This window comes from Enhydra lutris, unplaced genomic scaffold (assembly GCF_002288905.1).
Source record: "Enhydra lutris kenyoni isolate GAN:26980312 unplaced genomic scaffold, ASM228890v2 scaffoldscaffold64, whole genome shotgun sequence".
Taxonomy (NCBI): domain Eukaryota; kingdom Metazoa; phylum Chordata; class Mammalia; order Carnivora; family Mustelidae; genus Enhydra; species Enhydra lutris.
Genome location: NW_019154148.1, coordinates 8,843,949 through 8,903,991, shown reverse-complemented (window position 1 = coordinate 8,903,991; position 60,043 = coordinate 8,843,949). Strand labels below are relative to the sequence as shown.

Here is a 60,043-nt window from a genome sequence, read left to right as displayed (position 1 = left end):
GGCTTAGCTCCCTGAGCCTGTAGGCAGGGCTCCAGGACCCAGAGATGATGAGATCTGTGAAAGGCCTCTGCAAACTGTCAAGTGCCCACGCATGCAATTCTGAACCCCCGAATGGCAGGTCGTCTTCCGACGACTTTGGGTTGTAGAACTCATGTCCCAGAGCAGTGGTGGCAGCTATGTGGCTGTGGTGTGTCTGGAGGCCACAGCCAGGCCTCTGCGTGGACAGATGACTTGGAACCCATCATCCCTGCCTTGTGTTAAACTCAAACATGCCCTCCATGCTTCCATCTGTTATTACTGACAAGTGGCTGGAAAGAGAGAGGAGACCATGTGCATTGCCCTTCAGTGGAAGTGGCTGGTTCCCCTCCCCTGCCCCCAGTAGCAGACAGGTGCAGCCCAGCAAGTGGCCTCCTCCTGAGGGGGTGGGAGTCGCACAGTGACCCCCGCCCCCACCCACCCGAGACACCACACTTCACACCCACCCTCAGTTTGCTCTCTCCTTTCTTTTTAGGGGGAAAAAAAAGTCAGAAATGCAGAAAGGGGTAAAGCAGAAATTAAAACTGCTCACTGACCTGTTAGATGATTAAGAGGATCCCTGTCATCCTGAGACATACTAGGGCATTTTCTCTGGGCGCGTGGAGGTATCGTTTCCTTTTGCGAAGATCTGTTCATGCTATGCAAATCCCGAGTTATAACTGGCTTTTCTCCCTGCATAGCTGGCAGACGTTCTACTTAGAATCTCTTGCCTTCCTCTGACAGCCAGTAGTATTCCCTTGAAGAGTGACCAGTGCCCTGTTTCTAGGTGCTCCTGATGTGTAGACTGGCCCCTGATTGGGTCCTGAGTAATTGCTGGGTCTAAGGTCAAAAGCGTTGATCCAGGCTGGCTTCTGCCTTCATGCCATCCACCAGCTGCTCTTGGGAAGGCCCTCAAAGCCTTGGGCATCTCCCATGGGGTCACACATCCCAGGATGTCCTTCCCATGGCTGCTTCTTCCTGTCACTGAGTTGGGCCAGATGTCACCTCCACACATCAGCCTGGGAGCAGGGCTCATTAGACCCATTTTACAGACAAGAATGTGAGAGGGAAATTTACCTCCTTGGGGTGTCCCAGTCAACAAGGACTAAGTTAACATCCACCCTCTGGTCCCATTGCCAATTCAGCATAGTCCCTGTCTGCTGCTGATGGCATAGTCCTCCCGTCAAGAGTCTGGGGCATTACAGTTCTTTGTATTGCATGTGCAGAAACTCAACTCAATCAGATTTAAGCTGAAAGGGAGAACATGTTTGTGTCTGTAAATCAAAAGCCCAGGGATGGACTTCAGGCATGGCTAGATCCAGGACACGATCTCGGTCTCTCTGCCTCTCGGCTCTGCTCTCTCCATGTGGGTTCTTTTTACAATGAGGCTGTAGCAGCTTGATACGTAGTTCCTAAGCTTTCCTTGACCTGAGGAGAAAGACACGTTTTAATAGTAAATGTCAATAAATGTTCCAAGAACCGAGTCTGGGTAACGTGTCTACCACGAATCTGCTTCAAAGGCAAGAGGGTTGAGATGCATTGAGTGGCCGGGCCTGGATCCCTTGCCCTTCTCAAACTGTTGTAGGCCAAGGCATTCCTGCCCTGGATGGCTGGCTACCAGGGCCATATGCCCTTCTACCCCAGGCAAGAAAGGGAGGACAAAATGAGTTTTGTTGACAGAAGGAGGGACAGATGCTGGGCAGGAAGAAGCTGCAGAGGCCAGTGACCCTGGGCAGCTGCTGCGGGCCCACCTTGGCGTGAAGCCCTGGTCTCCCTGTGGCACACCAGCGCCAACCACACACTGGACTCGCTCAGTCCCCCTGCTGCAGCTTGGGTACAATGGAGCCCATTAACGGCTTACTCCTTGGGGAAGTTGCTAGGTGAGCAGAGCCTGAGCCCACAGTGAATTCAGCTTAAGTAATAAGGGATTCAGGCAGACCAGCCCCCCGTGCAGGGTGGGAGGCAGGCCCCAAGAGGGAAGGGGCTGGGGCTGCTGAGCCAAGGATCTGATATACAGCAGACCCAAAGACATCCTTTCCCCTGGGTGGATGTTTCCAAAGTAGCCCCAGTCGCTCTGTGTCCCTAAGGCCATCCTCCCCATCCCTGCCTTTCACCCGGCCCCTCCTTCTCACTGCAAGAGTCTCCCCACCCCTCACCCTGGTCCCCCACATGCTGGCAAAGTTGCCATCCCCGGAAGCTCCTCTTGTTTGCAGCCCCCTCCTGGAGGAAGCCAGGTGGACTGAGGTGCGCTGGGAAGAGATGCAGGCAGGACCGGCTTCTGCCCAACCCCGAGAGCGCCCATTCCCAGAGCTGTCACGTTTTTGCAGCACCTGGGTGGCTGAAACTTTTCTGAAGACAAATGTGAGCCCCAGAGAGCCAGGACCCCCTGTTCCCTGAGCGGCAGGCCCCGTCCACACCAGTAGCCATTCTTCCCTGGTGCAGGACACCTGTTCTGGCCTGCAGCCTGGGCTGAGCCGTGAGGATGGGGCTGACGGCCGCCCAAGCTGAGTCTTTGCAAGAGGGAAGCAGGCACTCAGCATGGCTGGGTCATCTGGTGCCCTCCCCACCCTCCATCTGCAGGAGCACACAGAGAGGGGGGAGGGCTGGGGCGGGGGAAGGGGGATGTTTACGGCCTTGGCCTCGCGTGCCGTGTGCTGCCTGAGGGAAGCTTGGGCTTCCTGCCGGGCTGAGGCGTGTGGAGGAACCAGCTTGGTTTGCCTAAGAGACCCCAGGGTAGGAGGGCCTGAAATCTACCCCACCCGCCAGCCACCAGCCCTGTGTCCTCGGGGAGCCAGCCGAGCTCTCTCTTGGGGGCGTAACTGAGAATTAAACACAGCCATGTGTTCACTCACTGCTCAGTCATTGCTACATGTGGATGTGTTTACTTTAACGCATTTTAAAAAGCATATGGCCAGCACATGAGACCCATGAGGTCATAGATATTGTTGGTAAGGACGATGCTAATCTTAAAACGGGAATTGATAGGAGGGACGTGGTTCGCTGAAGAGCTGCCCTGGGAGCAGGGGACCTGGCAATATCCCGAAAGGGACCCTGGAGTGCCTCGTTCGACAGACACTGACATGAAGGGTTTCCTTTCTCAAAGGCCCCAAGCCTGAGGCTGGGCTCTTTGCAGGGACCCAGGTGGCGGCGCTGGACAGGAGCATCACCCACCTGTACCTGGCATACTGGTGTCCCCAGTCCCGGGAAGGCTGTTCCTCCTGGGGAGTGTCCTCGCTCCTCCAGCACCCCTCGGGGGTTCCACATGCTGACTGGGGTGGCTCGGCCCAGCGTGGAGGATCCGGGGTGAGCTGGGCTCCCTCATCAGCAGGGGCGAGGCACCACGGTTCTCACCTAGGAAATGGGACATGGGAGCAGCAACGTGCCGGTGGGCAAGGATGGAGTGAGCCCATCCAGGGGACAGCCAAGCCCGGGGCCACACGAGGTGAGGCTCACGACTACCCCCTGCCCCCCATGACTGCTCCTGCTGGAAGGTCGGCTGAATCTGGGGGAGGGAGAACCGGCCATCCCGCGTGGGCCGAGGCATCACTGTGAGTCGCGTGTTCATGTGTTAAGCATGTGTGGACTGGGAGTCTTGCTGGGACAGAGTGGCCGGTTCACCCCTGTCCCCTCCCCTTTCCACCCACTAGAGGCAGCAGACTGGTGAGCACATGATCAGGAAGCTCTGCGGGGGCTGCAGGGGTGCGGGTGGTAGAGCAGGTCTATGGGTCCTCACATCACAGACTTCTCTGCATGAATGTCCCTGCCGGCCTGAGCATGGGAGGTAAGCGGAGTGACCAGGAGCTGGGGCATCTGGGAGCCCCCCCCCCCCACCGCTGGAGGCGGAGAGCAGGGGCGAATGTCTAGTGCCACACAGTGCCACAGCTGGCTGGTGCTAAGCCAGCTTAGCACCAAGCCTCCGAGGAGGGGTTCCGGTGGCCACATGGCCTTCTAGGCAGGACTCGGGTCCTAGCACCGTGGCCTCCTTGCCCATCTTTCAGGATGGTGGCTGCAGAGACTCTGTTCTGCCTGGGTCCCTGGCGTTGACCCTGCGCATGGGGGAAAGGCTCCAGGGTCTGTGGTCCGAGTTTCCTGCCATCCAGCCGGGACCGCTCCCTACACCAGCTGCCTGGGGTCTGCCTATGCGGAGACCTTCCCAAGTGAGAACCGGTCCCTGCTTTGGGTGGTTCTGGACCCATGTGCAGGAGAATCGTAAAAGCCTAGTGATCAGTTTGAGCCCCTGGAAGCGTTGGGGGCCGTTCTGTGTCCCCCTCACTTTCCAGTTAGCTGGGTGACCCTAGCACAGGTCAGGTCCTCTCTCCGAGCCTTGGTTTCCCCTTCTGTGAAATGCAGATAAGGACAAAACTGCTCTTCGGCCAAGCCTTGAGGGAAGCCCATTCACAATGGTGCATCTGTGCGCACACGACCGGGGTGTGGACCAGGGAATGACAGCCGCAGTGTCCCAGAGGCTGCAGCCCAGGATGGGGACTGAACCCACAGTCGTGATGGGAGCTGCCAGGCTTGGGGGGGTGCAGTTCAGACACACACATGCACACATCTTCCCAGCTTTTCTGACAACAGCCTTTTCTCTGTCTGCTGGATGTTTCTGAGAGGAGCCAGAGAGAAACAGTATGTTTCTTTGTTTTATTCTAACACTGATGACTTCATCTTCCCTTGTTCTTCCCAGAAAAGACGATGACGAATTTGTTAAAGTTCAGCTGTGAGAGCCCCCTCTTAGAGCAAGAATGAGAAGTATTTAAAAGCAGCTTCTTGCTTCTTGGAGTTATTTTCAGACAAGTGGCCCCACTCAGGCTCACGGTGGCTATCCAGCTCCTGCCATCCATGGGGAGGAAAGTGGGGAGCACCTGTCCTGGTCCCCGAGCTCCCCGGCCCTCTGGGACCACCCCCTGCTCCTTGTCTGGGCCCCACACCTGTGTCCCAGTCACCGGGCACTGGGAACAAAAAGCTGGGCAGTTTTCAACTTGTTTCCCCAGATTTCCAGATTCAGGGCAGAAATGAAATGGTTTGCAGACCCTTCTAGCCAGAAGGAAATGAATGGATCCAGGGAATGATATCTGGGCATCCTTCCCTCAGTGCTGACTACTGACACCCCTGCACCTCTGGGTTCCCCTTCCTTAGCCACCCTGTGGTCAACGGTCTTTGACCAGGACAGCCCCAGGTGCGGCCAGGCTCTGAGAGAGGACAGAAAAACACACAAGTGGCGGCCAAGGGCAAGAAAGCCTGGGGGTGGGGGGAGGGATCAGGCTGGGGTGACCTCCCAGCCGTCTGGGTATGATGGGGACCTTGTGTCCCCTGTGATGGAGAAGGTGGCTCCCAGTCCTCCTTGGCCTACCCTCAGGGCAGCAGGGCAGGGAAGGGTGTGGTGGGCAGGACGCACTGGCACAACACTGACCCTGCTCCTCACCTACCAGGGGATATGATGAACCCACTTTACAGATGTGGAAACTGAGGCTCAGCCAGTGAGGCTCCACCCACCCTCAGCCACAGAGCCAGTCTCTGCCTCCCCAGACCGTTCTTTGAAACAACTTCCAGAAGCCACGGGAAGAAAACAAAGCGTTTATTTTTGCCCAAACTGTTCCCCCTCCCTGAATCGCCTGAGAGGTGTTTGTCTGGAGGTGTAGGTGACTCACACAGGCGCTCAGAGATGGAACCGGCTATTTTTGCCTCAGACTCTGGCAGGCCGTGGGCAGTGTCCCCATGGGGTGCACGGGTGGCCCAGGCTGACCCACTGCGGGAGGGAGACGGGGTGGCAGAGTTAGCATGCCCTGGCTCGTAAGCAAGCCCCCCGCCCCCCTACCCGGGTCCTGAAAACAAGCCTCCAGGCCCAAAAGGCAGGCTCTAAGTTCGCTGGGGGTGCTTGTTGCCTGCTGAGTCCCCTGCCCTCCCGGGGGTGATGCTGGCTTCAGGCCGTCATCCAGGTCGCCATCCTCATTGCCCCATTCTGCTGCGTCTGAGCATGAGCCCCTTTCCCCACCCACTGCAGGCTGCGTGCCCCAGGATGACTCCCACGCTCTTCCCGATGTGCCTGAGCCTGGCCTTTGTGGGTACAGCTGCGGAACCCGCAAGTCCCAGGCTCTCGTAATCCAGCGGCCACAGAACCGGAGATGAGAAGGGGTCTTCTGCCCTGGGCTCCCCGGGCTGCTCCCTCCCTGAAGAGGTTAAGGGAGTGGGCCTGCCAAGAATGGAGGGGTCATGGCCAGGGTCTCAGCAGAGCAGTGTCCCCACATCCTGGAACCAGGGCCATGGCCTTCTAACCCAAGCTGTCCCCCACGTTCTGGGACTCCAGGGCCTCAATTTGGAGAGGCTCCGTGGTGCTTTCAAGAGCCCCTTCCCTCCAGAGCCCCAAAGGGGGTGGGGAGTCATCCTGACTCTACCGACAGGAGGGAGACAAGCATATTGAGGCTGGACCGGGGGACAGATGCTACAGCTGCCAGCACGTTGGAGACTCGCCCGTGAGGACAGGGGGAACAGGAGAGGACTGTGACCTGGTGAGCTGGTGCCACACAGAGAGGGGCTCCAAGTCAGAGGCAGGCGGCCTGCAGGCCAGGGCAGAGCAGGGCAGGGCAGGCAGGGCCGGGGGCCCAGCACAGGATGGGGAGGAGGGAGAGCACCAAAGGAGGCCTGAGACCATAGGTGCCGTCCGAAGTTTTGGCAGGAGAGGAGACTATGAATAGCTTACCCTGGGTGCTCATAGGAGGCTGGTGAGCCCCTGCCAGGGCAGGGGTCCTGCAAGGAGGAGGCCGGCAGGGCTGGACCAGTGGCCTAGCAGGGTCTTGGACACGCTGCCAGAGTCTCAGCCAGGAACAGTTAGCGCTTTCATCCCTGGTCCTCCCTTCACGCATCTCAGCGGCCAGTGTGTTCCTCCCACAGTCTGATGATAGTCATTCTCCGTGGTAAATAAGACACTTGTTCCCCTTCACAAAGCAGGCCACGTTTCTTCCTGGCAGCTGCCGCCTGGCTGGCCAGGCCACCGAGCAGCCTGGTCACCACGGTCAGCCTCGGCCGGTGACCATACACAGCTGAGCACTTTCTCCACCTTCCTGCATGGGCTGCTGTACCCCTTCAGCTCCCAGGGACTGCCAGTCACCTAGCCAGCCAGCCAGCCTTGATCGACTGAGCCCTGCTCCAGACGCTGGGGGCTCAGCAGTGAGCAGGACTGACAAAGCTGTGCCCCAGAGCAGCTCCTGGCCCTGTGGGGAGGACAGCAGGTAAACAAGCAGCTAAAAGACCCAGGATAATGTCGCTACCGGGATAAATGGCGCAGGGCAGGAAATGAGGCCCCAGGGTGCAGGGAACACAGACTGTGCGAGACAGGAGTGCAGGGAGAATTACAGACAAGGTCACAGGGGTGGTCTTGGAGCCCAGTCTGTAGGACTTCATGGACCACGAAGTGGGCTTTAGGGAAAGGCCCAGACCTGTCACGGCACCAAGTTCCAGCACCGTGCTGGGCACATTCACTCACAGGCTCTCTGGAGCTGACATGGGCTTGTTAGCCCCCTTGTGCATGGGGGGGAACTGAGGCTCGGGGAGGCGCCTGCACACTTCCTTGCTGCTCACATCCACTGGCCACGGCTCCTCCTCTCCCAGCAGACCAGCCCTCAGACATGTCCCCTTCCAGGACCCCCATGGCTCAGAGGACCCTTTCTGCACCCTCCCAGTGCATTGGCCCCAGCCCCCATCTGCTGCCGCTCTGAAGGTCCCTCCCAGGAGGGGACCCTGCAGCTGGACCTCGAAGGGGGACAGGAGAAGGGTGTCCTGAAACAGGGGAGACAGTGAACAGCCTGACTTCGAGGCAGCAGTGTCGATAGCATGTCTGGGGCACGGCAAGCAAGCAGATGGGTCTGGCGTCATCTTGCTAATTTTGTGTGTGTGTGTGAAATCAACTCATTTATTTATTTTAAATCAACTCATTTATTAAAATATTTTTTAAATCAACTCATTTATTAAAATGAATATATTTGGGGATATAATTTTATGCTCTTACCTAAATCACCAGCATCACTTCCCAAAAATAGAAAGTGACTGTAAAAATTCATGTAACAGGGGCGCCTGGGTGGCTTAGTCGTTAAGCATCTGCCTTCGGCTCAGGTCATGACCCTGGAGTCCTGGGATCAAGTCCCGCCATCAGGCTCCCTGCTTGGCAGGGACCCTCCTTCTCCTTCTCCCTCTGCCCCTCCCCATCCCATGGGCTTGTGCACGTGCTCTTTCTCTCTCTCAAATAAATACAATCTCTTAAAAAGACTTTTTAAAAAATTCATGTAACAAAACAAGTATTAATTTTTAAAAAGAATAAAAGTACAGAATAGAATATAAGCCCCAGTGTTCCAGTTCTAGGTCAGTTCCACTCTACCTCTCCCACTGAGCACAGCTTAAAATCTGACTGAAAGCACAGAGCAGCTCTCTGGGGACTTAGGAAGCTAAGTCATTGCAGGCAGCCTGGGGAAGAGAAGCAGAATTTGAGGCACCACCAAATTGATAGTGGGTTTACCATTTTCCCTCTGCGGGAGATCCCCCTGCCAGAAACCACAGAGGGACCTTTGCACCCCGAGAGAGAGCTGCAGGGCAGAACCTCTGCTTCTGGTTCAAAGAGCAGGAAAGGGGTCTCTTATGACTCAGACAGAATCTGGAAATATGCATTTTTAGAATATGCATTTTCTTCCGTTTTTTCAGACTCCAGCCCAGACAGCCCAGGGAGCCTTGACTGGGCCCTACAAGAGCCTCCCCCCTAAATGAGGGAGAACTTCCTCTCCCAGCAGAGGAGCTGTTGTCCCCCAGGAGGCACAAGGAACCTGCTGCTTTTCTCCCTTCTCTCTCTCTCTCTCTCTGTCCTTCTGCGCCTGGATGCAGGCATAGTATTGGCGTGTGCACAGCAGAATAGAGTGAATTAAGCCCCAGCTTTCTGGCTGTCTGACCCAAAAGAGGAGCCCCAGGAAACTGAAAAATACCACAGAGATACGGTATTATTGGGGGGGGGGTGCTCAGGAAAGCAAGGGCCTGATGTTGTTTATGACCTCAATTCATAGAAGGCGGGGTGCCTGGGTGGCTCAGTCGTTAAGCATCTGCCTTCAGCTCAGGTCCTAATCCCAGAGTCCTGGGATCGGGGAGCCTGCTTCCCCCTCTCTCTGCCTGCCTCTCTGCCTACTTGTGATCTCTGTCTGTCAAATAAATAAGTAAAATCTTTAAAAAAAAATCATAGAAGGCAAGCATGTATACAAGAATACATAATACATATTTAATCAAGAATATGTAATTATATAATTACTGTATTTTATATAACATATAAAATTTTTAATCAAAGCATACAAACAGCAGCAGAAGAATCTCCAAACACTTAGACATTAGACAGCACGTGTCTAAATAAATACTCCACAGAGGAAAGAGGAAGTCTCAGGGCGAATTTGAAAACATTTTGAACAGAATGATAATGAAAACATTACATGTGAATGTGAGAATTTGTGGCATGAGCCTAAAACAGTCCTTAGAAGAAACCGATAGCATCCAATTCTTGTATTAGGAAGGGAGAAAGGTCTTAAATAAATAATTACAGATTTCGCCTTAAGAAGCTAGGGAAAAAAAGAGCAAAGTCGACCCAAAGCAGGTGGAAGGAAGGAAGTAATAAAGATAAATGTCAAAATCAATGGCATTAAAAACACATCAGGGTCATGGGTTGGAAAACTATCAACTCTCCCCAAATTCATCTACACGTTTACTGCAGTTCCGGTCAAAGTCCCAGCAGGGGTTTTTGGTAGATAGAGACAAGGTCATTCTGAAGCGTATACCGAAAGGCAGAGGACTCAGAATACCTTAAAACACCAACATGGGAATAGCAATAAACGTAAATCAGCTTGTGACCATCCATGCCTGTAACAGGGGCACCACTGATCAAATGTCACTTCTGAGAGGCCGTCTGGCTCTGGTGCTCAGGGTGGCACAGAGGGGATCCTAGTCAGGACAAGGGTTCCATCATCTGGCTCTGGGGTCCTTCGGGGCTGGTGGCCAGTGTTTGGGCATGGAACACAAATATCTCCTCGCTGGGCCTCCGTTTCTCCACTTCCTGGCCCAACCCAATCCTCACCCGGCACTTGGAAAGACTCGGGGGTGGGCCCAGCCTCTGAGTGGGGCCTCCAGGTGGCTACAGCAAACACACTGTCAAGATGTTCAGAAAGGGGGGAGAGGCGAGAGCGGGAGGCCAGGCTGCGGTAGGCTTTGGACAGTCCCTGTGCCCCTGTGCAGACCAGAGCCAGACAGCCCCCCTGTGGGGTCTTCCCACCTCAGTCCTGCAAGGCCCAGAGAGAGAAAGCGAGATGTCCAGGGTCACACAGCAGTGACAGGCACTCACGGTCATGCACGCATTTGCCCACTGGGATGTGTTTCAGATGTGTTTTGGGGGGCCCACCAAGCACAGTCCAGATGGATATGATCTCGTGGGGAGACAGAAGGATGAAGGAAGCTAACAGATTTGAGAACCTCAGGAGGGGCAATGATGTGAGAAGACCTCCCTGCTGATATGATACGGAGGGGCAGCCAAAGGACAGTCTGCATGACGTGAGCTGAACGGGTCACTTCCCAGCCAGGTGGGCACCCACAGTGTAATTCTGGGCTCACGTCGTCCACCTAGAGACAGGGTCAGACCCCATGGGTTAGGGGCTCCCTCCATCCCTCAGGGCTTTCCCCAACCCCCACCACCCCGGTGGCTAGTCACAAGTCTGGCTCGTCTCCCGTGCTTCTGGTAGACTGACTGTACATCACAGGTTCCCCTGACACCCTACTCGGGTTCAATTAATTTGATAGAGTGGCTCCCGGGACTCAGAAAAACATTTATTTATATTTGCCCCTTTATTATAAGAGTATGGGAAGGATGCCAATGAGCAGCCAGATGGAAGGTTACACGGGACAAGGTCTGGGGAAAGTCAGGCAGCTTCCTTGCTCTGTCCAAGTACCTGACTCTCCCAGCCTCTGCATGTTCACCAGTCTGGAGGCTCTCGGAACCCTGTCCTTCTGGACTTTTGGGGGGGCGGGGGGGCTTCATTATGTAGGGATGATTCTTTAAATCATTGGCCACTGGCAGTTGGTTCAACCTCCAGACCCTCTCCCCTCCCCCAGAGAACAGCCGGCGGGACTGAAAGTTCCAACCCTCCAATCACATGGTTGTCCATCCCCACCCCAGGTGAACACAGCCCTCCTACCTCCTTCCACAGGTTTCAAAAGTCGTCTCGTTAACATAAACCAGGTGTGGTTGAAAGGGGTTTCTTATCACTATCTCAACACCTGTATCCCAACCCCTCATCCCATTCAGATGGTTTTAGGAACACTGTGCCAGGAACAGGGACGAATATATTGCTTATTAGAAATGATCCTATCATGGAGGGTCCTCTCCGTGAGATGTGTCCCAGTAAGCTCCAAATGATGGGGAGTCAGCCAGGTGAAGTGAGGGGAGGGAGGTCCTGGCAGGTTGTGTTCTGAGCTGAGCCAAATGGAGGAGGCTGGAGGGGAGGCTGGAGGAATCTTGCCCTCCCGCTGCTCTTTGGAATCCTGGCAATTCCCCCACGCTCTGGGGAGCTTAGACCTGGGTCTGTACGGACATCTGCCCTCCTGGGCTGCCTCCAAGGCACTGAAGTGTGGGAAGCTAGGATCAGACACTTGGTGTCAGAAGCCTCTCAGATGCCTGTGGCTCCATGAGGGCCATGCAGGTGAAGCACTGTTCAGCGCCCCCCCCGCCCACCCCCCCGGGTTCGCTGTACCCCTCCCTCCAGCCCCTCCCTCTCCCCCAACTGCAGCCCCTCCCTCTCCCTCAAGCCTGGGAGAGTCCCCTTTCTCTGCCTCTCTGCTCTCTTCTGCCACTTCCTTCCAGGGGTTCAGTTCACCGGGTAGGGGTGGGGGGGTGGAGGGTGAGGGGGTGGGGGTGGGGCGAGGGGGGGTGCAGACTGGGAAGGGGACCCTGTGGGGAAACCGGTTACTCTCTTAAGTGATGCCCCTCCTCCTTTCAGTATCCTCGACTTTCCAGGGGAGGGGGTCGAACTGGCAGGTCCTTAAGCTGTGGGTGGATTATTGCTGCCCTTTCTGAAAAAGATATTCCACCTTTGTGCTCCTAGCTAGAGGTTAAGTTTCTATTTGTCGGCTTTAAAGTTGTTTTCAAAAGCTTTCCTAGCGCTGTGTCATGGGTGACAGGCATCTTGTATATGGCTTATCTGCAGTAGGGAGGCAGGCTGAGCTGGATGATGGGGGAGATGCTGGAACTGTATTAGGATGGGAATCAGCAGGAGGGTCTTTCCCTGGAGGTTCTGCTCCAGGGAGCCAGGTGAAGGGACCCCGGGGGTGGCCAGTATGTGTCACCCACACACAGGACATCCTTCCCAGCATGGAGCCCACCCCTTGCACAGCCCGGAGAAAGAGGTCTCAGTCCACAGAACAACGTGCCCAGGTGTGTGGGAAGCAGGTGGTTGTCCAGCCACATGGAAGGACGTGGTGCCCTGACTGGACCCCGGAGCCCTCACTGACCGCCCCCTTCTGTTCCTCGGGCTCAGGCAGCGCCAAACATCTTCTTGCAGGCAGGACCTGAGAGGGGTGCTGAACGGAGCCACCTGCAGCTGGGGGAAACCTATAGGAGACACCTTCGAGTTAGCAAAGAGTCCGCTGGTATGTCCCTGCCACCTTCCATGGGGTGAAGGAGACCACAGGTGGGCAGTCGTGAGCCATGCAGGCAGGAGTGTCATTATAGTGATTTCTTTGGGCATCAAGATACTTTCTTCTTCTGGTGACACAGGCCCAGGACAAACTGACAAAAAAAAAAAAAAAAAGAGAAAGAAAGAAAAAAGGAGAGGGGGTGGAATTTACTGTTTCACATACAAAAAAGCCTACCTGTGGGGCCAACTTTGGGCTCAGCTGGATCTCAAACATTGTGCTCAAATCTTTTCCTCCTGCCCCCTCTCTCAGGCCTGCTTACCTTGCTGGGGCAGGAAGGAGTCTTCCCAGCAGCTCAGACTTTCATCTGTTCAATCTCCTTTCCTGATGGGAAGAAACACTGAGACCTCCATTAAAATACAGTAATAGGACCCTTGCCAAATGCACACACACAGACAGAGAGAATAGGGTTAGCAGCAACAGCAAGAAACTGTAGGAAGCTGGACAGCAGGTTGGATGAGTAAGCAGTGATAGAGCAGCCTGAGAAGTCGGATTAAGTAAGGGGTTGGGGCTATAGCTCCTCTTCCCAGCCTCAAGATCAGAGTTCCTCCCCCAGGCAGCCCACCTGGATTTCCCCCACCATGGGAGTGACCAAGAGTGAGGGACCCTATGGGTTACTTCACAAGCCTTACCCTCTCCCTCAGAGTGTCCAACCCACTTCTTAGTCTCTATCTGACAGCCAAGGATTCCCAGACACCTGAGGAAGCCTTCCAACATGGCGTGTGTTGATCAAGACAGATGAGGGGAGAAAGGCAAATTGGGGCAAACCAGGGCAGTGCAGGAGAGAAGAAAATTTCTAATAAAACTAGGCTACTGATTATCCTCAGAGAGGTGAGAGAAGATTTTACATCTATGAGAAAAGAACAGAACTTCATACATTTAAAAAAGAAACCTTCAAAGGAAAAAATACCTCCTAGAAATTAAAAACATAGCAACTGAAATAACCAGTAGAAGGTTTGGAATACAATACTGAAAAACTGAGAGTGTAGAGGGAATTTTTTTTAATGGGAAACAGGAGAGAAAGGGTAAAAAATTGGAGGACAAGTCCAGGAGGTCCAACATGAGTACTAAGAGCCCCAAAAAAAGAAAAGAGAGGAAGTCTTCAGTGAAATCACTTAATTAAATATCCCAGCATTGAAGGGCATGAGTTTCCCACAGAAGATGATGCAAAGTGCTCCACACAAGGGATGGAAATGACCCATAGCAAGGTGCATCGTTGTGAACGTTCAGGACACTTAGGACTGGGGTGAGCAACCATCTTGGTTTGCTTGGGGCTGAGAGGTTTCTTAGGATATGAATTTTCAGTGCTGCAACGAGGATGGTCCTGGGAAATCCAGAATGGCTGGTCACTCTATGAGGATCCAAAAACAAAAACCAAAAACAAATACAAAACCCTACAAAGCTCACAGAGAAGCCAAAAGATAATGCCTTCAAAAATCTGGAGAAAAGTGATTTCTTAAATCTTTTTTTTTTTTCTATAGATTTTATTTATTTATTTGACAGAGAGAAATCACAAGCAGGCAGAGAGGCAGGCAGAGAGAGAGGAGGAAGCAGGCTCCCTGCTGAGCAGAAAGCCCGATGCGGGGCTCGAACCCAGGACCTGGGATCATGACCTGAGCCGAAGGCAGCGGCCCAACCCACTGAGCCACCCAGGCGCCCCGAAAAGTGATTTCTTTCTTTTTTTTTTTTTTTTTTAAAGATTTTTTTATTTATTCATTTGACAGATAGAGATCACAAGTAGGTAGAGAGACAGGCAGAGAGAGAGGAGGAAGCAGGCTCCCCGCTGAGCAGAGAGCCCGATGCGGGGCTCGATCCCAGGACCCTGGGATCATGACCTGAGCTGAAAGCAGAGGCTTTAACCCACTGAGCCACCCAGGTGCCCCAAAAGTGATTTCTAATTTAGAATCTATACCCTGCTAAGCTTTCAATCATATCAGCAAGTGTGACAGTAAAGTGAGATCACATCCAACATGTAAGGTCTCAAAAATATTTTCCTAAGCATCTCTTCTCAAGAAGCTATTGGAGAACCTGCTCCATCAAAGTGAAATGAGGAGACAAGGTACGGAAAGAAGCAGACCCAACACGGGAAATGAGGAGGGAATCCCTTGGAGGATGAGGGAGCGCTCCCAGGATGGCACCTCTTCAACAGATGTGGAGAGAGCTGAGCCATCCCACAGCGGTGTGACCCCAGAGACAGCCGGGCATCACGAAGACCCCCCACTTCCATCGGGCCATCTTCTTAAACCAAGGACAGAATGCCCAGGACGGCTTGGCCCAGATTCTCATGAGGACTTGGTTGGTCTTGACCACATGTTCCTGAGGGTCTCTCCCCTGATGCTCTGCTGAGCGCATGCGTGTCCCTCACAGAAGTTCTCAGCTTTTCCCTGAGAGTGAGAGGCAGCCCCTTCCCTCTGGCCGTACTTCTGCCACATGTCCAGTGCCCGGTCCACACCTCAGTCTTGCTAAGTGCCCCAGCGTGAAGAGCCCCGTGTTGCCCAGGCCTCACTCATGACCTTGCTTGCAACTTCCCCAAAGGGTCCTTGTCACCTCCCAGGGAAGGGGAAGTCAGACCACGACCTGACCCGGAGACGACTTCTTACCTCCTCCTGGAACCTCCGTCCAGTGTGTCTGCCCTCTGTTTTTCAAGACTAGGTGGTGTATTATCTGGGATAGATACACAGGTGGAACTATAATGAAAAGCAAGGAGATAATTAGCACAAAAGGATGGTCACCACCTAGAGCTGAGGGTTGAGAAGTCAGCTTGATTTGGGAAAGTGTATAAGGTACTGAGAGTGCTTTTAGGGTACTGATAATACTTTTTATGTTAGCCTGGGTATCAGTTCACAGATGTTCATTTAGTTATAATAATAAAAAGTTATTATTATTTAAATTGCAGATGTGTTTATAGACTCTTTTGTGTTTAATTCTTCTAAAAGTGTAGAGAGGAAAAAGTATCAAGGGAACGTTTCTCTGGGGTGATCTCCCAACAAGGTTCGGGATTTACTCTGATTGGATAACCTGGGTCCCTGGTCAGGGGCAGGAGGATGGGGTGCTGCACTGTCACTGGCCAGGACCCAGTTAGCCCCCACCCCCACTCTAATCAGGGTTCCAGCCAGTGGGGAGAAGGGGTTCCAGGAAGTCAGGAAGTATGATGGTTGGGAGCCTAAAACAAAACCCCTTCCCTGTGGTTCAGGTGAGCAACTGGGTGATATATTTTGATTCCTTGAAAAGACTGGCATCCATCAGCCCAATGCCTCTCCTTAGAGAAGCATGTCCTCAGGGAATAATTAAGGGTGGAGACCAAGAGTGAGGGACCATAGGGTTATGGAGCAGAAGGGAGCCCGATATTTTCCTCTTTGAAAAGCTCTATTTTCAGTTACCGGGCTGGGGTTGGCCTTGGTGCCATCAACCTGCACTTGGCAGACTGGCTGTGAGCTGGGCCCTGAGCTCTCAGAAACTGGAGCTTCCTGAGATCTAAAAGAAGCAGGCTCTGTCAGCAAGAGCTGAGGGCCTTATGGCGCATAAAAATAACTCAGGCCAGCCAGTCCTTTCCTCTCTCTGTCAGGCCAAGTCTGTCAGGTGGCCTCCTAAAGGAAAGGCCGGGTGTATTCCCAGCCCAGGCAAGCAGAACCCCTGGGCTCAGGCCTGGAGGAGGCCCAAGTGCCTTGGGAGCATCTTTTCAGACACTAGGGAACAGAGAGGAGCCCTTCACAGGACCTGAATTGGAATGAGAGGAGTGTTTCAGCCCCAGGCTTTGTCAAGGAGGGAGAAGTGGAGGACCACAGCATTTTGGGGCCCTGGACAAGGTACTGTCACTGCTCAGAGCAGCAGGACAAAAGTTGGCATGATCTAGGGCCCTACCCAGGGTGGCCTGGGAGAGTTGAGAAGACCTTGCCTATAGGCTAAGGTCTCCTTTTCAGCTGAGTCCATTAGGGGCTGCTCAGCGGGCTCCCTGCCTCCTGAAAGCCAGGCCATGTCGGGGTTCCTGGTATTCAGGTAGCCCTCCCCAAGCCCCTGGTTCCTGAGCCCAGGTCCCTGGCTGGATCTTCAGACCACATCTATCTCCCACTCAGCCTTTGCCAGTTTCCCCTCCCAGGGCCAGGGCCAGGGCCAAGTCCAGGGCCAGGAGCTGGGCCTGGTGTCAGGAGCCCAAGGATCTGGGGTACTAATCACCAGCTGTGAACTTGCACACATCACTTTATCTTTTAGGGTGCAGGCTTTCTCATTTGTGGAGTGGGCAATCATTCCCATATGGTTGTGTTAAGGATTCAGTGACATGTGAGTGCTTTATGTGAGACACATAAAGCAAGACACATGTTTGCTCTTGAGCTGAAACCTCAGGGGCATGGAAACTGCCTGGGTCAGGTGGCACAGGCATTTCATCCAAGACCTTTCCCTGAGTTCAGCTCCCACCACCCCCCAAGGGTATAGGAACTGTCCCTGTTCCTGCAGAAGCAGTCTCAAGCAAAGATGCCTATTTGTCTCTTTTAATGATGCCCCGATGTGGCTGACACTCCCGCCCCCTACCTGGGGAGTAAGTCTGGTACAGACCCTGTAAGGAAACCTATAATTCAGCCTTCTTCTCAGAGCTTCTGCAGGCTCTGCACAGATAAAAGCAAAACTGGACAAGGCTGAAACATGGGCTCTGAGGAGAACCAGCAGGACTGGAGTAGGCACTCATTCTCATAACGGGGAAAGGAAAAGACCTGGGGTTTTCAGGACACACACACACAGACCTAGGAGCTGTGTGACTCCAACTCCTCCCAAAACACTGCAGTGGGACTAGAAACATCACCCTAGAACGGCTCTCGGCTCAACCCCCACAGCACACCTGGCCCTGATAGAAAGATGAAACAATGTAAGATGCTTATTCTCACCAGCATTATACTCTTTGTTTGTCCTGGAAAGTTCTGTCCAATGCATTATGACAAGAAAAGTGTGTGAGGTTTAACCACCAGAAAGGAAGAGATTAAATCACTATTAATTGTAGACTAAATTGTCTTCTGGAAAAACAAGACTGTCAGAACTAATGAGATCTAAAAATCCAATAGCAGTGTCCAGTTAAATATACAATGGGAATAGGAGGGTATCAGCAAAGACAATGAAGCAGGAAGCACCAAGACTCCATCACCAGCTAGGCGGCTGAACTGGCAGAGTCCACCTGATGTAACTATGTTAGAACTCTGAGCCTATTCAAAGACTTTCAGCTTCAAAGGAAGGCTTGGAAAGTTTCAGTTCATTTTAGTCAGTTTAAGCTCTTAACACAGTAGCAGCTACCCGTCTTCCAACCCAAGCCTCTAGGCAGCAGCCATGCATGTGTTCCTGGAGTAGCTTACCCACAGCTGTGGGAGCCATGGTGGGCAATAAGCACCTCGTCCTACAAATACTGGGGAATGTGTGTTCTTATTGCTTGTTGCTGTTTCTGGTCACAGAGGTGCAGATAGAGAGGCAGGCCACCATTGTTGCAATCTATACTGGCTGAAGAGGATTCTGGGGGATTTAAAAAGTCAGAGCCTATTACTACTCCCCCCCACACACCCCTTCATTCTTCCCTTTTTCCTCTTTTGGGGGCAAGACATTTAAGGATTAGGATATTCAAAAGCAACCACGTATACAAAGGAAGTTAGAAAGTTACTACACATGCCCAGAGAAAGGTATAGGCTCAGAGAAGACTCAAAGGACCTCAGTCTGATCCTGGCATAGAAGCACCCTACAACAATTGGAAAGAAAGAAAGAAAGAAAGACAGACAGACAGAAAGAAAGAAAGACCTGCAGAAATCTGATTTCTAGAGTTACCACATTATAAGATTCAAACATTCCATTTTCCACAAAAGCAACAACAGATCACAAGACCTGCAAAGAAAGAGAAAGGAAAGGACTGTAAAGGGGGTGGGGAAAATTAATCAGAGAAGCCATCCCTAAGAAAGAGGAGATGATGAACTGATTAGGCAAAGACTTTAAGACAACTGTCTCATTCAGAGAGCTAAAGTTAAAGATGGATAGTCAAGAAAACTAAGTATGAGCAAAATAGAAATATCAATAAAGAGATTAAAAAAACATTTAAAAAGAACCCAAAAGAAATTTTTAGAGCAGAAAAATACAATACCTGAAATGAGAAATTCACTAGAAGTTTCCAAAAGCCGATTTGAGCAGACAGAAAAATCAGTGAACTTGAAGATAAGTCAATTGAAATGATTGATTCTGAGGGACGGGGGAAAATTATTGAAAAAAAAATTAGCAGAACGTAAGGGATGTGTGGGACACCATTAAGCAGACCAACATACATGTTGTGAGAGTCCCAGAAAGAGAACAGAGAGAAGGGGCAGAGAGGTTTTTGAAGAAATAATAGTTGAAAACTTCTCAAAGTTGCTAAAAGACATGAATATAAACATACAAAAAGGTCAACAAACTGCAAGTAGGATAAACTCAAAGAAACCCACACTGAAACATATTACAATCAAACTGTTGAAAGACAGAAACTTGAAAGCAGCAAGAGAAAAGTGACTTGTCACATGTAAGGAATCCTCAATAATATTATCAGCAGATTTCTTATCAGAAACCTTGAGGCCAGAAGGCAATGGGTTAATATAATCAAAAGTGTCAAAAGTAAAAAATTGTCAACCAAGAACCCTATATGCAGCAAAACTGTACGTCAAGAATGAGGGAGAAATTAAGACATTCTCAAATAACATCATCCTTGGTGATGAAAGACTGAAGGCTTTTCCACTAAGCTCGGGAACAACACAAGGATGTCCACTTTTGCTACTGCTATGCAACAAAGTACAAGAAGTTCTAGCACAAGAATAAATAAATAAAGCCACTCAAATCATAAAGGTGGGAGTAAAATTAGTTCTTTGCACATGATATGATCTTACATGTAGAAAACCCTAAATGCAAACACTGTCTCACACACACACGCACATACACACACATCCCTATTGAACTAATTAACATTTATTCAGCAAAATAGCAGGATACAGAATCAACACCGTAAAAAACAGTTGTGTTTCTGCACACTAACAATGAACAATCAAAAAAGGAAATTAAGAAAGCAATTCCCCTTACAAAAGAATCACAAAGAATAGACTTAGGAGCTTGTAGTTAGGAATCAACTCAGCCCAGGAAATGAAAGACTTACACGGTGAAAAGTATAAAACATTGAAATGAGAGCAATGAGAAATGAGGAAAGACGCAAATAAATGTAAAGACACCCTGTATTCATGGGTTGGAAGGCTTGATATTGTTAAGATGTCAATATTATCCAAAGCAATCTACAAATTTCATGCAATCTCTACCAAAATTCCGATGGTATTTTTGCAGAAATAGAAGCATCCATCCTGAAATTCATACGGCATTTCAAAAGGACTCTGAACAGCCACAGCAATCTTGGAAAAGAACAAAGTTGGAGGGACTGCACTTCCTGGTTTTCGACAGAGCTACGGTAATCAAAACAGTGTGGTCCTGGCATAAAGACAGGGATATGGGCCAATGGAATGGAATAGAGAGCCCAGAAACAAATCCCTGTTATTGAGTCAAATGATTTTTCAACAAGAGTGCCAAGACCATTCAGTGGAAAAAGGACGATCTTTTTAACAAATGGTGCTGGGAAAACTGGAGATCCACAGGTAAGATAGTGAAGTTGGACCCTTACCTAACACCGCATAGACAAAAATTCAACCGAAACAGATTAAAGACCTAAAAGTAAGGCCACACACTATAAAATTTCTGGAGGACAACAAAGCTTCGTGATCTCAGTCAGTTCAACAGTGAACCAAGGGTTTGCATAGACAGTTCTCTGAAGGTTATATGTACAAGTGGCCAAAGAGCACGAGAAGATGCCCACCAACCCCAGTCACGAGCAAAATACAAAATCAGAATCGAGGTTCACAATGAGATGTCCCCTCATACCCTGATGGATGGCTGCTATCAAAAATACAAAAAAAAAAAACGAAAACAAAAAAACAAAACGGCGTTGGCATGGGTGTAGAGCAATTGGAACCCTTTTCCATTGCCAGTAGGAGTGAGAAGTAGTGAGAGCGCAGCTAGTGTGGACAAGGGTATGACAAAGGCTGAAACTACTCAAATTCCCACTGGCAGATGAAGGGATAGAGAAAACATGGGGGTATGTGAGTTTGTCCATATATATATGTACATGTATATGTATATATGGGCTATATGACGCAGTCTTTTTAAAAAAAAAAAAAAGGGAAGGACATTCTGACCCACGCTACAGCATGTGTGAACCTTGAGGATATGATGTGAAGTGAAATAAGCCAGTCACAAAAGGACAAACACCCTTTGGTTCTGCTCATACAGGTGCCTAGAACAGTCACATTCCTAGAGACAGGAAGTGGAACGGGCTTGCCAGGGTGAGGGGAGGGGAGGACGAGGCGTGATTGCTGAATGGATGTGGGGTTTGAGTTGGAGAAGATGAAAAGTTTCTGGAGATGGGGAGTGGTGACATTTGCACAACCATGGGAGCGTGCTTGGTGCCACTGAAAGTATACCCTTGAAATGGTTACAATGGTAAATTTCACATTAAGCATCATTTCCCAGAATTTTTAAAAAGGAGGTAATGGGGGAGGGGTGATGGGATGAGAATGTATAAATGTGTAAAATTCTGCTACCTGCTCAGGCGAGGGCGGAAGGCTCCGACCGGGCGTTGTGGGCTTATGTTAGCCTGCAAGGCTAAATTGGCACCCAGTGATAGCTGCTCTCGGGAGCTCCCACCCCGGGGCTGGAAGTTCACAGTAGAGGGCTGTCCAGGCCACAGCCAGCTTGCAAACCAGGGTAAATCGAGGGACCCCAGGGGACAAGTCTTTTTGGCCCGGAGCGCCATTAGCAGTGGGAATGATGATGTGTGTCATGGTTCCAGACCCTGCTGGTAGTATAGGCCCTTGGGGAGAGCTCAGTGGTCTTGGTGGCCCCTTCTTCTCCATGGCAGGCACTGTGCTGGGTGCTTTGTGCACTTCATCTCGGGGCTCCTCTCCAGAAACAGAAGAGGAGGGGTTCTTCTTCCCATTCTCAGCACGTGAAGGCACTTGAAAAGCCCAGGAGACTCTTCACACAACAAAGGGTCATCCTCTGACTCTCTCCCTTCGGCCAGGCCTGGTCCAGCGCCCAGCTGGGCATGGATGCCCGGGAGCCCATCTCCTCTCCAGCACCCAGGACATGCTTTGCTGACCAGCCAGGTGCTTTTCTTCATTGGTTCTATATGGCTTTCTGTTCTTTGCAGGTTTTTAGAATGCCAACCAGCACTACTGGGGACTATGACAGCAGCGCGGGGGTTGGAGATTGGCCACCTGGGAGCTAGAGATGTTGTTTCTAAATATGCTCTTGTCCCATGCTGTGGCCCCCATGGTGGCTTTTTTTCTTTTTACTAAGTTAAATTGCCATCTTTAAAATCAGGGGGGTGCCTGGGTGGCTCAGTAGGTTAAGCCTCTGCCTTCGGCTCAGGTCCTGGTCTCAGGGTCCTGGGATCAAGCACCGCATCGGGCTTTCTGCTCAGCAGGGAGCCTGCTTCCCCCTCTCTCTCTGCCTGCCTCTCTGCCTACTTGTGATCTCTTTCTCTGTCTCAAATAAATAAATAAATAAAATATTAAAATAAATAAATAAAATCAGGGTCCTTGGGGCACCTGGGTGGCTCAGTCTGTTGAACATCTGACTCTTGATTTCGGCTCAGGTCACGATCTCAGGGTTGTGAGACTGAGCCCCACATCAGGGTCCTGCGTGTGGAGCCTGCTTGAGATTCTCTCTCTCCCTTTCCCTCTGCTCCCCGCTCTAAGAAAAAGAAAATAATAAATAAATAAAATCAGGATACCAAGCATACAAGTCAGGAATCCTGGCATTCCTTAAATGTGGAAGGTCTGAGCATGTGGTCAGCACCCCCAGGAGTCCAGTGGAGCTATGCTGTTTTGTGGCCACAGCTCTGGCCTCTCTCTGACGGACCTCATCCTGGGGGAACCACAGGGCCCTTGCCAGCCTCTTGCCAGGTGGTTTTGTGTTGTCCAGTAAAGAGGAAAGTTAGATATTTGGGGTACACACCTCTCTGTCAAACGTTGGGGAATGAGAGAAAGGTTATCCTCTAGGTCTGTACCTTCCCTGTAATTCCACCTGGTCCGACACTTGTCCCTGCAGACATTTCCCCTTGTGTCCCATACAGGAGTTAGACTTAGGCCACATAGTCCCAAGAAGTTGTCCAGTACTAGACTCCGACAGCAGGTGGACTCTGGGTCTGACAGCACGAATCCCCAGAAGGAAGGGTGCCCACCTGCAGGGTGGCACCCCCACGGGGTGGGGGTGGCGCATGCCTCCAATGCAGATGCGATGCAGACTGGCCCCCTCGTTACTGCTAACTGTGGCGGGAGCCCCAGGACCTCCAGATGCTGGGCCTGGAGACCCAAACGCAAGGAGACTGACTGGTGCGCCTCAGGGGTGGAGGGTGGTCAGCGGGAGCAGGGGATGTGAGCAGGGAAACTGAGGCAGAAACTTATGCCTGGGGTGAGGGGCAGCTGTGACTCAGAAGCCAAGCCCTCCCAGGCCTGCCTCTTCAGGCCACGCCCCCTTCAGCTGCGTATTTCAGGGTGGCAGTGTCTGATTGGACCGGCCTGGCCTCGTGCCCACCCCTTGGCCAGGTGTGGGCGGAGCCTTCCTGACCTCTCAGCACCGTGGTTAGTATTCATCGGAAGGCGTGGTTATTGGGGGAACACCTGCAAAGCTTGGTGTTCTGGCTGCGAGGAAAGGAAATGGATGCCAGGAGGCAGACCCAACAGATGGAGGCACCAGGGGGAGGGACTTGGGTCCGGAGCCAGGATCTGAGCTAGGAAGGAGAGTCGGCACCCGGGGATGGTGTCCACGGGCCAAACACAATGTGTGGGAGGGCTGGCTTGTCCCAGGAGGGGCCGAGTTGACCCCCATCGCCAGCCAGCACATGCTTCTCTCCTCAGGCCCTGGGCACCGCTGGTCACACTTCCGGAGTCTGCCCATGTGCCCTGGAGTCTGTGCTCTGGGGATTCCAACATTAGGGCCCAGCTGGGCTGGTAGACAGGAACGGGGCCTGTCCTCAAACACAAACGGGGCCTGTCCTCAGACACACCTCTCCTCAAGACCCAGCTCGGCCAGGTACTCAGCGCGCGAGCTGGGCACCTGCCTTTCTCTGTGAGCCTTCCTCTACCTCATCTGAAGGATGGGAGGGCTATGGGCTGAGATGAGGGGTGAGCGTGCGGGGCCAGGCCCCCAGGGCTTTTCCCACGGGAAGGCCTGCCCCTTGGCCCCATCGCCCTACAGCGGTGTCATCTTGGGCTCCTCTGTTGTCACCTGCCCCGCTGAGTCACTTGAACACCCGCACCTTGACCGAGCACCCACTCTGTATGTTCCAGGCGGGGGCCGGACCCTGGGGTGCAGCAGTGAGTGAGCCGGGCTTAGGGACCCCAGCGAGGGAGAGAGCTTCGGAGTGCCGCGGATGTTCTGGGATCGCGCCTGAGCCCTCCAACTTGGACCAGGCCCACCCTTGAACTAATCGTCTATGTGGCCACGAGCTGGGACAGTCTGTGAATTGTCTAAGCCATGCCCAAAACAATTTTCCCTGGGGGTAGGAGCGGAAAGAGTCAGTCCCTAAGTGGCTTGGACCAAGAGTGGAGGAGGGTTGGTTGCTGAAAGATGCCCTGCTGGGGGTAGGAATCCCCCAGCCCCCACCCCCCAGAAGTGATTGGTCACTGGGCTTCGATGGGCACCAAAGCTCCTGGAGGAGGCAGAACCCACCCAGCCAGGAGCCCAGAGGACCAGCGGGGCCCCAGTCCGGGTGTGCCTAACTACTCCTTTTACTGCAGACAGGCATGCCCCGGACCCTGAGCGCCTCCGACATGGTCACCCCTGGCAGCCTTGGCCCACCCCCCACCGAGCTCACAGATGGCGAGCAGACCGGCCAGCCCCTCCTGGATGGGGCTCCCTCGTCAGCCTCCCTAGACACCCTGATCCAGCACCTGGTGCCCACGACCGACTACTACCCCGAGGTGGGTTACCCATCCAGCAGGGAGGAGGGCCATCAGAGCGGGCTCCCTTCTACCACGCATGGGGGAGACACTAGGGCTGGGGCTGGTCTTGGACCAGAGGACACAGCCCTGCCATGCCCTTGTGAGCACATGTTGCCTTTCTCTGTGTCCCTTTCAGAAAGCCTACATCTTCACCTTCCTTCTAAGCTCCCGCCTCTTCATCGAGCCCCGGGAGCTCCTGGCCCGGGTCTGCCACCTGTGTATTGAGCAGCAGCAGCTGGACCAGCCAGTGCTGGACAAGGTGAGGGGCAGGACAGGGGCCCTCTTGTGTACAGACACTCCCCTGACGCGTCCTTATGCATCTACCTCTTGGAGTGGCGGTAATGGTCCCCATTCTCCTGGGCAGGAGCCCGCAGGGGTTTCTGACTTGTCTGGGGCTCAGAGCTAGAAGGGACGGAGTTGGAACCTCTAACCAGGTGCCGTTTCCACTGCCCTGTGGGAGCCCCTGAGCTCAAGGCACCCGGGACCCCAGAGCCGCATCAGTAGGACCCTTGCCATCTGGGATGGCCCTGCGCCATCTGCTCTCAGCAAACTCCATTCCACCATCCCTTCCTCTGTGAGGTGCGCTGATAGCCTAGCCTTCCTCTGTCCCGGCAAGATCCCACAGGCTGTGACTCTTTACAGGTATGTCCATCAGGCCCCATTGTTACAGAAATAGAAGCCCAACTACAACTGGCCTAAGACAAAGGGACTTTCCTTGGCTCACAGAACTGCAAAGTCACCAAGTACCACTGGCTCCGGAGGCTCAAACGAACCCCAAGGAAATAGGGTCTTTCTCCCTCCGGCCCTCTGCTCCGTTTTCCTCGAGGCCAGCCTCACCCTCACTTCGGCAGGTTCTCCCTAACCGGTGACAGGTGGCCTCTGCCACTCCAGGCTCACCATCTACTCTTCCCAATTCCAGTGGAAACAGCAAGCCATGTTCTAAATAGGTCCCAAGGAAAGTCCCGAGCTCAGAGGTTTAGTTTGGGCAACATGCCCATCCGTGAGCCAGTCACTGTGCAAGATGGGGGGTGTACCATGTACTTATTGGCCAGCACTGATCTGGACCCCTGCCAGGGGGGCTGAGTCGCAGTAAGCTGACCCCTGAACCCCAAGGGCTGGGAATGAGGGGGACAGAAACCCCCAAAGCAAACTGAGATGTTATCACCACAGAGAGGGAGACGGGATGCCCAGCAGGCAAAAACAACAGAGGGTCCTGCCCCAAATGTGCGTCCGTTCCCCTTTGTTCCCCTGTGGTCAAGCCCCCATCCCTGGGTGGCCTCCCTTTGACCTGACACAGAGAAGGCACCAGGCATACCACCTTTGGCCACCAGGGGCGCTGCCGGGATAGCCCGACCCCAGCGGGGCGTGTGCAGTGCGTGGCTGACGCAGGGGCTGATGGGGCGGCGCCTCTAGGCACCCTTCACCGGGTGTGGACGCGCCGCGGCTTCCCTTGCAGGCCCGGGTCCGGAAGTTCGGCCCCAAACTGCTCCAGCTGTTGGCCGAATGGACGGAGACGTTCCCGCGGGACTTCCAGGAGGAGTCGACCATCGGGCACCTGAAGGACGTGATGGGCCGCATTGCCCCCTGTGACGAGGTAGGCAAGCCTAGTGCAAGGGGTGCGCCCTGTCTGCGCCCCTGCGCCCGGGACCGGAGCCTGTTCCTGGGGCCAACCTCACGGCCCTGGTGTGTACCCGCAGCCCCTCTGAGATCAGCGCCTTTCCGCCCCATCGGGAAGTCAGGCCCTGCCGAGCAGGCAGGGAAACCAGGCCTGTGGCTCCAGGTCTGGTCTCTTGACCCCTCTCCTGCCCTGCGCTCATGCATGGCATCAGATGCCAGGCCAAGGAAGGATCCACTCGGGCTCTTGCAACAGGGCCCTTGGTCAGTGACCCCTCGGGCTGGCCTGGAGGGCCCTGGTTAGGGCAGAAAAGGAAACAGCCACTCCCTCCCCTCATACCCCTCTCTCCCATCCTCCACTGTGGCTAAAACCACATCGCAAAATAAAGGCAGCCCTTGTGACTTGGAAGGCAGCCAGTGGGGTGGGCATCAGGTACCCCACTCCCTGCCCCGTTCTCCCAGCTGCATTACTCTGGGGAAGGCGCTTCTAGGTAAAAGGAGAACAGATCCCCACCTCTCAGGACCAGGGTCAGAATACAGAGAAGGACCCCACAGAGGGAAGGGAGGTCTCCTGGTACACTTAGAAGGGACAGGTTTATTGGAATCTCCAGGGTGATTCTGTGGCCGGCACTGATGCTCCTTCCCCTAGGAGAGAGCATTGCGGGGAATGCAGATCAGTTTCCCTGGTAGGAGGCTGAATGTGGCAACCTGTAAGCTAGTTGTGGGCCTCAAAGTGGGTCTGGACATGGCAGAGTCCAGTGCTTGTGAAACAAAGGAAAACTGTGAAGGCAGATGGCAACAGGGATCCATAAAGCGGGGAGGGAGACCTTGCCTGTGGGCCACGTCACATGCAGACAAGTGACTTAGCCACTCTGAGGGCTTGGTGAGATGAGGGTCATCTCTTCCTGCTCCTCTTCCTCCTCCTCTGCATCTCCTAATCCACCTGGGGATCCTGACTCTTGGCTTAGGATGCAGCAGGAAATGGGGTCAGAGAAGGCTCTATAATTGCATGAATCAGGAGGGGTGGGTAGAAGCAGGGAGGGAGATGCTGGCTGACCAGATAGATAGAGAGTTGGCTACCTTGATGGAAGGGTGGAGGGGGGATAATAGATGTTTAGTATTCTGATAGGCAGATGGATTTTTGGTGTGAGTGGTTGTGGAAAGATTGATGGGTAGGTGGGGCGGTGGGTAAATGGACATACGGGAGGATTAGAAGGTGGGTAGGTGGATGGATGAATGTGGATGGTTGGATGGGTGGGTGAGTGGTTGGGTATAAGAATGGATGGGTGGATGAATGGATGGATAGATGAGTGGGTAGATGGGTGGGTGGTTGAGAGGATGGGTGAATAAGGATGGATAGGTGGATGGATAGGTGGATGGATGAATAAGGATGGATGAGTGACTAAGGAGGGATGGATAGACGAATAGAAGGATGGATGGATGGATGGATGGATGGATGGATGGATGGATGGATGGATAAGTGGGTGGATGGGTGGGTGGTTGAGAGGATGGGTGAATAAGGATGGATGGATGACTAAGGAGGGATGGATCGATGAGTAGATAGAAGAATGGATGGATGGATGGATGGATGAGTGGATGAATGGACGAGTGGGTGGATGGGTGGGTGGAGTGATGGATAGGTAGGTGGATGAGTGAGTGGCAAACATTAGGAAGAAAAAGGAAGGACAGATGAGTGAATTGATGCATCTGAAGGTGGGGGGCTGTATAAAAGGGGAGATGGGCAATAGCAGAGGGGTGGACGCATGGATGGTTGGATGGAGTGGAGTTGGGTTCTCAGGGGGAGGAGAGCCCAGTCTCCTGCTTCAGCACCTTCTCGCCAGGAGGTCTCCAGCAGAATGAGATCCGAACCACTGACAAGACAGAATCATCCCCCCTTGTCAGGCCTGCCTCTGCCATTGGCAAAACCATTTCCTGTCCTTCCAGCTGCAGTGGTGGGGATGGTGTAAGTCCTGGGCTGGTTTCTGAGGGAAACCGAGCCTCCTCGCCAACCTCCTGAGAAGCTGTCAGGCCTACCACCAGGGCCGTGCTGGGAAGTCTTTTCTCACCGCCCCATGGATGAGAAATGAGTGAGGCCTAGGAATGACTGTTGAGAGCTGCCATCCCCCAGGTGTGGGCTTTTGGAGCAGATGTAATTCACCTGAGGCATTCTCATTCCTTACCTTGGGATCCAGTTAGGTGTTCTGAGTGGTGTGGGCCGAAATGAGGGTGCTCCCTTGTGTCTTTGAGATCCCCAAGTTGTCCTTGCCCAGAAAGCACCCACTCCAAAGGGCATGTCCTCTGGGTGCTGCCTCCCTTCCCCCCGAAGGTGGGGTGGACCCCACCTAGAGGTGGACCATGGGCTGCTCCCCTCCCAGCACAGAGCACAAGGGCTCAGCCTGGAAAGGAGCTGGTGACCAGTCTGATCAGGCAGGGCCACTGTAGGACTCAGAGCATGGGGTCCAGGTCAGAGCACCTGAGCCCACTCAGACCCCGGCTCAGAAACCAGAGCTGTGTGACCTTAGGCAAGGCGCTTCCCCTCTCTGAGCTTATGTCTCCTCCTCAGCAAAACAGGATAATCCTCACCATCAGACAACTTTGTAGCAAAGAGTCCCGGCAGTCACGTGTGTTCTTACCTCAGCACTTGGTCAGTGTGAGCTGTGATGGGGAACGAATTATTTCCAGAATTCAGGTGTACAGGGCTTTTACTTCAATGGGTACAGAGTTCTTATTGTGGGATGTTTCAAGCATACACAAACACAGAGAAGAACAACCCTGAACCCCCACATATGCATCACCCAGCCTCAACAATTAACATTTTGCCAGATTCACTTCTTCTCTCCCTTCCCACACTTCCCCCTCCCTCCAGATTACTTTTAAACATTGTATCTTTGGCTCCAAAAATATTTCAGCATTTTCCTGTAAAAGATTTCTCACCCAGGGACCGGATTGAATGATACAAAGTGCCACGCCCAAATCAGCAAAATGAGCACAAGTGTTTTCAGAGTACATCTTTGGGCCGGTTCCTTAACCTCTCTGAGCCCTCACTGTCTTTGTATAAAGAGGGAGGGTGATAAGGGCTGTGAGATAACAGTGGGGCTCACAGAAGGAGAGGAAAGAGCACAGGGTCAGGGGCAAGGGGGCTTCCCCATCAGAGGGCCGGGAAAGGTGACGCTGCCCTCTTACCTGCTGCTCCCCGTCCCGAACCCTCTTGATCTCCCAGCACGGCCCTCCACCTCTCAGCATCTGGGAACAAAAAGCCTGAGAGGAGCTGAGAAGGCCCTTCTCCATGACTGAACATGGCCACTGCATTGAGGACACCTGCTCAGGGCCACCCCATGCTAGGCAGGGGACCTGCTGTGGAGGGGCTGTCCATAGGTTGGACTCAGCAGTGTTGGCTCACGGAGGCCAGTGCTGAGGCTGAGGGGGGGAAGCTAGGGGAGTCCCTGAGGTCACAGCTGCACTAAAGGGCGGCTGCAGAAGAAGCTGATACCGTGGGCCCTCCCAGGGGATGGCCTTGCTTTCCCGTTTCCATGACTATCTGCTGGGCTGACCCTGCTGCCCTCGAAGGTGCCCCCACGCAGCCCCCTGAGGGCACAGGGGTTGGGGAGCTAACACAGAAAACAAAGTGGTGTCTGCCTGTGCGGGTTGGGCTAAGCCCTTTGCAGGGCACCCTGGGCTGGCTCAGGTGGGATTTTCAAGAACTCCAAAGGACAGAGGCCCTTGACTGTCCAGCCAGAAATGAGTTCTAACCACGAATGGCCAGGAGGCACCTGGGGAGCCACAGTCTTCACCTTGGATGACCTCTGTACTTGAAACCCAGCTCTGCGTACCTGGCAGGTGGCTCTGGAATTGGATGGCGTTGCCAGGCTAAGAGGGGTAGAGCTCTGCTGTGCTTGGCATCCCCCATGCTCTGGAGCGTGCATTCCTGACAGGGACAAGGGACAGCCTCAGCATCCTCAGAGCTCGGTCTCTGGGTCTGCTCAGACGTACCTAGATCTCTCAGCCTCTATCCACAAGGGCATGGGACTCATGAGAAAATGAGAGAGGAACCAGCACACACCATCCCTCTATTCAGAATGGGGTACAGAAGATTCGGGAAAGAACCAACAGATGAGCTTGAGGTCAACACTGCCGGGTGAATTCTGAAGGAATTCTCAAGCAGAAAATGATCATCATTGGGAGTGAATATATTGGTTCAGAAGAAACAAGTCTTCCGAAATCATCTGCGTATTTTTAATATAGGGTAAGTCCGTGGTTCTGTCAGACTCTAGGCATAGACATGCTGTGCCCTTGACTTCAGGAGGGCTCCACAGTCTACACCGGTGAGGCAGGCCAGCTAGAACCAGGGAAAGGCCACGTTCATCCAGTTGGTACATCGTGTCTGTGAGCCCCTCCCAGGTCCTTCATGCTGGGGACGAGCAGACGGTGACCTGGTGTAATCTGCATGTGGCTGATAGAGCAGAGAGAGGAGATGGACAATCACTTGATCGAGGCTTGGCCAAGGGTGGGAAGGAAGCCCAGTGCTCTGAGGTCACAACCATGAGAAGAACATAGAAGAGAGAGAGGACTGCACAGGCCCTCCCGGGGTCACCCCTTGGGGTGAGAGCCAGGGGAAGGGGCTAGAGGGATGGAGAAGTGGCCTGGGTCTGGAGCACTGAGAAGGGGGACAGAGGCCATGTGGAGGCCATTGAATGTGGCCAGAGCTGACCTCAGGACCCCTGAGCCCCACGGGACTTCTGTCTTTGCAAAGGCACTGGGGTATTTAAAGGAAGGGGGACGCAGGGGTTAGACATGCGTTTTCAACAGACGTCTCTGGCTGTGGAGTGGAGTGAAGGGAGCCCAGCAGGGATGCAGGGGGCCCTCTGAGGGCCTGCAGCAGAGACAAAGCATGCAGATTGCAGAAAGCAAAATCAGGAGGGTCGGCGATGGGCAGGAGGGCTGTGTGGGAGATGGTGCTTGAGGATGGCCCTGGCCTGAGCCTCAGATGTGAGTGCTTCAGTTGCTCCAGTCACTGAGACAGTGATGCGGACAGAGGAGGCACCTCTGGGCAAGGGGAGCAAGATGGCCCTTACACCCATTGGGTGGAGGTGGCCCCTTGGCCATGTGGCTCTGGAGAGCTGAGAAGAAGCTGCACGTGAGAGATGAACGTTGTCCACATAGATGCTGAATGATGCTCTGGACATGACCCAGTGTACCCAGGACCAAGGGACAGATGGCAGGGGAGGGGTCCCAGATGCTGGTGGGGTGGGGGGATCTCCAGCACGGAAGGATGGTGCAGACGAGCCTGCCAACAGCCTGAGCAGGAGGAACCAGAGGCAGATGCAGCCTGAGAGAGGGCCCCAGGCTTTGCCGACAGACTGAGTGAGGAGAGAGATGGAGGGAGGTGGTGCGGGGTGTCGGGGTTCACAAGATGGACCCAACTCCTGTGAAGACCTGACCAGCAGCGTGCTAACCACACTCTTGGACCTGCAGAGCTGAGAGGGGCTGCTCCTTCCACAGGCGATGGATGGAAGACTTGGACCTCAGTTTACCCCCCTACCATCCAGCTGAGCAGTGGGCCTGGCCCCCGGGGCTCTGGGAGCAAGAGCTAGGGTTCGGGTACACCCGTCCCTGCTCCCAAGCCAGTTCCTCAGTTTGTTGGAGCTGAATCAACCTCTGGGTGGGGGAGGTCCAGCTGACAAGTTCGGGGGCTCTGTTTGTGGATTAGTGACCAGCCCCTTGGGAACGGTGGGCCTCAAGTTTCATAAACACAGCCAGTCTGATGGTGCCTTCCTCGAGAAATGGGGGTTTCTGACGGGGTAATAATCCATTTCCTTGTTGGGTGTGGGAAGGCGGGTGCCCCTCTGGCGGGGGGCGGGGGGGGCACAGCCTCTCTTCCCTGCACTCCATCTAGGACAGCCCAAAGCAAGCATATATCTGTCCGAGCTGCACGGTGAGACACTTTTGTTCGCAGAAGTGGTTAGTAAAGGCCCACCAGGGGCCCAGAGCCAGACCCTGCTCTGCCCACAGAGAGGGGACCACGCAGGCTTCCCTGCCCCCGCCGAGCTGTCGCTGTAGTGGGGGAGTAAACCGCCCCGGTCATCTCCCACAGTGGCCCCATAGGGAAGTCACATCGGGTGACCTGGGCAAGTACTGCTGGGGCACAGATAGGAAGGCCTCTCAGAGTCGGGAGAGTGGAGGGGGTCCCCAGGGTGGGGGTGGGGCAGAGCCCATTCCACGTCTCCCTCCTTTCTCCCTGTCTCTGTCTCCCTGGCAGTGTGCACCCTAGCTTGTCCCACTGCCCAGAGAGCAGGGGCAGCCCCCTGACCCTGGTCGCCCTCCCTGACAGGTGCTCCTCTCAGCTCCCACTGGTCATCCTGCCACCTTTCCCTGCCACCCTGGGTTGGGTCCTGCTTCAGGGCGGACACGGGGGTGGGCACAGCCAGCCACAGCTCACAACCCAGCTGGCCCAGAGCCTCAGAGGCTAGACACGAGGAGATGGGTGTTTGGGCCTGAACTCCTCTCTTTCCACCTCCTCTCCAGGCATACCGAAAGAGGATGCAGCAGCTCCTACAGGCTCTGCACCAGAAGCTGGCTGCCCAGGGCCAGGGCCCAGAAGGCCTGCTGGGTGCCGACAAGCCCATCTCCTACAGGACCAAGCCACCCGCCTCCATCCACCGGGAACTCCTCGGCGTCTGCAGTGACCCCTACACTCTGGCCCAACAGCTCACCCATGTGGAGTTGGTGAGCAGGCCTGGGCCCTCCTCTAGCCAGACCCAGAGCCAGGAACAACTGAGGACCGGCCATCCCTGGCCTCCCACCTTGTGTCCGTGTAACCCCGGGGCTTGAGCCTGTCACAGCGGGGCCAGCCGGGCACCTCCACGGTGCCCTGGCTCTGGGATGGTCTCTCACCATTCCAGCAGGAGGGTTGGATATGCTGGGCCTGCCCAGCTTGGACCCGGGGCCTGCCTGAGAGTCTGGGCCCTGGACAGAGGAACTGGATTCAAACACTGGCTCTGCCACCACCTGCTTCACACTATGAATGCCTTCCCTACCAAGGCCTCAGTTTCCCCATGTAGGACTCGCAGACATACTGAGTCCAGACCCCAGTCTGGCCTCCCACATGTTGGATTCCTTAAAGGTGCAAAGGCCGAGGGGCCTGCCCCAGAGAGAGGGGAGGTGGGGCCGTAGGTCTTCTCTTTTAAACCTCTACCATTTATGGCTCCCTTACTGCCTTCCGGCACTATACTCAGAACTGAATGCGCACCATCTCATTTCGTCTTCCCACACCACACCGGGGAGGTGCTATCATTATTCCCTTTGCACCAATGAGGAAACTAAGGCCCAGAGAGGTAAAGAGACTTGCCTGAAGCCACACAGTAGAAGGGACAGAGCCAGGATTTGAGTCTGACCCAGACCTCCCCTGGAGGGAGCAGGTTGTTTCAGTTACCCAGTTTCGAGCTGGGTTTCCTGGGTCTCGCATCTCCCAAGCACGCCCTATGGGGACCTTGCCTTCTGCCCCCCATGAGCTTCGGCAGCCCCTGGGCATGGGAAAAGAGGGGTGCCTCCTTCGGGATGGTTTCAAGCTCTGTGAAAACCCAGAATGGGGTTGTGGAGCCCTAGGGAGAAGGGAAGCTGTCCAGAGACCATCCTGGCTGGGCTGAGAGGCAGGGAGCCTGCAGAAGTACCATGCCAGGCCCTGGGTGGGCACCTCCCTCCCCACACCTTCCTCCCTTTCCCGACTCCTATTCTCCCTTCTGGTGCAGGAACGGCTACGGCACATCGGGCCTGAGGAGTTTATCCAGGCTTTTGTGAACAAGGACCCTTTGGCCAGCACAAAGGTAGAAGGCCCTTGGACAGGCTGTTCCACCAGTGACCCCAACCCACTGGCCTTTCTGGGGAACGCCATGAGTGTCAGCTGGGCCAGCTTCCGAGGGGCCCGGGGCAGAGCCAATGGGCTTTGAGGGGCTGCGTCCACTTCACCTGTGCCCCTCCAGCCCAGCAGCCCTGAGTCCTGGGGAAGCCAGCTGGTCACCCACCCAGCAAGGGCGGAGGGCGCGGGGGTTGGGGCGCGGAGCCAAGGGCCCAGGTTGGGAGGAGAGTGGAGCGCACCCCAAGCTCTCCTGGCGCGTTCCGGCGGGCGCTGGTGCCCTCCAGCGGCCACCCGGGGTAGTGCGCGCTCGTGCGCTCTTCCCAGGAAAGAATACGAGCGAGCTCTTCAGTCTAAGGGATGTAGGAGCCCCTGGGGCCACGGACTGTGGACAGCGCCCAGAAGCGGGATTTCGGGTTTGCCCCTCCTCTGTCAGAACCCAACCATTAGGGTGCCTGGTGCTTATCAACCGGGTGTACTTCGAATCAGAACTGGAAACGTTGTCTTCTGCCTTCTGGTGTAATTAAAGAGGAGCAACTACTCAGGAATGCGTTTTCACCTCTTGGATAAGCGGGGACAAAACACCGGTGTATAGGGAAGGACACATTCACATACATGGATGGTGGGGGGACTGGCCCTGCCCTTTGTGGGGGGCACTTCGACAATAGTATCAGTGCTTGAGATGTATACCCTTGACCTCAACTTTCAACGCCTCGTAATTTATCGTGTGGATATACACACCCGTGTACAAAAAGATGCATGCATAAAAGTATCTGGGATGTACTGTGGGAATCATGGCCAAAGGCTGGAAGCAACCGAGCTTATCATCCGCAGGGGCTTGATTACAAATTACAGGAGGTCCACACACGGAATGCTCTGGATCTATTAAAAAGAATCAGAGTGGCTAAAAGTAGAGAATGATCTCCCAGATCCATCACAGAGAGAAAAAAACTAGAGCAAAGAGCAGTGACAAAGAGGATGTGGCCATTTGTGTAACAACCAAAAAGGAGGGTGCGTCATACCTGTTTGTACAAAACATGCATGTACACAATCACTGGGTACTCTTGGGAGCCCCGCACGAGCACGGGGGTTGGAGTGGGAAGGAGGCTTGGCTGCTCCCAGCGGGCTGTTTTTGAGGTTCGGTTTTGGTTATGGGTTTGGTTTTTGGCCATCTCTAAGCATTATTTTTTTATTGTGAAGTGCATCAGAGATTGTCCGTGACCTCTCTTCGCCCACTCTATGGTAGAGGAAGGTGTGTGGTTGTTTCCAGCCTCGTTATTATAGATACTGCTGCTGTGAACATTCTTACACGTTTCCCTGTCCCATCGGTGCATATTTTTCTAGGGCATCAGTTTTCAAATGACTTGGTCTTAGGACCCCTTTATACTCCTAAAAATTACGAAGGGCCCCAAAGAACTTTTATGTAGATCACATCTAACAATATTCATCAGATTAGCCATTGCAACTGATAATTTTTAAAAGATTTATTCCAGATAGCAATAATAACCTATCACATGTTCACTTCAGTAATATATTTTATGGAAATAAGTTTACCAAAGTAAAAAAAAAAAAAAATTACAGGGAAGAGTGAGACTGTTTTACAGTATTTGTACAAATCTCTTTAATGACCAACACAACAAAAAGAGAACTGGAGTCTCTTATCTGCTTCGCATTCAATCTCTTGACATATATTGTCTGGGTTGAAAAATCCAACCTCTCACAAATATGTAGTTGGAAAAGGGGAGAGAATTTTTACAGCATTTCAAGATTAGTGAATAGTTTTCTTTGATACTATGCTAAAACTTGGCAGGTGGTAGTTTTTTTTAAGATTAGTTGCAATTTGGAATCTGAAAATGTATCAGTGGACTTTGAGTCCTCTGTTATATTAAAATCCATTGGTCCATCTTGCATCTTGAATGGATCTTTTGCCCGTGCATGATTTTAATAACATCATATGTTGGTCGTTTGGAAACGACACTCATATGAATACATATGAATTCACTGATCCAGGCTGATCTTCCAAATATTGGTACATTTCATTATGCGATATTTTAAAATCATATCCACTAATATCATTACTGATCTCATCCTTCCAGAAGAGCCTGTGGGTATTGGGAAAGTGTCAAGGTCACAGACAGGGATACGTGTCTTACAAGTTCCCAATTCTCTCTTGAAACTTTGAATTTTATCACTGACAACAAATACCAGCAGTTACTTCCTTGAAGTGACAGGTTCATTTGGTTGATTTTCAAGAAAAAAACAACCAGGACGCCTGGGTGGCTTAATTGGTGAAGTGTCTGCCTCTGGTTCAGGTCATGATCTCAGGGTCCTGGAGGGGGGTTTGTTTTGTTTCCTGTTTTGTTTTGCTTTCGCTTTTCATTCTCATTATTCTGTGTCTGGATGAGAAGGTGTTTTTAATTTTAACCGAATCGAATTTACTAAGCTTTTCCTTTATTTTTGGGGGGTGGGGCTTGGGAGGGGAGTTAGGAAATCCCTCCCTGCTCCCTACCCAGATCATAAAGATAATCTGCGGTGTTTTCTTCGAGAAGTTTTAATATGTTGCCCTTCACATTGAAGCCTTGAATTTGAAATTCACTTTGTGGGGGCGCCTGGGTGGCTCAGTGGGTTAAGCCTCTGCCTTCAGCTCAGGTCATGATCTCAGCGTCCTGGGATGGAGTCCCGCATCGGGCTCTCTGCTCAGCAGGGAGCCTGATTCCCCCTCTCTCTTCTGCCTGCCTCTCCGCCTACTTGAGATCCCTCTCTCTCTGTCAGAAAAAAAAAAAAAAAAAAAAAAATCTGAAATTCACTTTATGGCTTGAGGTTGAGATCCATGTTCCTGGTTTTGCACACAAACAGCAAGTGTTCCTGCACTACTTTTTAATGTATCGTCTTGCCTGCCCGTCTGCCCTGACAGTTCCGTCCTGTCGTATGTCAGGTTGGATCTACACGTGGAGATGTCTGTTCTGTCCACTCGTCAGTTTTTCTATCTCTGTGTCAGGATACATCGTCTTCATGATTATGGTTGTGTGCTGGGTTTTCTTCTCCCTATCTGGTGAAACAAACCCTCCTCATTTGCAGTGGCTTGGCCACTCTTGGCCCTTTGTTTTTCTGTTCGAAATTTTATATCCTTTTCCAAATTCCGTGAAAAATCCTCTACTGGGATTTTGTTAGACTATATGAAATACAGACCAATTTGGGAAGAATTTTCCTCTTCGTGATACCGAGTTCCCCTGACCCATACAAATGGTGTGTCCCGCCATTTACTTAGATAATACCTTTCTAATGTTTTATAACTTTCTCCATAAAAATATTAAACAGATTGTTAGATTTTTTTCCCCCACTGGGTTCCTTATGCATATTTTTGCTATTACTTATGGCATCTTCTATTGTACTTATTTCTGAACTGCTTATGTAGTTTAAGGAATGGCACTGACTTTTGTATATAACTGTGTATCTGACGATATTATGCATTCTTGTTAATTCTAATAGTTTTTCTGTGTTCCTTGGTGTTTTTCACATAGACAATTACATCATCTGGGAATAATGGCAGTTTTGTTCCTTCCTTTCCAATCCTTATTCTTTTTATTTCTAGGGTAGTCATACAAAGAATCCTCCACTGATAAGAGTGGACATGAATAACAGATGGGCCCTATTTTTTAAATCTCTGAAATGTTGGGATAACTAGTTATTACAGAATAACCCTGCTAAGTCTGACCAATAGGATTTCTTTTTCTTGCTTATTGTGCTAACTAGTACTTCTGGCAAAATGATAAAAGGAAGTGTTGCTAGCCGGCATTCTTCTTTTGTTCTGATTTTAAACAGAATGCTTTTCACATGTCACAATAGAGTATGATGTTTGCTATGATATTCTTTTCCCCCTAGATGTCCTTATGAGCTCAAGGAAGTCCCCTGGTCCTACTTTGATGAGAGTTCTTATCATGAATCGTTGTTGCATTTTATTGACTACTTTTTCTGGGTCTATTAACCTTATGTTCTCTTTTCTTTTAAACCGTTAAGTAATTACTTATACAGTAGTCCCCCTCCTTATCTGTGGGGTATATGTTCCAAACCCCCCAGTGGATGCCCAAAATCATGGATGGTATGAACCCTGTACATACTACACTTTTTCTTATACACACATGCTTATGATAAGGTTTATAAATCAGGCATGGTAAGAAATTAATAAGAATAACTCATAATCAAATAGAACAATTATAACAGTATACTCTAATAAAAGTTATGTGTATGTGGCCTCTCTCTCTCTCAAAATAACTTATTACACTGTACTCACCCTTCTCCCTATGATGATGTGAGATGGTAAGACGCCTGTGTGGTGAGATGAAGTGAGGTGAATGACATAGGCGCCGTGATGTAGTCTTAGATCATCTTGCTTCCGGACCGTGGTTGATGGTAGGTAGTTGAAACCATGAACAACAAGCCACGGAGAAGGGGGGAACTACTGTATTAGTTGTTTTCTTCTTTTTCAGTGTTGAGCCAACCTTGCATTTCTGGGATAAACAAAACTGGGTTGCAATCCTTATCTTTATGTGCATCCTCAGGCTGTCTGCTCTTGTTTTGTTTAGGATTTCTGCAACTAGAATCATGTGGTTGACTTTTCATTTTCCTTTCTGTTCCTGTTCTTGTCTTGTCTTTGTTTTCTCCCTGTTTGCTGTTCTCTGTGAAAGACTTACCTGTTCCTGGACCATTTGGGAGAATTTGCTAGTGAACCATCCGAGCCTGCCATTTCCTTTTTGGGAAGACTTTTATGTACCCATTCAAGATTTTCCTTGTTTTAGTAATCATAGGACTGTTTAGGCTTTCTGTTTCTTCTTTATTCTACTTTTTAATTTATATTTTTCCAGAAATTTGACTCAGTCCTCTTTAAGTTTTCACATTTGTAGACTCAAAGTTATTCACAATACTCTCTAGTTATCTTTTCACTCTTTTCACATTCATATTCACCTCTAATATTCTTTGTATTTACTTCTCTCTGTTTCTTCATCAGTCTTGCTAAGGGTTCATCAACTTTATTAGTCTTTTCAAATAAAGAGCTTCTGGCTTTGTTGATTCTATATGTTGCATCTTTCTTTACAATTTCATTTTTTTTCTCTCATCTTCATTATTTCCTTCCATCTGCTTTCTTTGGATTCTTTCTTTGTTATTCTTTTTCTAATTTTTTAAGTTGGATGCACAGCCTGTTTTCATCTTTTCTTCCATCCTAATAAAAGTATGAAAGACTCTTCATTTCTTTCTAAATAAGTTTTTTATTTGCACTCTCATAATTGTTTTCAACATTCTCATTTTAACTTCCATGATGATTTCATCTTTGACCAATAGATTATTTTAAAATGTGCTTTTAGATTTCTGACTATTTGTAAAGAATACACATTTTCATATGGTTGAGTGAAAGCAGGCTTCTCTAGTTGTCTGTTAATTCAACTCTGTAAGTTGTGTTGCTCAAATTTATATTTATACTGTTTTTTTTAATCTCTATTATCTATGAATTGCTGACCTTGTGTTAAAATCTTCCATTGTGGCAATAAGATTTGATTTCTCCCTCTAAAGGAGTTAAGCCTTTCTGACTATTTGCCTCCATATTTTGAAGCTATTTTATTGGGCACAAGCAAGGTTAGATTTGTGACATATTCATGATTAATTAAACCTTTTATCATTATGTGGTTCCCCTTGAATCTCCTCTGATGCCTTTTGCCTTAGAGTCTTTTTTTCCCCTTAAAAATCTATTTTGTCTAATATTCGTACAGCTATGAATATACTCATATATTCATCATATATATATTTCAATGTTTTTACCTATATATCTTTGGGTTTGGGGCAAGCCACTTGAAAATGGCAAGTAGCTGGAGTTTTAAATTTACATCATAAATTTATGATGAGTTTCTCACATCATCATAGGGAGAAGGGTGAGTACAGTGTAATAAGTTATTTTGAGAGAGTTTTAAAATTACAGCAATTATAATCACCAACGTACCTGGATTAGGTTTTACCACCTTCTGTGTAGGGCCTTTGCTTGTCTTCCTGCCCCTGCCCTGTCCTTTCCTTTCCTTCCTTTACTTTTTCAGATTAGTGGATCCCCCCATTCCATCTTCCCCTCTACGTATTGAAGGTCACACTTGCAATTTCAATGTAGATATTTAAGTTAGGTTTAACCTTTTAAACTCTCATACATTTATGCAGTTGAATATCTACATCAATTGAAAAATTAGATATCCAAAGGCTATTTTATGGCATAGGAAATGGTTCCTGATATATGGTTATATTCAGATAGAAGGATACACACATACAGTTGACTGTCATTACCTATGGGAATTGATTATATCCCATGATGTCATCATGAACACGGAATTAGCAAATACCACTGCTCCGTATGTGAATACGGAAATACAGACTTAGGTTCCTTGTAAGCCTCCCAACCACACTTGCATCTGCCAGTCCTTACATAGCCTTGCACTGTATGTGTTTTGGCTCAAAGACACCTTATTTAATATACCTTGTTCTTCCAGTGACATTGAACTCATAGCCAGCAGTGCCATGACTCATGTGTAGGTGCGGCTTATCTAACACATTTTTCTCCTCAGGGCCCATCACAGCTGTCGTGTGCTTAGGAACTATAGCACTGTGCTTGGAGCCGCTTTAAGCAGGGAACCCACCATCACACTGAATAGACCACCAAAAAAGGACAGTTGTTCATAGTACAGGAGCTGAAACAAGAAGGCACATTGTCACTTAGCTCAGCCTCATCTGGGAACACACAGGCTCTGTGACTCTGGGGGACACGCCACTCTGCACCATGAATGACAGTGAAAGAGACATGAGTAATGATTTGGGGTTACAAATGTATTTTGAGGAAGCGGACAGATTCACAAATACAGAATCCATGAATAGTGACAATCAGCTGTGTTGGGAGGTGTGTATTTACATACATACTTACATATATATATATATCATATGAAATTACATCTTTGAATGTATAGGAAAAAGACCTGAAGGATAAACATCAAATCATGGGTATTTGTGGATAGTTTTGAGGTCCCAGCATTTTCCTGATGATCTATGAGAATGATCAATGAACTGACTTAATGTTCCAAAAGTTATTGACAGCAAGGCTGAGTGTGGTCCTTGTGTCTTTCCCAGCCTTGTTTCAGTGACAAGACCAACAATCTGGAGGCTTACGTGAAATGGTTCAACAGACTGTGCTACCTCGTGGCGACTGAGATCTGCATGGTGCGTTGAAAGCTGGGGGGCATGACCCAGCATAGCCCAGGGTGGCAGGGGACATGACCTAGCATAGCCCAAGGTGGCCAGGGTAGCCCAAGGTGGCCGGGGACATGACCTAGCATAGCCCGAGGTGACAGGGGTTGGGGGGACCCACCTGGGAGGGAATCAGAAGGGTATCTTAAGCCTGTTGGTGTCCAAGGCCAGGATGAAGCTGGACACCTCTCTGGGATAGCCGGTGTCACCCAGCTTGCCTGCAGTGACCTTTCCCTCTGGGCAGAGCCTGGCACGGATCCACTGGACTCCAGCATGGGACATCAGAGACCACTTGCTGAGGGTTTGAGAAGTGGTTTACTGCTCTGCCAGGTGGCTCTGCTCCCTCCATCTGTGCCTGTCTGCCTTGGGGGGCCTGGCCTGCAGCCATGCCGAGCTTGGCTCTCAGGATTTAGAGTAGAAATGGACCAACATTGCAGGACCAACCTGTAAGAATTGGGAGACTACACATGCAAAGCCCAGGTCTCCAGCTTCTCCCAGAAAGCAGGATGTCTTGTCAGTACTGAGACAGAGGCACGTGTCACCAAGGCATGATCCTTCAGGGCCAGACCCTGTCTGCCCTCTTCTCTTCCTTGGAGGGCAGGGAGCCACCTCCAAACCCCCTGTCAGCATCGGGTGAAGCCCTGGGGCCATTTGTATCCAGCAAAGATTGGAGGCAACACAAGTGCCAACTGGTGCTCTCTGGGAGCAAATGCTGAGATAGAAATTGGAGTAACAGAGAAAGGGGCAGAAGCAGGGCCACTCAGAAGAAACTGGTCTGCGATGCCTTGGCCTCAGGAGTGCTTCTTGCTGAGGGCCACCAGCAGCTGGAATGCTTGGCCTCTGGCCCCCCTCCTTGCTTGGCCATCGCTGTCACTGTGCAGACTCCCGGGGAAGGACAGAAGGACCTCAGGTGGGGAGGCTTTCCAAGGGGGCTTGGGCAGTGTGTCTCACTCTTCTTGGTAAAGACCAGTGTGACGCAGAAGTAAGCAAGCAAGAACACCAGGGTTCTCCCTGCATTTCCATCTCTGGCCCGGCAGCCCAGAGGGGGCTTTGCTCGGGCCAAGCTGGACTGAACGGGATTGAACCCTCCGGGGAGTTGGGAAGTGCCTCAGCACAAGACAGCCCAGCGGGTGGCACGGTTTGTTAGAGGCCGTGGGAGAAGTCACAGTCCCAAGCACATGGCTATAAGCTGGGGGTGAGATCACGCAGTCATTCAACAGAAAACAGGGGAGGGCCTGCTCTGGGGACAGGGCCTGGGTCTGTGTGTGGCCCCAGGATGGGGAGAGCAAGCATGGTGCTGCGGGGGGACAGGAAGGACAGAGTGCTGGAACTGGACCTGGAGGGAGGGCAGATTGGTGTCTCAAGCATGGCAGGCAGCTCCTCCGCCCCATGTGGGCTCTGCTGGGCCTGCCCAGGGCGTGCTGAGACCCTGAACCCTCGGGCTGCAGACTGCCCCAGCATCAAGCGACTCGGCCGTGCACAGGGCTGCGAGAACGGTGACAAGGGACTGGTCCCATGACGCGCTGGGGACTGTCCCCACTGAGGCTCGGCTGCTCTGTCCCCAGCCAGCCAAGAAGAAGCAGAGGGCCCAGGTGGTGGAGTTCTTCATCGATGTGGCCCGTGAGTGCTTCAACATTGGCAACTTCAACTCTCTGATGGCCATCATCTGTGAGTAGGCCGGCGGGCCCTGGTCCTTGCTGGGAGCGCCCCCAGAGAGGCTGGAGCGGGCACCCACGGGTGGGCAGGGTGCGAGCCAGGGTGCTCTTCAGAGCAGGGCAGGTGCTGCTGGGCCCAGAGGTCCTAGAGAGGGGCCCCCACTTTGAGTCAAGCTTGACCTCCTCAGGGGACTTTATGAGGACTTGGCCATATGTCCCCAGATCCAGGGAGAGCGGGGACCCAAAGCAGACCCTGGTCATGGTGTGGGAACAGGAGCCTGTGCACACAGCAGCCAGGCTCTCCGGGACACAGTGTCCATCAACACCCACCCACCCCCCATGTGGCTGTCTGCCGCAGGCTTAGCCTCAATCAGGGGCAGCCAGAGGGGCTGGCCTGCTGGGGCCATCCCCAGACCCCCTGCCTGAGGGAGTAAGCAGACCGGTGCAGCTCGGAGATTCTCCCCTGCCCCAGCTCGACCCTTCCTCTTCCAGCCGGCATGAACATGAGCCCCGTCTCCAGGCTGAAGAAGACCTGGGCCAAAGTGAAGACGGCCAAGTTCTTCATCCTCGAGGTGAGCAAGGCTGCTGGGCTGCCGGCCGGCCCTGGCCAGCCCTGGGACTCAGCTGCCCCAATGCCTCCTTGTGTCCCTTCTAGCACCAGATGGACCCAACTGGGAATTTCTGCAACTACAGGACAGCCCTGCGGGGGGCAGCCCACCGCTCCCTGACTGCCCACAGCAGCCGGGAAAAGGTAAGTCAGAGACCTGCCCGGCCTTCAGAGCTCCTCCCTAACCCCCCCCACCTCGGCCCCAGGTGGGCTGTATTAGAGAGCCTGGATGCCGACTCCCAGCTCACCTGGTCCACCACCCCCCTCCGTCCTTCTGCAGCATCTGTATAGACAACTATGCTCCTTGCATGCCTCTAATATGGGGGACTCACCACCGCACAGAACAGATCAGCCCATACCCACGCAGCTCTCACTGGTAGGAAGTGCTTCTTTATCGAGCTGGCGTTGTCCTCCCTGGAGCACTATGCAGAGTGAGGGTGCTCCCTCTTTTTCTTTTCCTTTTTTTTTTTTTAACTTTTCTTTAAGAGAGAGAGCACACGGGCAGGGGGAGGGGCAGAGGGAGAGAGAGGGAATCTCAAGCAGACTCGTTGCTGAGCATGGAGCCCAATGTGGGGCTCGATCTCATGACCTTGAGATCATGACCTGAGTTGAAATCAAGTCGGACACTCAGCTACTAGCTGAGCCACCCAGGCCCCCCTTCCCTCTTCTACCCACCTGTCCTTCAGCACCCCTATACCCCTTCCTGCCTTCAAAATCAACAGCCCAGGCCTGCCCCCGATCCTCTGCTGTACTCCGGTCTCCAGCCCCCTCCCCACTTGGATCTCTTTGGTCCCTGAACAGTTTCATTTATCAGAGTCCCTTCTGTTTCAGATCACATTGTCTCCAAGTGCATAGTGTCTTCCACCTCCTTACTCCAAATGTAAGACCTTCACTAATGGAGCCTTAGATCACAGTCACATTTTTGGCACTGAGTGAACCGAGCCTCTCACTTGCTAAAACTGCCTTTTCACAGCCTCTGTTGTTCTACATTTGCATTTGGAGTGGGGGAGGTGCCTTCACTGACCCTGGTCAATTTTATTTGTCTCTCAAATTCTCTGGTGGCCTCCCGCCCCAGAAACCGTGCCTTGGGATGGCAGTGAGCCTCTTACTTAGAACCCTTCCCACCCTGACTATTAGAGTTGTCGTTTCCATGGGGAGGAACCGCTGAGGCTTGCTGTCCCTCGTCCACCTGGTCTCTTGGCAGGAATGTCAGTGGAATTAGGTTTGTGCTGTGGTTTGCACAGGCCTGTGTCCGGCCCGAGGGATAACAGAAGAAGCTGCTTTTCTTGAAATTCAGAGTCACTCTGCAGTTGGATCGGTTGGGCACCAGGGGTTGGTGAGGCTGGGTGAGCAGGCTGAGACAGGCCCCCTTGAACCCCCCGCCCAGCAGGGGGGCTGCCCACAGACCCTGGCCACACTAGTGGCCCCATGCTAGGCAGCTGGCCTTTCCTGCTCAGGCTGTGAGCCCTTCGGCAGCTCTGGGTCTGAGGACGGCTGATGCTGGGGAGCAGCCTTTAGTGAGGCCAGACCTCAACCCCCAGGGCCGGCGAGCCTGTCCCCCCAGGGGCCAGGAAGCTGGAAGTCCAGAGTGGCAGGGACAGTGATCTTGCCTTATTGAGCACCTACCACCTGGGGGCCCCTTGACTCTGTCCCCGCCCCCACTTCATTCTGATGACTACTGATAGAGTCTGGCAGTGCCGTTTCTCGGGTTAGAAGACTTGGAGAGGAGCTCTCGCTTGTCCAGTCACACAGCGAGTAGGCAGCAGGGCCAGGAATCAGACTTAGCCTTTCCGGCACACCTCTGGGCTGCCTCCCATTCCCAAAGCACAGGGGCCATATGGCAGTCACAGAGCTGCTGGCAGGTGGCCTCGGAGCTGGGCTGCAGGTGGGGGTGTACAGAGCTGGCTTCAGCCTTTGATCTGGGATATCAGCTGGGGCACTGCCTTTTTTCCATCTGTGCTGGCCAGGTGGCTGTGGGGCAGACTGGGATGTCCTATTCCTGCACACTGAATCCCTCTGTCCAGCTCGGGGGGTGCGGGGATGCTGTGGCTTAGGTGAGGGACTAGAGGTGGGTGATTTACGGAGCTGTGCGTTTATTTCATTTTGCTGCATTCTCCTCTAACCTCCAAAGAGATATGGACCATTGGCTGGGCCCACAGGAGGTGTTCACCAATGGGTGGGGGATTGGAGGATGGATGGATGGCTGGGTGGAGAGAAAGAAGGGAAGGAGGGAGGAAAGAAAGAAAAAAGGAAAAAAGGGCCGGGGGAGCAAGGATGCTTGCAGATGTTCTTGTAGTTCCCAGCTGAAATTTTGAGGCCAGGAGGCTCCAGTGGTCATGGCATTCTGTGCTTTCTTCCTGCCTGTGGCTGGTTCCTGTCTGCTCCTCTCCCCCCATCTCTGTGGTGGGGCCCACTCCACACAGGCTTTCTTGGATGACCCCTAGATGGAACTGCTCAGCTCCAGAAAGCAAGGGCAGCGGGCTACAGTCTTGCCAGCTAGAATGCTAGAGCCTGATAGGATGGTAGCCTGGACCTACGTGGACAGGCAGAAATGGTTAAAGGTTCTCAGACATGGAAAACACTACCCCCCTGAAGACCAGCCCCAGTGCACAGCATGCAGGAAGCCTGCACCGGGCCCCCCAGGAGCTGTCTCTGTCCACAGGTCCCACTGCCCTTAATCCGTTCGCTGTCCAGGCCCATGTCCCCTTTCCAAGCCAATACAGCCATCGTGTACCAACCCTGGGCCTGGGGTTTAATGCCAGTGGTGGGGGTGGGGGAGATGCACAGAGACCACCCTCCCTCCAGGCACGGTGAGGAAGCCCACAGGACAGGGACTGTGGAACCAAGCCACCAGGGTCCTCTGCTTCTTACTGCTGTGTGAGCATATGTGAGTGGCTTAACCTCTCTGGGTATTGGCTTCTTATCCGTAATGGGGGCTAACAGAGCCCTGCTTCATGGAACTTCCTGGGAATGAAACTCTGATCCCCGTGCATGTAATATTTGGCACAGTGCCGCCCTCAGGCCCACCACCAATGCCCCATGACAAGGGCGTGAGGGGAGGCCTCCTGAGCAGCACAGAGGGGGACTACACCCAGGTGTGGGTGGCAAAGACTTCCCCGCTGAGGCTCATTTTGTAGGTGGGTCCTGGGACTGTCTCCCGCTGTACTGGATGTGTCTGACACTCCCCACTTTCCCAAGCCCCAGCACCTGGCAGAGTGAAGACCCGAGCTACTGTCTGTGCCATTGACATACATGCAGGGCAAATAGTGTGTCCTGGTCTCCCTGGGACTGTTCCAGTTTGAGCACTGAAACTGCCCTCAGGAACCCCCTCAGTCCTGGACCAACCAGGCAGCTGGTCTCCCCACTGAATCTGGCTCTAGTGCCAGCCCCTGACTTTGGGCTAGGCCTTGCCACTCTGTGGGTCTCAGTTTCCCATCCCCTCTGCCCCACTGAGCCGTCCTCCCTGCTCCTGTACTGTGCCATGTGGTCATGCCCAGGCCCTCACCTCAAAGCCCTTGTTGACTTGGATGGCGGGGGGAGGGAGAGCCAGAAACGTCAGGGCCCAGTGCCTGGTCCCAGGGGCGATGGGCTGGAGGCCGCTCCTGGCTGGCCTGGCAGGAGGTGAGTAGCTCTGGAGCCCAAGGGCTGAGCAGGTGTTTTAGTCCCGTGGAGCCGACATACAAAGCACACCAACTAGGTGGCTTGGAACAACAGAAGTGTATTATCTCCCCATTCTGGAGGCCAGATGCCAAAATCAAAGTTGTCAGGGCCATGCTCCCTCCAAAGGGTGGATGTTTGCTTGCCCTTCCAGCTTCTGATGGCCCCAGGCATTCCTCTGCCAGTGGCCGGTCACCCCCGCCTGCCTCTGCCTGTCTTCACATGGCTCTCTTTGCTGCGTGTGCCCAAATTGCCCTCTTTTCTCAAGGACCTCAGTCACTAGAGTAGAGCACATCACGCCCAGTGTGACCTCATCTTAGCTCAACGTCATCTGCAGAGACCATCTCCAAATAAGGTCCTGTGCATAGGCACTGGGGCTTAGGTTTGGAATATATCTTTTTTGGGGGCCGCAGTTCAACCCGCAGCAGCAGTGTTCACCTGGCCAGCTCCCCGAGGGCTGTCTGAGCCGTGGGCAGTGAGCGTCCCTTCTCTGAGGGTCAGCCGTGGGCTTACGCAGAGCAGGGAGGGAGAAGCAAGGCACACAGACACCCGCCCTTCTCCGGTGGAGCACAGAAGCCAGTCCCCTCAGGCCCTGGAGCAGGGATACGGCAGGATCGGATCTCCAGCATCAGGCATAAAATGACAGATCATTAAATATAGATTTTGAAAAGTAGGCCACAGAATTGTGCGACAGCTGATTCCCATCCCATGTGTACTTAATGGCGGGCTCAGCACACACCTGTGTTCCTCCTAGAGCACTTGAACCAGGAGGCCTAGGTCTGTGGATCCCTGCATTGTGGGGACAAACTGCCACAGCTTCTCCCGGCAGACAGTGGAATAAACGTTCAAGGAGCATTGAGACCGTGTGTCTTTCACCCAGCCCCAACACAGGGAGAATGGCACCATATACAGTAGGCGCTCAATGAGTGCTGGAGTCTGATGGGGCCTGGGAGGAAACAGTCCGGCCCCTGCTGACTGAGGGCTGATCAGCACCCTCCCCCTTCCAGATCGTCATTCCCTTCTTCAGCCTGCTCATCAAAGACATCTACTTCCTGAACGAGGGCTGCGCCAACCGCCTCCCCAATGGACACGTCAACTTTGAGGTAGGGTCCGGGGGCCTGGACGGTCAAAGCCCCCAGGACAGGAACGCTGGACTAATGGGGATTCGAGGCAGAGTACTGCAGTTTATAAGACACCAGGGCGGAATTATCAGGTTCCCCCCGACCCCACCCCTTCCATAGGAGGAGACGAGGCTGACTGATCCCCCACTGCCCACCCACAGGTGAGGCAGACTCATTTTCAGCCCTTGAAGAGCACCAGGCTAGGAAAAAGCCCCAGAGACCCACAGTGACATGGGGCAAGGTGCTGGGATGGGACACAGGGCATGCTTGGGTCAGTGGAGACCTCCCAAAGCAGGGGCCCTAAACCCCAGAGGATGTGGTCAGGCAGAGCAGGCAGAGGGGAAGAAGGATTTCTATTCCCTCTGAAGGCACTCAACTGCCATCAGCTCAAGTTCTCAAGTGTCCCCTCCTCCAAGAGTCCCCCCCTTGACCACCCAGACAGAGGGAGGCCTCTGTGACCTGTGCTCAGTGGGCTAGGCATTCCTCACAGTCCCCTAGCAAAGCTCCCAAGCAAAGTCCAAGCAAAGTCAGGCTGACCTCCCACATGGGACCACCCGGCACACATGTCTTGGAGTGGCTGGTGGGCTAGGCATGATGGGGCCAAGGCCCGGGAGCCTGAGAGCACTGGGCAGCAATAGCAAGCGGTCACTGAGTCAGACGAAGCGTGCCATGCGACAGTGGCACCCACCAGTCCTCAGGAAGGACAAGACTCTTCTCCCTCAGGAGGGCTGGTGCACCCAGCCCCCAACACCATGGGGCAATCAGGTTCTGGGCTGGTCCCTTGGTCTCTCTGGGCCTCAGTCTCTCCCTCCATAAAGTGGGGCTTCAATCCCAGCTGCCCTGCCACTGTCCTTTGCCAGTGTGGCCCCATCCAATGCCTGGGCCTTTTGGCCTGGAGCTGCATGTGCTATGGGGCCTCACACAGACAGACCCGCCAGCAGACCTTCCCATGCCGCATGCAGGCCTGGTTCCCCATGAGGGCTGCCCAGGCACTACATCCCTGGGGCAGTCCGGGCTGGAGGTGACGTGGAGTGACACTCCACTGGGCTGGGCTTGAGGGAGACTGCAGGGGCCTGGGATTGCACTGTCCCCAAGAGGTTGCACATACTTGGTGTGAGAAGCCTGGTATTGGGCCCTCCTTGAATTGGTCCTCAGAACCGAGGCTGAGGGATAGGTGGTCATGTGGCCCCAGATTTGGGGCATGGGCTGTGGGGGCTGGAGTCAGCTGCCAGGACTGACCAAAGGATGCCCCCAAGGATGGTTTCCACCCAGTTATGACTTGGTGCTGCTATTTATTTGAAATCCTACTTTAAGTTAACTGTAGTTCTTTATAGTTTAAATAAATTTACTTAAGTTTTACTGAAATAAAAATCCTACTTAAATGGGTTTACTTAAATCTTCTTTAAATACATTTAAGTACATTTATTTGCATCATTCTCTAAATAAACAAACCTGTAGGAATGATCACAAACATAAGTAGAAGGAAAATAGAGTAATATTCAGGTCTAGCTGAATGCACTGCCTGCTGATGATGAGTCCTAGATGCTCGCTCCTGATATTCCTCAGAGGGAATGAAGAGACATAGGAAACACTCAGCATTCCCAATGGGAATGCTTCGCCCTGCCCTTCCCAAAGGTGGGCCTCCTTAGGAAAGATGAGTGGGGCTGGCCCCCTCTCACAGGTGACCTCCAGGCACTGGGGAGGGGGTTCCCATTCTGTGTCTCTGTGACCCTGGCAGAAATTTCTGGAGCTGGCCAAGCAGGTTGGAGAGTTCATCACATGGAAACAAGTGGAGTGTCCTTTTGAGCAAGACCCCAGCATCACCCACTACCTGCATACCGCTCCCATCTTCAGCGAGGATGGTAAGGTGGTCCCATGGCCTCTGTCACCCCCAGCTTTGGGACTCTTGGGTGGTCTCTTTGCCATGTCTCCACTTGGAGCCCTTGCTCTGAGCAGAATGCACCGTACCTATGTTTTCTGGATTTGAGAGGGAGCAGAGAAGGCTGCATCCCCTGGCTGGATGGTTGCCACCCCCAGAGCACAAGACAGGGTGCAAGGAGCTGCAGGTTGGGACCTCAAGGGTCCCCAGGGCCAGGCTTCCTCTTGGACACGGTATGGATGCTGTTGGGCATCATAAATGTAAACCATCTCTCTGACCCACTTTCCTCATGGGTAAAGTTGGCACAATGATGAGAACTCCCCTCCCAGTGCTCACACAAAGAAAGCGAGCTCACTGTGGGTCCTTCCACAGCTGGGTATGTGTGTGTACGCACACATAGAATGATATCAGGCGTCTTTTCTCCAAAGTGCCATTCATGTCTGTCCCCTCCAGTAAATCAGTATTCCCATCTGATCAGTTATCAAATGTGACAAATTTGCTTATGAATTTGCTAAGCAAGCATACTCCAGGAGCCCCCTCCTTCAGGAAGAGAAAGTGCTGGAAGCAAGTGGTCACCAGGCTTGAGTTGATCATCCCAGTGGAGGTGGTGTGGCCCCATGGTTAGCTGCTTTCTGGCTCCAAGACCCTCAGCCCACCCTGGGAGGTCCTGCTCAGCACAAAGGAGGCCTGGCTCCTCTTCACAGCAAGTGTTTTATGAAGGGATTCCACACTCGTGCTAAGGAGAACGTTTTCTGCCAGAAAGAAAGACTGAGGGAAAGGATTACTTTAATGATCTTGCTTTTAATTGTTAATACTTTTGAATTTGCCATTTTATTTTGTATGTTTTAGAGCTAGTAACTTTTTAGAAGGGTCTCACCCATAACTGGAAGCCCTGCAGCCTGAGCTGCTCCCACCCCAGCAAGTTGTGTGACCCTGGGGCAAGTGCCTCACCCTCTCTAAGCCTCACCTGCATCTACAAAGTGGGGTAATGAGAGGACCTGCTTCCTAGGCTGCTGTGAGAATTACTTGAGTTGGCACAAGCAAAGTTCATAGGACAACACTCAATTGATACTAGTTGTGTTCGTTTTCTACTGGGCCCGTAACAAATCACCACAAACAGGGTAGCTTAGAATAATTCTCATTTATCCTCTTTCACTTATGGAGGCTATAGTCCAAAATTGGTTCCTCTGGGCTGATCTCAGGGTGTCAGCAGAACTGGTTATTTCTGGAGGCTCTAAGGGGAGGGTTGTTTCCTGGCATGTTAGGACTTCTAGTGACCGCCCATATTCCTTGGTTCATCACCCCCTCCTCCACCTTCAAAGCAACTCATTCCAACCTCTGCTTCCACCATGACAACATCTGCCCTCCTGTGGTCAAGTCTCCCTCTGTCTCCCTCTTAGACACTTGCAGTGGCATTTAGGGCCCTTCTGGATAATCCAGAATAATTCCTCCACCTCCAGATCCTTAAATTAATCCCATCTGCAGAGTCCCTTTTGGCCATGGGAGGTAAATATTCACAGGTCCCAAGGATTAGGATCCATATCTCTGAGAACTATTATGCAGTCTACAACATTGGGATGATTGCTGTTGTTAGCCAATAGAAGTTGGGCAATAAAATGTGTCAAAGACCTATTAGGAGTGGGGTGAGGAGTGACAGAAGGGAGGGGAAGACATTAGGAAGAGGGAGAGGAGTGACAGAAGGGCATTTCATTCCCTCCTTTAGCCAACAGTATCTCTAGAGAGCCTGCTGTGTGCAAGGCAGTGATTTGGCTATGGACATACAAACCCTGGCCTTTCTGGAGTGTTCTTAGAAAGGAGTACCTTCCAGTGACACTTCATTCCTCCTCTCCCTCCCCCACTGAAAAAAAGTGGAGAAAGCAACAGAAGGGACCTAAGCTGGGTTAAGCCCCAAATAGGTCAGTCACAGCCTCTGACAGAAATCTTGTCCTGCGCTCTGCTCCAGGCTCCCCCTGGCAGGACCCACCTAGCAATCCAGTCAGCCTTGAGGCTCCTTGAAATAAATGATAATATAGAAAGTATCAGCAAAAAAAACTGAAGATATAAGGAAAAACCAAGTGGAAATTATAGAACTGAAAAATACAATAATGAACAAAAAACTTAAGTGGGTGGGCTCAAAAGCAGAATGGAGAGGACAAAGGAAAGAACTGATGAGATGGAACAATAGAAATTATATGTTCTGAACAACAGAGCTTCAGGGACCTGTGGGATTACAACAAAAGATCTAACACTCTTGTCATCAGAGTCTGGGAAGGAAGGGGACAAAACAGGCAGGGTTGAAAAAAAAAAGATCATCCAAGAAGTAATGGCTGGAAAGTTCTCAGATTTGGAAAATGTATAAACCTACAGATTGAGGAAGCTTAATGAATCCCAAAGAGAATAAATACAAAGAAACCCACACCAGGATACATATCATAGTCAAATTTCTGAAAACCAATGAAAAAGAAATTTTGAAAGCACTGAGAGGAAAATGACACTTTACCTATGGGGCAAAACGATTTGGATGACATTAGATTTCTCATCAGAAACTACAATGGCCAGAGTCAGGGGCATAGTTTTCAAGGGCTGCAAGAAAATAACTGCCAACCCAGAATTCCATAGCCAGTGGTAATATCCTTTGGGAATTTACTTCAGATAATTCAATATGGAATTCTAAAAACTGTTCTGGTAGCCTGCAGGAAGCTGCTCCTTTGAAAAGAACTGTAACATTGCTATCCTCCAGCAAAGAACCTCTTGACAAATTAAAAATAGAAGACAGACATTGCTAATATCAAGACTGAAATGGAGAATATCACTACAGACTCTGCCAATATTGAAAAGCTAATAAGGAAATATTATGAACTCTACAAACATTAATTTGACAATTTGGATGAAATGGTCCAGTTCCTTAAAAAACACAAACTACAACAAACTTGACACAAAGTAGATCATTTGAATAGCCCTGTGATCATTAAGGAACTCACATCTGTAATTCTAAAACAACCCAATAATGAAATCTCTGACTTTGGATGGTTAAACTAGAGAATTCTATTAAACATTTAAGGAAGACTTAATACTGATTCTGCACAATCTTTTTCAAAAGATAGAAGAGGAAGGGACTTCCCAATTCATTTTATGAAGCCAGTATTACCCTGATACCAAAACCAAAAACAGTAAAAAAAGGAAGAAAGTAAAGACCAAGATCCCTTGTGAATATAGATGCAAAAAATTTCTTAACAAAATTTAGCAAATAGAATTTGGCAATACCAAAACATAATTATATACCATTACCAAGTGAGTTTATTCCAGAGATACAAAGCTGTTCAATATTTATTTATTTATTTTTTATTTTTTTTAACATTTTATTTTTTTTATTTGACAGAGAGAGAGATCACAAGTAGGCAGAGGCAGGCAGAGAGAGAGGAGGAAGCAGGCTCCCCACCGAGCAGAGAGCCCGATGCGGGGCTCGATCCCAGGACCCTGGGATCATGACGTGAGCCAAAGGCAGGGGCTTTAACCCACTGAGCCACCCAGGCGCCCCCAATATTTAAAAATCAATCAGTGTGATCTACCATATTAACAGGCTAAAGGAGAAAAATCACTTGATTATATCAATTGATATAGGAAAAGCATTTGACAAATTTCAACACCCCTGTATGGGAAAAACTCTCAGAAAAATAAGAGTAGAGGGCAATTTATCAACTTGATACATTGCATCTACAAAAACATTTCCACTTACATATTTAATGGTGAAATACTGAATGCTTTCTCATTAAGATCAGTAACAAGGCAAGAATATCTACTCTCACCACTTTTATTCAAGAAAGTAATGGAGATCTAATCCATGCAGTAAGGCAAGAAAAGAAAATACAGGTCAGAAAGGAAGAATTAATACTGTCCCTATTTACAGAAAATGTAAAAAGTCCCAAGGAATCTGCAAAACTCCTAGAATTAAGCAGGTTCAGCATGAGTTTTTTTGTTGTTGTTGTTTAATTTTTTTTAAGATTTTTATTTATTTATTTGACAGACAGAGATCACAAGTAGGCAGAGAGGCAGGCAGAGAGAGAGAGGAAGGGAAGCAGGCTTCCCGCTGAGCAGAGAGCCTGATGCAGGGCTTGATCCCAGGACCCTGGGATCATGACCTGAGCCAAAGGCAGAGGCTTTAACCCTCTGAGCCACCCAGGTGCCCCAGCACAAGTTGAAGAATACAAGATAAAGATGCAAAAACCTATTGTATTTCTATTCTAACAATGAAATGTATATATGAACATATATCAGTAACATATGAACAATGAATATGTAGGCACTGAAATTAAAAATAGAATCCCATCACTCAATATAATCACTCCAAAACAAGAAATACTCAGGTGTAAATCTAACAAAATATGTTCAAGGCTTGTATGCCAAAAACTGCACAGTGTTGATGACGGAAATCAAAGGGATTATTATTTATTTTTATTTATTTATTTATTTATTTATTTATTTTAATTATTATTTATAAAGGGAGAGACCGGATGTTCACGAATGGGAAAGCTCACATAGCAAAGACACTAATTCTCCTCCCCAGATTTAAGGATTGATTTGGCGTGTTTCTTATCAAAATCCCGACAGGATTTTTCTGGGGATAAAGGCACAACTGATCTAAAATGTATATGGAAAGACAAAGGTGCTAGAAAAGCTGCAACAATTTTGAAAAGGAAGAATAAAATGGAAGGGATCGCTCTGCCCAGTAGTGAAGCTGATATAATACAGCTAACGTCCTCAAGGCCATGTGGTATTGGTGAGATGGAGGTTCATGGATCGATGGGATAGAATAGAGAACCGAAGAATAGACCCATGCAGATATCCCCAGGGATTGACAACGTTATCATCCCACAAGTGGTCCCGTGCCATAATTTTGCAAGTGGTTCCCGTGGGGAGAAACGAGGGGAAGGGTACACTGACCTCTCTGTAGTAATCGGTTCCTACGCCAGCATGGGAGTCTACAAATTCCCTCCCAGCTAGCTTAATTTAGGAACCAAAAGCAGGTCAGACTTTGGGTGTAGAGCAGGATTTTATCACCGACCATAACTGTGTAATTTCCCCTCACTTCCTGACTAGGTCTTTATTTGGCCTCTTATGAAAGTGAGAGCCCAGAGAACCAAACAGAAAAAGAGAGGTGGAAATCTCTAAGGTGAGTCTGTGAGCCAAGACGGTAGTGGGGACGGGCTGGGGTGTGTGGAGGAGACGGTTGGGTGCTTGGGGCCAGGCCAGGGCCCAGGGGCTTTGTGGGTCCCCAGGTCCACAGGGAGGGGGGTACGTCAGGCCAGGCTCTTAGGGGTGGGTGGGGGCAGAACTCAAGTGCTGTAAGTGGGAGGGAGGCTGGGATTGCAGACCACACATGCCCCACGCCCATGGCTGGAGGCTGTCCCTAGGGGGTGTCAGGTCGTGTGTCCAGGCCCAGGAACCTCCTGTCTTTTGGCAGAACGTGAGGCAGCCCCTCCTGCTTGTTCAGCCTGCAGATGTAGCCGAGTGGAGGCTGGCGTGGACCCCAGGTTGTGGGCTCTGGTGACTGAGCCAAAAGAGGGGTGTACGGAGCCCCTCTGGGGCGGGAGTCTCCTGCCTAGCCGGCAAAGTACAGTCCTCACCCTGGGCATATTTAAATCTGCAGGTCTTCTATTTTGGGGAAAACGTGAGAAGCAGGAGGAGGAGGAAGAGGAGGAGGAGAGGAGGAAGTCAGCAGAAGCCTTCCAAAGCCCTGTGGCAGCGGGCCCGGCAGAAAACAGAGGTGTTGGCACCTCACTGCTTTGTAAACCGTGACCCTGTGGGCTGGCGCCCGCCCCGACAACCACACAGCACGGGAGACCTTTCTCCACCTTCCGTGGAACTTCAGCCCTGGGCAGGGCCCAGGGCCTCCTGACCTGCGGGGAGCACAAGCCTGGGGGGCTCTGCCTTTGGGATGGTGGGGGTCACATTGCTGGCCAGTCTGTCCATCAAGAACAAGGACGTGGCCCTGCCCCAGCATGGTGGGTGACTGCGGTGTCACTCTCCCTGGGTGATGAGTGCCACGGAGGCTGACCCCCCCGTCTGTCCCCAGGTGGCCTGGGAGCCCCCACATCTGCAGCAGGCACCATGCCAGTGGCCCCTGTCGTTCTGCTGATGGACCCAACCCTGTCCCCCAAGATGGGCTCTGCAGCTCAATTCACCCCCTTTCCGGATCCTGCTGGTATCAGGGGACAGCTTTCTGGTGACGGCTGTGACACTGGTCACAGGACAAATCTGAGTCACAAAAATGACAACATGTACAGTACATTGTAAAATTCAGAGTTGGTATAAACACGTGCGTCCACCTTGCGTATCCATGTCCACACGGCCGCTCACTCGTGGGCCTGGGATCGGCTTCTGCTGGGATGCAGGACGGTCTCCCAGCTCAGGCCTGGGGATGCTGCAGCCTCGGGTCAGCAGAGGGATGTGGTGGCCATTTCCACTCCATAGATCCCAAGTTGGGCTGACAGGGCCTGGGAAACAGACACGCACAGGCCTACATGTGGCCAGACACCTCTCTTACTGGGGTTGAGTGGGGTGGGGCTGAGGAGCCCTCCATGGGGCTCCTCTCCTTGGGCTCCCCCTGCCCCCAGACCATCGCACCCTGAGTCAGGTTTCTGTGCCAGGAAGGGGACGGGCAGTGCAGCTGCTGAGCCCGCACCTAAGCAAGGGACCAGGTCCCCGGTCAGGAAGGCAGGGAGTATGATGTGCACCCCCACCTGGTCAGGACCTGCTGCGGAGAGGGGGGTGTGCATGTTGGGGTACACTGACCCACCCCGGTCAGTGCCTGGGCCCCCCTCAGTGCCGGACATGGCTGTCCTGGTGGCATGGACTTGGGACCCATATGAGGGACAGGCAAAGACAGAGCAGCCAACACTTCTGGTGCCTCCTCTGACTAGGGGAATTGTGCCCAGTGCACCCAGGACCTCGGCAAGGCTCCAGAAGGCAGGAGAACGTTCTGGTTGAGCAGGACCAGCCCACCCTCTTTGCATCTGAGACCCCAGAGAGGGGGAGTAGGGACTGGACTCCAGCCAGACTCGGGCTCCCACCCTGCCGTAGGCTACACCTAGCTCCTGCTGGGCCCCCGAGGAAACCGTTCTCTGTTTCCGGCTTCTGTGGCCTTGTCCATGCTATTCCCACTGCCTGGCATGCTTTTCCCCACTTTGTCAATCCAGTCAGAAGGGCGGTCTCCGGGGAGGGACTCCTGACACGCACCCCCAACCCCGTCTCCAAGCCTACTCCCTCCAGCCCCTCAGTGGCTCTGCAGAGTGGGGCTAGACAGGATGGCAGGGAGTCTGGGACTGACCCCCAACCCCTGCTGCACAGGTGAGGGGGAGGCAGCCCCTGATGAGCCCCCACGAAGGCGCTCTGGCTGAGTGTTTGTGTTCAAGTTCACCCAGGGGCCCTTGAACCTGCTCTCCACTTAATCTGAGCAGTGGTTGGGTCGACGCCCCAAGGCAGCCATGAGGAGGGCCTTCTCTCGGACTCCTGCCTGTTGGCCCCCCAGGTGAGGATTGGTCCCTTTGCCAGGTGCAGCCTCAGAGCCCCAACAGGGATGGCGCCCTGCTGATGGCCACGCAATTCCTCCGTCACACCCCTGCACGCATGGCCCTTCCCGGCAGAGGCCGCTTTGTCCTTCTGCTGACCTGGCCTCAGTCCTAACAGCTGGATTCCATGACCCAGGGGGGGCTCTGGAGGGGGGTGCTGCACCAGGGTGAGGGTCAGCAGCCTAGGTGGTGCCAAGACTGATGTACGGGAGGCTCGGCCCAGGCCCAGGTGACACGGACCCCCGACACACAGCCCAGCTCAGCCATGAGGCAGACATCGGGGCCTTGGGGCCCCAGGGCACCCAGTGGTCGCACTGTGCCCAGGAGGCCAAGGAGAGGTCCTGGCTGTGGTCTCTTTTCGTGCTTTTCCTCCAAGCCCTCCAGAGAGGGAAAAGTGGGTGGAGGAGTAGAGGGGGGACAAGAAGACATCCCTGACTGGGTTTTGTCGGCCTAGCTGGCATTTCAGAAATAATTCATTCTCCCATGGGTGATGCATGGGTCTGCTGAGACCCCTGACCCCATATGGCGTATCACTGGAGACGTACCCCACCATTCCCTGCCCCCCACAGTTCCTGAAGCGAGGGCATCTCCATCATGACCTGAGATTTATCCCAGCAACCTAGCCACATCCGGGCCTCTGCAGAAGCCTGGTCATCCCACCTAGCAGCCTCCAGGGTAGGACCCCCAGCACTATAGGCCTCATAGGAGATTCTTGAGGAAGGGGCACCCCCCAAGCAATGCCCCAGGCTCTAATTCTCAGCTGCTGACACAGCCATTGAGGGACCAAGGAAGCAAGAAGCTGAAAAGCTCAGCCCAGAGCTGGAGTCAGGGAGTGCCTCGGCTGGAAGCCCCGTTTGCCCCTGAAACTCGGTCACCCATGCCGAGCCCCAAGCCTGGAGCTTTACACGCAGCCTCACAAACCCCATGGGGTAGAGGCTGTCACCGTCCCATTTGGCAAGTGACAAAACAGAGACTCAGGAAGGCAAAGCCACTGCCCCTGGACACTCAGCTCACAGGGACGCCGCCTGCGCCTTCCAGAATCCACCAGCCCCCAGAGCTCCCTCCTGAGGGTGTGGAGAAGCCAGGGGGACAAGGGAACTGTAGCTGGCCTCCTGGTCTTCCAGCAAACACAGACGCGGTGACACATAGCTTTCCTCTACTCCTGCCCCTGCCTTTTGTGGAGGGTCTGTGCCCCCGCAGTGGCCCGCCATTCGGGAGTGCCCTGTGGTGTCTCATACATACTCCAGAAGAAACCTGCTGCCTCCAGCTACCCTCCATGGGCCCTGTGGGGTGAAGCCATGCCTCGTCCCTGGCAGCAGAAGACAGCAGGCCTCACCTGTGCCATCATGCCACCCTCTCTCATGCATGTTATGAGGTTCCCGTCCATCTGCCTCACATCTTCACTGATTTCCACTCCCCGGGACTCAAGGAGGAGCCCTGGGGCCCTGGACCAGGAGACAGATCCAATAGGAAGACCTGGAAACCCACGCACAGCGTACCTCTTGGCCAAAACTGTGGCCTTGCCCATGGCCGAGCGGGATGCCTGCCACTGTCTTCCTCTGGCTTCCCGCCCTGGGCCTCCAGGCAGGACCAGAGAGGTGGGAAGATTTAGTGGAGATGCATGGACCTGAGGCACCAGCAAGAACCCTCACTACCGACCAGTGGGCCTTCACCAAGGAAGGGGACAAGCTAGGAGAGCAACGATTCGGCAAAGAGGAGGGAGCTGAAATCCAGAATGTCTGGGGTGGAGAGCAATGGCAGGCCAGATGGTGAATGACCCCATAGGGCCGACCAAGGAAACTGAGGTTTATACTGCAGGCTCCGGGAGCTAGCGGGCCGGGGGGCAGGCACTGAAGAATTTTTGGGAGGGATGTCATGGTTAATCCGATCTGTCAATTTGACAAGGCCGTAGAGTGTCCAGATATTTGAGTGAACATGATTCCGAGTGTGTGTGTGAGGGGGTTTCCGGATTCCCATTTGAATCAGTAGACCGGGTAAGGTAGATCGCCCTCCCCAGCGTGCGTAGGCCTCATCCCGTCCTTTGGAGGCCGGAAGAGCACAAAAGGTGGAGGAAGGGA

General features: G+C 52.2%; 1 protein-coding gene across 1 annotated transcript; it reads left to right on the top strand.

Annotated features, from left to right (window-relative positions):
• The first annotated feature begins 20,311 nt into the window (after positions 1–20,311).
• On the top strand, positions 20,312–56,091 carry LOC111158907 (RasGEF domain family member 1C). The gene is made up of 14 exons (XM_022521231.1): positions 20,312–20,339; positions 24,543–24,725; positions 24,883–25,005; positions 26,203–26,340; positions 32,883–33,083; positions 34,106–34,180; positions 41,362–41,451; positions 43,044–43,146; positions 43,626–43,705; positions 43,789–43,884; positions 48,405–48,500; positions 50,257–50,380; positions 55,495–55,567; positions 56,045–56,091. The coding sequence occupies exons 2-14, from the start codon at positions 24,549–24,551 to the stop codon at positions 56,067–56,069; spliced, it is 1,401 nt and encodes a 466-aa protein (XP_022376939.1). The 5' UTR covers positions 20,312–20,339; positions 24,543–24,548; the 3' UTR covers positions 56,070–56,091.
• The last annotated feature ends 3,952 nt before the right edge of the window (positions 56,092–60,043 follow it).

Bases quoted from the DNA above. Each gene is read 5' to 3' on its own strand.
- LOC111158907 (XM_022521231.1), top strand. From the start codon at position 24,549: ATGCCCCGGACCCTGAGCGCCTCCGACATGGTCACCCCTGGCAGCCTT. The intron at 26,341-32,882 runs GTAGGCAAGCCT...CCTCCTCTCCAG, and splicing joins GCATTGCCCCCTGTGACGAG to GCATACCGAAAGAGGATGCA. The intron at 43,885-48,404 runs GTAAGTCAGAGA...TCCCCCTTCCAG, and splicing joins CCCACAGCAGCCGGGAAAAG to ATCGTCATTCCCTTCTTCAG.